Genomic DNA, 72,089 nt, shown 5'->3' with positions numbered 1-72,089 from the left:
ACCGTTGCAGTCGCGTTGACGAGTTGATTAAATAGGCGAATGCAAAAATGGGGTGTCTACAGATGCCCCTCTTTGGCAGAAGGTTGAAGTAAACTAGATATTAAATCTATTTTGGTAGATAGTGCGATATTCGAATGCCAAAGCTAGTGACAGTTCATTTTGCAGCTTAATTTAGCAATTCGTTGGGGTGTTCGGATCCTTGAGGGAAAAATTCTCCCCGAACTGAAAAATGTCAGGTCCTTGAGTGCGAACTCTCACTGACGGTGTCAGATCCTTGAATTTTAAAGAATTCTCATTGACTAATGTAACAACTGTGCAAATGTGTGCAATTAAAATCTAAGATAAATTTCAAAGAGTTTGAGTAAAATCTGAGCACAAAGTGAATATAAATTGAGCATAATTTGAGCATAATCTGAGCATAAATTGGGCATAAACTGAACATAATCTGAGCATAGGCTGAGTATAAACTGAGAATAAACTGAGCAAAATTCTGAGAAAACCCTCGACGGTAATTGAGCATAATTCTGAGAAACCCTCGGCGGTAACTGAGCATAATTCCGAGAAAACCCTCGGCGGCATCTGAGCATAATTTCGAGAAACCCTCGACGGTAACTGAGCATAATTTCGAGAAAACCCTCGGCGGTAATTGAGCATAGTTTCGAGAAAATCCTTGGCTGTAACTGAGCATAGTTCAGAGAAAATCCTCGGCGGCATCTGAGCATAATTCCGTGAAAACCCTCGGCGGTAATTGAGCATAGTTCCGAGAAAACCCTCGACGGTAACTGAGCATAGTTCTGAGAAAACTCTCGGTGGTAACTGAGCATAGTTCCAAGAAAACCCTCGGCAGTAACTAAGCATAGTTCCGAGAAAACCCTCGGCGGCATCTGAACATAATTCCGAGAAAACCCTCGACGGTAACTGAGCATGGTTCCGAGAAAACCCTCGGCGGTAACTGAGCCTAGTTTCGAGAAAACCCTCGGCGGCATCTGAGCATAGTTCCGAGAAAGCCCTCGACGGAAACTGAGCATAATTCCTAAAAAGTCCTCGGCGGCATCTGAGCATAATTCCAAGAAACCTTCGGCAGTAATTGAGCATAATTGCGAGGGTTTAGTTCCGAGAAAACCCTCGGCGGTAACTAAGCATAGTTCCGAGAAAACCCTCGGCGGCATCTGAGCATAATTCCGAGAAAACCCTCGACTATAACTGAGCATAGTTTCGAGAAAACCCTCAACGGTAACTGAGCATAGTTCTGAGAAAACCCTCGGTGGCATCTAAGCATAATTACGAGAAAGCCCTCGGTAGCATCTGAGCATAATTCAGAGAAAACCCTCTGCGGTAACTAAGCATAGTTCCGAGAAAACCCTCGGCGGTAATTGAGCATAGTTTTGAGAAAACCCTTGGCGGCATCTGAGCATAATTCCGAGAAAACCCTCGGCGATAACTGAGCATAGTTCCGAGAAAATCCTCAGCGGCATTTGAGCATAGTTCCGAGAAAGCTCTCGGCGGCTGTGGCGCCTCGCCAAACACTAACACAAATCCCCATGTCAGATCTCGAGGTACTAGGTGGCACCTCGAAATTTTGGCATGGTCTCCTCTTTTATGCTAGCAGTCCAAGGCGTTTAACCTGCACCTGATAAACGACATACAATCCTGCATATATATACAAAATATAATACTAACGGAAGCCTATATACGTCTAAAAACGTACGAAATATTAGAATGCGAAAGAAGAAAATTTATATACAGGATTTTACATAGATTCCTCACTCTAACAAAATTCCTAACGCTCAAAATTAAAATCTATATTACTCTCAGACAAATCGATACCACTAGGGGGTATAATCCCCAATACTCACCAAGTGACAGACTCTGGCTGTCTATCTGACCCACCAGCTGATTCTCATTCATGTTCTACACCTGCCTCGCTAAGCTTCAGATCTGAAACTAAAAAATGGAGAAGGAAAGGGTGAGTAACAATGGTTACCCAGTAGGGAAGCAAACAATTTCTGCCAATAACCTCTCCTAACATGAACGAATAAACATACTGAATCATTTTAAAATATGCAAAGTTTTACAGAATAAAAACTACGATTAACTGGTACATATAGCCAGGGATTAGCAACTAAACATTTTAAAACTAACATTACATCAATCAGCATTACTAACTATAACATTATCTTTTTATACAAATCTAATTGATCAAATGGAAATATTAAACATGCATTTCATTTTATATATCAAAATAAGCAACAGATACATAATACACAATGGTGAAGTATTGGAATTAGAGAGTTGGGATTCATGACTGGATCACTCCCAGTCGGGACATGATATTACAATTCTTCTCTGGTTTTTAGTTCCTGATTTTGTGGCTGGTCGCTGTTTACCACGCTTGGTTGACCATTTATCCGGCTCAGGCTGGCTGTTTGACATGACCGTAAGCAATAGGTCTCTTTTCGATGTGTCAGAACGTTCGACTACTATAGATTGTTAGTGATCACTAACTAATCATCTTCGTCTATGCCTATCAGGCGTCCATGTGATTCTCAAATATACAAACCATTCGTATACGACCACCTTTACATTACAAGTTCACTGGTAAAGATAGAGAGGAATATCCCAGATTTCAGTTGTGACTCCACTCTCATATGCGTCCCATACCACGTATGAGCTTGGTGGTCCCTACCGTACATACCAGGATAGTACACCACTCCGGATGATATGACGCACTATCCCTTTAGGCATTCACAGACTCTTTAACAGCTCACAAAATAACTACATATATATTATTTTCATTTGAAAACAAAAGAGAAATTAACAATACAAGATTGAGAATTGATATCCAGTTTCCTACCATGCAAGTGTGGCCACCCGACGTAAAATAAATAACAAAACGGAAACGTAAACAACGTCTCGCGCTAACAGAAATTTAAATAAACATGCAACCAGCAATATTATCCCTGGATATCTATTCACCAACCTGCACACAATACAACAATGTAAAATGCAGACATCACCCCTCGGGTGTGACTCTGACATTTTACCGTTTCATACCTTTTTCCCTTTTTTCGATTTTTACAGTTTTCAATCTCTTCAATAAAATATTCATTTTCTGATATTCATCAACTCAATATGAGTTCATTGAATATTAAATCACATTTTTCAACTATAGAATTTATTTTTATCAATAATATTGAAAAATAATACAAATTTTATATCAAAACGGGGTCCGAGCAGTGCACATGACCCAATTTATGGAAATAACCCGTTAAAATACCCTACCCACGTATAATTTGTTAAAAATACAATTAAACATATCAAATATGCAATTTCTGGCGTGAATTTTTGAAATAACAAAAGAATTCTATATTTTGGAAATACATCAAAAAAATTTTGATAAAATTCTAAATGCAATTTTCACAATCTACGATTACTAATAGAAATTGAAAGTTCCTTACAATGTCTAGGCAACAGGATCGAAGCGTGTGCGTGGAAATCGCGGCGATCGACGTGAAAATCGAGATGGACCAAACTTTGAAACGGCTGATTTTTGAAACCGGCCCAGTGGTTTTGAAGATCTCGATGTGGTCATCCTTTCTCCTTTCTACGACGGAGGACGGTTTGAGCTCGAAATAGATGACATCCGAGGTCAAAGTTTCGAAACCGTTGTATATGTATACTGCTGATTTTTGATGATATGGGGTGAAAGAGAAGATGAAATGAAGGGATATTAGGTGGGTTTGGTAGATGTCGAAGCTGTGGATCTTTTCTCTTTTGTCGCGATCATCGAAAGTGGGCCGTTTGTGACGAATCGACGATGGAAGAACGAGAGAAAAACAAATTTTTTTTAAAGAAAAAACGTGGCTAATTTTATACGCATTGGGGAAGATGAATAATGAAAAAAAAAAGTAAAAATTTATTTATATAAGGTCTCAGGACGAAATCGATATTTTGGCTATTATTTTGATAGATGATAACTTCACCCTCCGGACTCCAAAATTGACAAATGAATATTTTATTTCATCTAATTTTTCATTCCGGATCTAATGGTGTAGTCAATTTCTACAAATTTTATCTCTAACAAAAATTTACATTTTTGGCCTAAGGTGACCCCTAAACTAGATGCCGTTTTCGTTTTTGACGATAATTCGACTTTCTAATCTCCAAAAATGACAAATAAATAATCCATGTTCAATAATTTTTTGTTACGAACCCAATGGTATAATTGAATCTTACTAATTCTTCCTCTAACAAAAAATCACTATTTTGCAACTTTTATATTCGGACTCGCATTTGAGCGTGCTTACAGGCTAAAATATATTTTTCAATCATTTTGAATCTAATGATTAGGTCAGATTCTATTAAAAATGATCAGAAACATCCTAAAGTTTTAACACCCTAAGTCCCACTTTCAAGATTTTCTTAAAATTTCACTATTTATTTTGTCATCGAGATACGAATTGAAAATTTGGGGTTTTACAGCGGTAACTGAGCATAATTCTGAAAAAGTCCTCGGCGACATCTGAGCATAATTTCGAGAAACCCTCAGTGGTAACTGAGCATAGTTTTAGGAAAACCCTCGGTGGCATCTAAGCATAATTCCGAGAAAACCCTCGACGGTAACTGAGCATAGTTCCTAGAAAACCCTCGGCGGTATCTGACCATAATTCTGAGAAAGCCCTCAACGGCATCTGAGCATAATTCTGAGAAAATCCTCGGCGGTAACTGAGCATAGTTTTGAGAAAACCCTCGGCGGCATCTGAGCATAATTCCGAGAAAACCCTCGGCGGTAACTGAGTATAGTTCCGAGAAAACCCTCGGCGGTAACTGAGCATAGTTCCGAGAAAGCCCTCAACGGCATCTGAGCATAATTCTGAGAAACCTTCGGTGGTAACTGACTGAATTAAACTGAGAATGAAGGAATAAATTTGAGAAAGAATGGATGCCCTATCTCCTATTCTAGGTGAAAGGGTTATGAGTTAATCTCTAAGCACAACCAAATGTGAGATCCAAAATACTTTTGTTTGAACCTCAAGGTTTTATCAAAAAGTCTTATGAATTTAAAATCGGAGTTTTTATTTCTTTTGAAACCTCAAGGGTTTTTCGAAAAATTGTTATCAAGAGGGTAACCTTAAGTTTGGGGTCCCATTATCTTTTAGGATTAACATTGCTCAAAATCAAAATGCCCCTGGTTTGATAACAAACAAGACATTGGAGATAATTGAATACATCATGCAAAAAAAATGCCCCTAGTATAAAGGGGAAACTACATATTTAGAGGAAAAAAAATGATTGAGTACATGCATAAAAATCTCAAAATTAACAAAATTTTCATAAAATGATTGATTTCCAAGTTAATAAGGACTCACAACAAGCATAAAATTTTAACAAGTTAAAATTTCCTACTTGCGTCAAATTACCAAATCCGTTAAACTATCACATGCGTAAATAATTATCAAATCAATAAGGACCATGACATGTATAAAATAATTATGAATTAAATCTCTAACCTACATGAAATGATGAATCGGATTTTCCCAAATCATAGTGTTGAAACATCAAGGCTTCATGAAAAAAAAAAACAAAACCATTTTAAAATATAAATATTTCAGAATGCATGCAAACCTGAAGATGGAATAAATTTGGTGATTGTTATGGATCCTTCAGAAATTTGACTTATTCCTCTTTTCATGTCGATGGAGCCTTCTTGAAAACCCAAACCAACGTAAGGAAGGAACCAAAATAGAGATGACTGAATTGAAGAAATAAAGGACAAGTGCGTCAATGGTGAGATGAACAAATAAGAGTTAGGTTACTGTTTAGGAAATCAATGGTGAGGTGAACAAGTGATGGTAGGTTGTTGTTTGGGACGTTAATAGTAAAGTGTATAAGTGAAAATTGAAGTTGTTGTTTGGGACGTTAATGGTGAGGTCAATGCATCAGAATGAGTTGATGTTTGGGACATTAACAGTGAGGTGAACGAGCGAGAATTGGAGTTGTTGTTTGGAATGTTAAGGATGATGCGAAAATAGAAAAAAAAAATAAGAGAGAAAAAAAGAAAAACTAATTATAGAACCTTATTTTCTTCTTCTTCTTTTTTATGGTCATGGGATCGTAGTAATGCTACTATCCAAAGAGTGAACGTTTGGGAGATCTACACAGGTATATCCTTTCACTTCTTCTCCTCTTTATTCTTTTTTGGCTTGTTGTCCAATAAGAAACTTAAAAAAAGGAGAATGTTCAGCTTCTCTTGCGTTCAAAAGAGTATTCCCTTTTATAATTTTTTCCTTTTCTTTTCTTTCTCTTTCTATTTTTTATTTTCCATTATTTTATTATTCTATTTTAATTGTTATTAGCAGATACATTGAGGAAGCGTAACATGTGTGAATATAGGGGAGTGATCCCATGCTTCTCACCTTACTCATTGACACCTCGATTGGCTCAAGATTTCTTCGATGATGATTTCAGTTGATTGGGATTTAAGTGGTTGTCTTGATGATTAATATTTAGTTATGGGTTATTAAATTGGTTTGATTGTTCCCAAATCAAGATTGACAAGATTGATTGGTTAAAATTTATGAGATAAATCATGGATTGGATTGGGGTGTAATAAGTGAAAGTTTACGTTCTTATTGACAATAGACAAATATCTAATTCCTTAATTTAAATTTACAATTCCAATTTTATTATTTCATCATAATTAATTGATGTCACTTCATGAAATGGAAATCATCATTTTATGCGATCGATCGGTGTAATTCCACGTGGTAAAAATTATTATTTTATGTGTAAAATCTTGTCATTTTATATGAAATTTTTTATTTTTCCTAAGTGTGAAATTTCTAGATCTTCTCGATGTGTATGTATATTATTGAAGATTTATTTTTAGTCACGTTTTCCTAAAAAATCAAGGAATCTAAGTAAAAGTCGTCATCAAGGGGTATTTTAGACGTTTTGTACATTTTTACAAATTTAAGGGAGCGACTTGTTTTAGTCCCAACATGATTATTTCTAAGTGTGGAGGTCACATTTTTCTAATGTGTGGAGAACGTAAATTGAGTGTAGAGCATAGCGATCCTAAGCGCACATAATTTCTATGTCGAGCATGCCAAATAAGAGAAATGAGAACTAAGAATGAATTAAAAGGAATTAAAAGAGGGTCTCTCACAAACTTTTGACTTTTCACATATTCTACGCCCATCATTACGAATCTATAACAATCGGATAACAAATTGTCGAATTAGGTAGATGCAAAAATGGGGTATCTAGAAATGTTTCTCTATGGAAGAGGGTGAGAACAAATTAAATAGAAAATTTACTTTGTTAAATATGTGACATCTGAATGCCAAAGTCAATGAAATTTCCTTTTGCAGCATGATTGGATGATTCGTCAGGGGTCGTAACCCAAAAATTTTAAGTTTTTTCTATATTCGATATAAGAGCCAACCAAAATAGAATGAGGGCTAGCCGTTAGGTCTCGCACTCTCCGCACATGGTGGAATCAATTGTGTGAACTCGGAAGAATTCTCAAACCGTCTGCTCTCTTTTACTTTCTTTGATGGACGAGAGATGCAAATTGGAATGCCTTTCCACCATGCTCAGTTAAAACCTGGTCAGAGAGAGAAATAAATTTCAAATCATTGTCTGGAAAAAGGATCATGAAACCCTCTTTTCTTTCTTTGTCTACCAACTTGAAAGGTGCTCTCAGTGTATAGCCATTGTAAACATTCCAATTTGAACGGACCCCCTACTCGAAAGGACAAAAAAATAGTAGTTTTTCAATAAAAATTGGCCAACGGGCCTCAAAAACCCAAATCACTAAAATATGGTATTTTATCAAAATTGAGGGCCCCTAAGACCTCCTATGAGTCTAGTGTGCCCACCCAAAAAGATTTGGTGTATCCCCGCTTTCACCACTCCATTCCCAAAATCAAAAATGCGGATTTTTCAATAAAAGTCGCCAACGGGCCTAAATAGTCCAATTTGCCACACCTGATATTTTGATCAATCTAATGATTCTAAAAACCCCTAAAAAGATAAATAAATATAAAATGAGACTTGGGATACCCACCACCTTCCATAACCTTCACCACTTCACCTCAGAATCCGAAAAAACCCTGAGTCTGTTCAAAGCCCATGAACCCTCAACTCTCAAAAGTACATTTTCTCACCTTATCCACCTAACCTAAATATAATCCCACATTAGCTAAACCCTAAAACCTACCCACCCTTCAAAACCCATTCAAAAATGACCCTAACCAATTCCAAATAACCTAAAATCCTTCTTAAAACCCAAGTCCAACCCACCAAAGCCCATAAACCATTATCCATATCAAACCATATCCATAATCTATAAACCTAACCCACAAACCATTATTCATATCAACCAATCACTCTCTTGATCATCAAATGTGACACATGTCATCACCCCATCTCACCTCCCTCATCCCACTACCTATCTCATCACCTTTTCTCTAAATTTCATCTACCCATACATCAACCTATCATATTTTCTCTAAAAAAATCTATCAACTCATATCAATCCATCACCCTCCCCTAACCTACCATCATAATTCCCTACAAACCCATACCTCTCTTTAACCTACCATCATCATTCTTACAAATCCATACATTCCCTTAACCTATCATCATCATTCCCTACAAACCTATACCTCCCTTTAACCTACCATTATTATTATTAAAAACCCATACATTCCCCTAACCTACTATCATCATTCCTACAAACCCATACCTTCCCCTAGCCTACCATCATCATTCCCTACAAACCTATCTCTACAACATAAACCTACATCCTTCCTCTCAAATCAAATACTTATTCTTTCCCATCAATTCATCTAAACCCCTAATCCCCACACATCTTGTCACATGTCACCATCTCCCTCACCCTCCCAAAACCTAATCAACCACTCTCTAACACCCTCAATTCTCTTAAACCAAACACCACTCAATAAATCAACCATCCTCTTAAACACTCATCATCTCATCTCACCAAACACTCCACCAAAATGGATTGAGTAAGATCCAAATCATTTGGATCAAAATACTACCCATTTACCTTCATTACACAACTACCCTCCTCTACACTCTATATTTCATAACCCCTACCTTCAAAACCTATGTCATTGTCTACTCTCTCAACCATTCACCCCACTATATCCCTAAAGTAATCCCTAAAAATCTATAAATACCCATTCTTCTTCACAAAAATGATGATCAATTCTCCCACCAAACTTTACACAAAAAAGAAAAAAGAATCTACTCTCAACTCATCTCTATTCTCTACTCTCTTTTACTTCACTCTCAACCTTCTCATATTACTCTAAAATACATAGTCATATTTTACTAAGGACTCAAAGAAGAAGACATAAAAGAAGAACAAGGAAGAAAAGAAGAAAGACATTAAGGCATTAAGGTAGGACATACCCTCTTTTCTCTCCCCTCTCTATTTTTCCCTTCTACCTCCCTTCTCACTTCTTTTTAATTTTTCTTTTAGAAAACTTATAAGATGTGATGTTCCTCCTCCCCTATCTTTGGTAGATTGGACTTCGATTCGGTTGAAAGTATAGGGCTTGTAACCACTTTAAAAAATAAAATTATTTTAAAATCCTCAAATCATTTTATAGCAACCGACATTTGGATTCTTCTCAACTCATGAGAATGGATTCATAACCGAAGTCAACATTTTTCAAAAATATGATTTCCAAGGCTAATGTCCATTAGGATTATCTCCTTCGATGAGATGATCCTTACGAGCTAAAGTCAATACTAAATCCATACTTAGGGTACATGTTATCGACATATGGCACTTTGTTCTATTCGTTATTTTTTAATCAAAATGATCGAGTTGAGTTGAGGTTACCACTACTTGGTGGGGAGAAAAAAGTGCCTAATACTTTTCCTTTTTTCCAATCGAACCGCTTACTTCGATCTCAAGGTTAGATTGGTATCTTATCCTTTAAGAGTCACTAAACGTCAAAATGACAACTTTTCTAAAAATGAACATCGAGTGACCATTCACACCTTTTTCCAAATATGAATGGTGGGGACATCAATCTTTCATAGAAGTGATAATCATGATTGAGAATCACGTATCTACAGCAATACTACCTAAACATTATGTGTGGCTACCCCATTTCTAGAATCCCATTGTCATGATGTTGATCTGGTTTTCGATGGCGTTCCGCCAAAGGTTAACACAAATCCCCATGTCAGATCTCGAGGTACTAGGTAGCACATCGAAATTTCGACATAGTCTCCTCTGTTTATGTTAGCATTCCAAGGCGTTCAACCTGTACCTGATAAACAACAGACAATCTTGCATATATACATACAAAATATAATACTAGTGGAAGTCTATATATATATATATATATCTAATAATGTAAGAAAGATCAGAGTGCAGAAGAATAACCAGAATACCAGATTATACAAATATTCCTCACTCTAACAAAAGTCCTAATGCTCAAAACAAAATCTATTACTTTTGGACAATCGACACCACTAGGGGCTATAATCCAAATATTCACCAAGTAACGGATTCTGATCGTCTATCTGACCCACCAGATGGTCCCCACTCGCTGGTTCTACGCTCTGCTACGCTAACTACAGGCTCTGAAACTAAAAAATAGGAATGAACGGGTGAGTAACAATGGTTACCCAATAAGGAAACAAACAATTTATGCCAATAACCCCTCCTAACATGAATAAATAAGCATACTGAATCACTTTAACAATACAAAATTTTATAGAAGAAAATACGATAACTAGTACATATAGCCAGGGATGAGCAATTAAACATTTTAAAACTCACATTACATCAATCAGCAGTACTGACTATAACATTTTCTTTTTATACAAATCTAATTGACCAAATGGAAACATTAAACATGCATTTCATTTTATATATCAAAATAAGTCAGCAGATACATAATACACAATGGTTGAGTACTAGAATTAGAATGTTGGGATTCACGACTAAATCGCTCCCAGTCGGGATATGATGTTTCATAACAAAGTAGTAGTTCTTGATTTTGTGACTGGTCGCTGTTTACCACACTTGTGAGACCATTTATCCAGCTCAGGCTGGCCGTTTGACGGGACCGTAAGCAATGGGTCTCTTTTCGATGTTTCAGAACGTTTGACTACTATAGATTGTTAGTAATCATTGACTAATCATCTTCGTCTATACCTATCAAGCGTGCATGTGATTCCCAAATATACAAATCATTCGTATACGACCATTTTTACATTACAAGTTCACTAGTAAAGATAGAGAGGAATAACCTGGATTCCAGTTGTGACTCCACTCTCATACGCTTCTCATACCACGTATGAGCTTAGTGGTCCCTATCATACATCCCAGGATAGTACACCACTCCGGATGATATGACGCACTATCCCTTCAAACATTCACAAACTCTTTAATAGCTCACAAAATAGTTACATATATATATATATATATATATATATATATATATATATATATATATATATATATTCATTTAAAAATAAAAGAGAAATTAACAATACAAGGTTGAGAATAGATATCCAGTTTCCTACCATGCAACTATGGCCATCCGGCTTAAAATAAATAACAGAACAGAAAAGTAAACAGCGCCTCACACTAACAGAAAGTAAATAAACATGTAACCAGTAATATTATCCTTAGATATCCGTTCACTAACCTACACAAAACACAACAATGTAAAATGTAGACATCACCCTTCGGGTGTGACTTTGACATTTTACCTTTTCATACATTTTTTCCTTTTTTTAATTTTTTTTACAATTTTCAATCTCTCAAATAAACTATCTACTTTCTGATATTCATCAACTCAATATGAGTTCATTGAATATTAAATTATATTTCCAACTATGAAATTCATCTTTATCAATAACATTAAAAAAGTACAAAACTTAAATCAAAATGGGGTCCGAGCGATGCACATGACCCAATTGACGAAAATAACCCGGTGAAATATCCTACCGACATATAATTTATTATAAAATACAATTAAACATATCAAATATGCAAGTTCTGGCGTGAATTTGAAATAACCAATTGAATTCGATATTTTTGGAAACTCACCACAAATTTTTAATAAAATCATAAATGCAATTTTCACAATCTACGATTACAAATAGAAATTGAGAGTTCCTTACAATCTCTAGGCGGCGGAACTGAAACACGTGCATGAAAATCGAGGCGATCGACACAAAAATCTAGACGGATTAGATTTCAAAGAGACTAATTTTTGAATCTGACCCGATGATTTTGAAGATCTCGATGCCGTCGTCCTTTCTCCCTTCTGCGACGGAAGACGATTTGACCTAAAAATAGGCAAAATTTGAGGTTAAAGTTTCGAAACCGTCGTATATATATATGATTGCTTTTGGATGATACGGTCTGAAAGAGAAGATGAAATGAAGAGATACTTAGTGGGTTTTGTAGATGTCGAGGCTACGGACCTTTTTCCCTTCTGTGTCGGACGTCAAAAGCAAGCCATTCGCAATGAATCTAAGGTTGAAAATCAGAGAAAAAATTATTTTTTTTTTTTTAAATTTGGCCGATTTTTGGTCATTTAAAATGAATGTGAAAGTTAAAAAAAATCAAAAAAATTTATTTATATATATTTTGGGATGAAACGATCGATAATAACTTGACCGTTCGGACTTCAAAAATGACGAATGAATACTCTATTTCATCTAATTTTTCATTATGGATCTAATGGTGTGATCAATTTCTATAAATTCTATCTCTAACAAAAATTTACTTTTTTTGCCTGAAGTTACCCCTAAAATTGACGTCATTTTCATTTTTGACGATAATTCGACTTTGTGTACTCCAAAAATGACAAATAAATAGTCCATGTTCAATAATATTTCGTTATAAATCCAATGATGTAATCGAATCTTAATAATTCTTACTCTAGCAAAAAGTCACTATTTTAGCTTCGTCCAACTCGGTAATCGAGGATTTTGTAATTTTTATATTCGGACTCGTATTTGAGCGTGCTTACAGGCTAAAGTATATTTTTCGATCATTTTGAATCCAATGGTAATGTCAGATTCCATTAAAAATGATCAGAAACATCCTAAAATTTTAACCTTAAGTCCCATTTTCAGGATTTTCTCAAAATTTTATTATTTATTTTTCTTCGAGATACGAATGAAAAACTCGGGATTTTACATTCTCCCCCCCTTAATAAAAATTTCATCCTCGAAATTGAAATCATACCTTATCAACTTTGTTGCCATTCCACTAACACGACATGTATAATTATCTTATATTCTTAGTTCTAAGCTAATCTCATTTATAACTCATAACCTTATGTCACCTATTTTTCATCAATCCAATACGTCCATCAATTAATCACTCCAAATCATTCGCATATTCCAACTGATCCATTATTTGTATAACCCTAAGATAACAATCAATTCACCTTATATCACTTCTTTGCTAATATCTATCGACAACAACTCTTTCAAATCTTCTCTATTATTTATATTTACTTCTCTCACCAATTACACCGTCTATTATGTTTTACTCATACTTACCCTGATTATTACTCCTCATTGCATAGACTTACCGCAAACACATCACTACTATTTGCACACCATTTAATACTCTTTAATAAAATAATATACAACCTCCACACTTATTATATCCCTACTATAATACAAATATCTACTAACACTAAATTCGCAAACTGCATTAAAATCTCTATTCCCAATACACCAATATCTTTATATTCAATGCAATATTCCATTTATGCTTACCGTGACATCTCCTCGAGACCTTTGTCATAATTTTCATAATTTAAAACCTTAATCAAGAGGGTAAATCTTACATCAAATAAATTGTTTCACAACTAACCACGTGTGAAGGGCTTGGCAAATACTTCTTCAACATGGACACGTGGAACATCCAGTGAACTTGCTCAAATTCTATTCAACTACTTCAAACGATCCCATAAGCTGCAAGTCACACGCTTTCTTTTTCTACTCCCAAAATTACAGTATTGACTAGTTACTGTTTAAATATCATTGTAATATCAATTAATCATTATTCATGTAACTTTATATTTTGCCAAAATCATACATATTTCTACTTATCACCCCATATTGACAATACCACAATTAACCTTTACAAATGTCACAACTATCTCTCATGACTTTCAATTCATAAGCAATATTGCTATCTTACCTTCTTCATCTATTTCTCACAATTCCATTAAGTCACCATTAATGCAACCTTGTCACAAAATCATTCATTCTCGTATTTTATATTGACTTACCTTGCTTTTAAAACTACCTTTTCTAACTAACTCTTCCTTACTATGATTCTAATCCTTTTAACGCTACTTTTAGCTTATCCAATTGCCAAATCCAACATGTTCTACTATTCATAAATCTACTCCTTACCTCTCCTAATGAAATTCATCATTCACACATCGAGTTTACCTCAAAATATTCATTCATTTTGATCACCTACCAAATTTCAGTTTTAGATTGCACACCTATACTCTGTAGGTTCTTACCTAATCTTTCTAAAAAAATCTCCTTTTTTCTTCATAAGGTATCATCCTAAGCATCACTTACCAACAAATATTTTTAGCCTATACGCACACAAACCCAACACCATATTATTACCATGTTATAAATGTACTCATCCCCACAACACATATTTTCCCATGTAATGTTCTTTTCTACCCTACTCTACTGTGCATATCTCGTCAGCATTCTTCGTCTCCTAGTACTTAACAACCTTTTGTCAATCATAGTCTTCTAGTGGCGTAGACAGTTTTATTACTCGGCCTATCTCGACAATTTCTAACTTTAGTAAGTGTGCATTATCTTATCAGAAGCATATGATTTAAAGGAAACAGCATTGAATAGAAGTCCAATTTTCTAACATCATAATTAGAAATCATATCTTCCAAAATTTTGTTGGAGACAGGTACTTTCTCTTGGGTTACCACCCCTGCTTGAGACTGCGATAGATGGCACTCTCTCAAGATATGCCCCACCTGATCACATGCAAAACATGTTAGTGATTTTTTCTTCATAGATTTCTATGGAATGGGTACTTAGTAAACTAGAGCTTGTAAGCTTTGGACCTGTCTCGTTGGTACTCTTGGCCCCACTGGCCTCATTGGAGTCCCAATTGCTCTCTGACTTGGTGATGAGGGAATCCTACAACTCGACGATGAAGTAGCTCTATATTGTGGGTAAATTGATCCAAGGGTGGGTAGCCTTAAATACATCGGCCTTTTGGCCTGGTCTGATCTGAAAAGAAGAGAGGTCAAAGGTTGACTAGTCTGTCCCTGGGACATCTGTAATTCCATCCCCTCTCGTTTTCTACTGCTAGTTTGGTCCGCTTACGATAGTGTAGGCATGTCATCAATCCTGTTAAAATCCGATGGCTTTATTATTTCTTCAATTGGTTCATCCAATATCCTTTTGAGCCATGCATCTTTTATTGATCAACGTGAACTCGAGCATTGCTTCCCTTTATGCCCCAACTTCCCACATTCATAGCATGCTATTACTCTTTCTTTTGACTGGCTTAGGAGCATATGTTATTGTTTCTTACAAAATTCTTTCATCTTTTGGACGAGTATTTCTATAGTCTCACTTCTTATGCATGGTTGTTTTCCCCACAATCTTGATAGTTTCGTAATTGTTTTCCTCTTATTGAATCCTAATTACGTTTCTTCTACTAGGCATTGAGACGGTGCTTGTACTGTCCCTATTTCTTCTTCTAGTCCTTGTGGTGGGATATTTACTCCTTGATCCTTTTCAAGTTTATCCTTAAAATAGTGGTCGAGCCTTTCTTCTATCCTCTCTAATCTTTTTGTTAATTGACACACCATAATCATTTGGGTTTTAAACATCTCCGATTGTCTTCTTTCCATACACGCCAAACTTTGAGATAACTTAGAGACTACTTCTATCAACCGTTCTATCTTGGTGAGTTTACTAAACCCAGGTAGATCTTCCCTACTAGTTTGACTCCTTGTCACGGGTCCAGTTGCACTTATATTTCCTTGCATCTCTCCTAACCTATAAGTTTAGTAATTTTCAATTTATCATAAATAAGGCACTTCTTAGAATCACGCCAACACCATTCTTATGGAAACCTTAACTACTAGTATAATAAGGAATCTAGTAATGAACACCATTTTTATTACTGACAGAATGGGCCTTTACCATCTATTCCATGAATGGCTTTAACAATGCTATCGAGTCAGTGGTTTGATCCAGAATTTGTCACGTCTCTATTGTGTTTCTACCTCTGTCTCATCCACTCATCTCACTTGTGTTTATCCGTAATAAGGCACTTATCAGAATAAGGCCAAAACAACTCTTACATAACTATGAATTACTACCGTAGCCTGGAACTTAGTTATGGACTCCATTTCCATTACTATCAGAATAAACCTAGAACCCTATCCTAGGCTTACTAGGCTCTATATATTTCTAGACACAGAAAAACTCGTAATTCCAATGTGGAACTACTAATGAGTTCGGATACCAAATTCTTAATGACACTCTATGACTATCGGTTTAATATCTATGGTATCAACCAACTCTTCAAAATATAGCAGATTTGTATCCCATACGGATCTGATGCTATGCTCTGATACCATTTGTGGCTCCCCGCCAAACGCTAACACAAATCCCCATGTCAGATCTCGAGGTACTAGGTGGCACCTCGAAATTTCGGCATGGTCTCCTCTGTTTATGTTAGCATTTCAAAGCGTTAAACCTGCACCTGTGAAATCGCCTCGACCCCCGCGGCCGTCCGCTAAATAGCGGATTAGGGGTCCGATCTACGTATCTCGGGGATTTTTAAAAGAATAGGGAGTCACCACCTAGTTTAGGTCTAGGAACCAAAATTAACTCCAAATGGATATGGGTCGGTCTGTGGATCAGAGAGATAGGTAAGGGGTCAGGTTACGAATTTCGGAAGGTGTTAGGCACCGAACCCGCCTGATCAAGATGATCAGTCTCTACTGCGATCCAAAAATATCCTACGGTCAACATTCAAAGACTAAAAGTCAAACTAAGGTCCAATCATCATCAAATTGCATCGGATTTATTAAAAAAATCCTACGGTTAAAATAATTACATGATTTAATGAGGCATACATGACACAAAAATTTAATGGATTAATTCGATCATATTTTGAACAATACAAAATCGATTTTTAATGCTGCGTATATAAGATTAGTGAATTGGCTCATTGACGATATTTTATCAAAGAGATTCGATTTTTGAACCATTACATGCATTAAATTCAGTGGATTAACTCACAAATTTTGAGTTGCCACGTGTATTAAATCGGTGAGTTAACCACGTGCCTAATTTTAAAATAAAATCGATTCAAATTTTCAATATCCTCAAAATCAACGAGTCGACTCGTAATTTGTTAATCAAAATAATCTTTGATTATTTTTTAAAAATAGTCACATGTGTTAAATATGTGATTTAACCCACATGCCTAATTTTAAAAATATTCGATTTGAATTCTCAATGTCTCCAAAATTAGCGAGTCGACTCGTAATTTGTTAATCAAAATAATCTTTGATTATTTTTTTTTTTAAAATCGCCACATGTATTAAATATGTGATTTAACCCAAGTGCCTAATTTAGAAAATAAAATCGATTCAAACCTTCAATGTATCAAAAATCAGTGAGTCGACTCGCAATTTGTCAATCAAAAGGATCTTGATTTTTGGAATCGCCATGTGTACTAAAATCAGTGAGTCGACTCACATGTTTTTAATCGATGAAATTCGATTTGGAATTTTCAATGCACACAAAAATCCAAGAGTCAACTCGTTGATTTTTTATTGAGGAAAATCGATTTTAAATTTTTCGTACAAAAATATATATATATATATATATATATATATATATATATATATATATATATATATATGAGTCGATGAATACCAATGTTAATGATTTGGCCCACTAATAAATAATAATAAATAAATAAAAATCGATAAATCGACCCAATAACATTAACACCAATGAGCCGGTTCACCAACTTGATATTAGCGAATTAATTCAATCAATCTATCAACCAAAAAATGAGCAAATCGATCCACTAACATTTCGACAATTTCGAAAATTTGAAAGTGGCCATTAGTGCCACGTATACCCCGAAAAATCGATGAATTAATTTATATGCATGAAATTACACAATCAAGAATAAAAATAAATAAATAAATAAACAAAAATAAAAATAAATAAATAAATAAGAAAAAGAAAAATTACCTTCGCCTAATGATTTTGGAATCTTGGATTCCTTCAAAAAGAACCTCGAAATAGCGTGTGGCGCCAAAAGGTGTAGGAAGAAAATGATGACCGCTATGGGGTGTTGTTGTTATGGGACAAGATGGAAAATTAAAACGAGATGGCTGAGGCCGTTTTGGACGTTCAAGAGAAGATGGGTGTAATGTTACGGTGGTAAAAAGTTGGGCGAGAATGGCGTAGCTGCTGTTGGGAATTGGAGGAGAAGGCCGAGATCGAAGATGGCCGAACCGTGGGGCGTTTAAGAGGAGAAAATGAAAACGGGTGAGGCTGTGTTGTAGGGGCGTTTAGAAAACAATAATGGAAGTGAGGCTACTGCTCTTTAATGATGAAGAAAGTGGTGGGGAATGGTATGGCTGTGAAGGACATTAATGGAGGAGCTTGGTTGAGAAAAACGTTATAAATGGATTAAGGTTTAATGGAGATGAAAAAAAAAAACAGCAATGGGTTGTTCTAGATTGGAGAATGTGAGGGAAATAGAGAGAGCAAAGAGAGGGCTGGAGAGGTGTAGAGAGCATGACAGAAAAGGTTGGAAATAATGTGAGAGAGATGATCGTTGATCCTCTCTAAAACGTGGCTGTATTATAGGTGTTGTGAAGGGGAAGAGAATAGAGAGAGGGTTGAGGTGTGTTGGAGAAGAAGAGGAGAGCTAGGAGAAGTTGCAAGTCTGGGTGTTGCTGATTTCACAACAGCCTGCTATGCTCCAGATTTAATCCAAGATGAAGAAGAGAGTCAAGTGAGTTGCAGAAAAATGTTGGAGGAGATGAAGTGGGACTGGCAGATGAAAGGGAAGAAGAGGTTGTCCGAGAGACGTCTTGAAGGATTCACCCTTGTTGCTGGTTTTTAATGGAGATGATGGTGGACAAATTGAAGAAGAAGTGGGGAACAACGTGGGGGTAGTTGCTGCCCAACGTGAACATGGGGGAGAGAGAGAGAGAGAGCAATGTGGGGTCGAGCTAGTCGTTGGAGAGGAGAGGAGAGAGTTGTTGGTTATGAAGAGAAGTTGTGAATGGAGCTGATTTGAAGGAGACATGGATGGTGCAACACGTTAGTGGGGGAGTTGAGGGGTTTATTTAAAATATGTGGGTGATAATGAGGGTAATTTGTAAGAGAAAATTGTGGGAAGGTGAGATGGGAAAATTAAAGGATAGTTGAGAAATTTGTGAAGTAGGATGAGTAGAGGAAATGGCAATGGTGGGCCACGTGTAGAAAGAAAGTTTGTTTGAGTTGAGTTAGGTTAGGGTGATGGTTGTGTTAGAGCATGTATTGGGAAGTGAGTTAATAGAAGTCCAATTGGTGAGTTAATTTTTGAGTTGCAAATGGGTGAGGATGAATTGAATCGAGTTGGAATTGGTTGTGGGTTTTAAGATCGATTTCTTGGTTTGATTTAATTTTAATTTGATTCATTGATTATATTTGATTTTTAATTATTTAATTTGATTTTAATTTTTTAATTTATATTTTGGAACGGGTTGATTAATTTGCATTTTAATTTGAAATTTAAATTTATTTCAATTTTTAATTGGTCGGTTGATTGAATTTCGATTTAAATGTGATCGAACGGATTTTAATTTGTTAATTACATTTTTGGTTGGTCGATTCGGTTGATTGATTTAAAATTTTAATTCTATTTTACATTTTAATTGGTTGAGTCATTTTTAACTTGATTTTCAATTTGATTTTAATTTTGATTTTGTATTTTAATCGGTTTCTTGAAAATGTAATTTTTATTTTGTATTAAAATTTAATTTGATTTTACGATTTTAAATTAATTTTAAATTTTGGATTTTAGTTTAATTTTCAATTTAAATTTTATTTTGGTTTAATTTTTTTATTTTGAGTTTTATTTTCCTAGGGATCAAGGTCTTTATGTTAGGATTAGATGTTAAGGGGCGTTTTGGTCATTTTTATGATTTTTGACGATTTTTCTTAAATTTCTCTGTTTTCATCGATTTGGATCCCGTTAGACTCGAAATCACGTTCTGAGTGTAATGGAGGTACTTTCGAGACTTTTCGGACATCCGAAATTTATGAGAGGTATTTTCGTCATTTTGATGATTTTTTACAAATTTTTAGGAATTTCTGCGTGAGATTTCTTTCAGTCCCTGTGTGTTTGTTTCTAAATCTCAAATCCATATTTTCCTAGCGTAGCGAGGTCTCTAAATTATCGAAATGTGTAGCAAACCTATGCGTACGTGCTTGTTAAGTCGGGTGTAAGATGTAGCGATCCTAAGCGTGCGTAAATTTTTAGGTCAAGTCGTGACGAGTAGGGAGGATGAAAAGAAACTAGAAACAGAAGGAACCAAGCAGTACTCACAAGCCTTCGAGTTCTGTTATATTCATCATTAGGAATCCACCAAAATCGGGTGACGAATTGTTGAATTAGACAGATGTAATAATGGGGTGTCTACAACCTGATAAATGACATACAATCCTGCATGTATACATATAAAATACAATACTAGTGGAAGCCTATATATATCTAATAACGTACGAAAGATCAGAGTGCAGAAGAATAATCAGAATACCAGATTATACAAATATTCCTCACTCTAACAAAAGTCATAACGCTCAGAATAAAATCTATTACTTTTGGACAATCAGCACCACTAGGGACTATAACCCCAATACTCACCAAGTAACAGACTCTGATCATCTATCTGACCCATCAGATGGTGCCCATTCGCTGGTTTTACGCTCGCTTTTCCAACTGCAGACTCTGAAGCTAAAAAATAAGAAGGAACGGGTGAGTAACAATGGTTACCCAATAAGGAAACAAACAATTTCTGTCAATAACCTCTCCTAACATGAATGAATAAGCATATAGAATCACTTTAACAATACAAAGTTTTACAGAAGAAACTACAATAAACTGGTACATATAGCCAGGGATGAGCAACTAAACATTTTAAAACTCACATTGCATAAATCAGCAGTACTCACTATAGCATTTTCTTTTCATACAAATCTAATTGACCAAATTGAAATATTAAACATGCATTTCATTTTGTATATCAAAATAAGTCAACAGATACATAATACACAATGGTGGAGTACTGAAATTAGAGTATTGGGATTCACGACTGGATCATTTTCAATCGGGACATGATGTTTCATAATAAAGTAGTAGTTCTTGACTTTGTGATTGGTCGCTGTTTACAATACTTGTGGACCATTTATCTGGCTCAGGCTGGCCATTTGACGTGACCATAAGCAATGGGTCTCGTTTCAATGTGTCAGAATGTTCGATTACAATAGATTATTAGTGATCACTGACTATTCATCTTCGACTATGCTTATCTGGTATGCATGTGATTCCCAAATATACAAACCATTCGTATACGACTACATTTACATTACAAGCTCACTGATAAAGATAGTGAGGAATAACTTGGATTCCAGTTGTGACTCCACTCTCACATGCGTCCCATACCACGTATGAGCTTAGTGGTCCCTACTGTACATCCCAGGATATTACACCACTCCTGATGATATGACGCACTATCCCTTCAAGCATTCACAAACTCTTTAACAGCTCACAAAATAGCGACATATATATTATTTTCATTTGAAAACAAAAGAGAAATTAATAATACAAGGTTGAGAATGGATATCCAATTTCCTACCATGCAACTGTGGCCATCCGGTCTAAAATAAATAACAGAACGAAAAAGTAAACAGCGCCTCGCGCTAACAGAAAGTAAATAAACATACAACCAATAATATTATCCCTGGATATCTGTTCACCAACCTAAACACAACACAATAATGTAAAATACAGACATCACCCTTTGGATGTGACTTTGTGAAAGCGCCCTCGATCCGTGGGGTGCGCGGATCCGTTTTTGACTCTTGAGGTTTGGGAGTCACCACCTAGTTATTACGATCTAGGAACCGATCAATGACTTTAAATAGATAAAGAACTAATCTAGAACAGAAAAAACTAAATTCGGGGATCATGTTACGGGGTTGAAAGGTGTTAGGCACCAACCCCGCCCGGCCAAAGCTGGTCTCTACTAATTTTTCAAATAAGTTACATTGCTAAAAAAGACCCAGATAATAAAAAAAAAAGAAATTGTACCTTTCCGATAGGAAAGACCTTATTCCCTCAGATCCAATAAAAATTGCTCATTGTATCATATTCCTTGCTTCGTTCTGTCTCCGGATTTGCATTTCTGATCTCCGAGGCAAGGTATTTCCTATTTGATCAGGATTCTTCAAGTTTGTTATGGGTTTTGGAGTGTTTTCGAAGGGCTTTTAGGTATTTTTTAGGCTAAAATCGAAGGAGGGATGTTAGGTAAGGAGTTGGGACTCCAAAACTAGGGTTTATGGGAGGCTAGGGGGACTTTTAGACCTACTTCTCTTAGGGTTTATGATTTGATACGAAAATAGGGTGTGAGCACCCCTATTTATAGATTTTTTAGGGGTTGATTTAGATAGTGTTAGTGTTTAATTAGAGTTCTTTTAATTAGAGTTGTGTTTTAGTTAGAAAAATATTTTAGGTAGAGTTGTGTTTTAATTAGAATTATTTTAGGTGGAGTTGTGTTTTAATTAGAACTCTATTAGATAGAGTTATTATTTAATTAGAACTCTATTATGATTTTGACTTTTGGTCTTATTTGTTTGACTTTTAATATTTTGACTTTAGTCTTAATTGATTGACTTTTAATATCTTGACTTCAGGCTTGCTTAATTGACTTTAATTTTGACTTTAGTCTCACTTGATTGACTTTAATACTTTGACCTTAGTCTTGCTTGATTGACTTTAACTTTTTGGAGAACCCTCCTCTATTATATCTTTAATTCTTTGGACCCCCAAATGGAGGGGTCCTTAAAGAAATATCTCACGAACCCTCAACAATTTTTCATAAGAATCCGATTGATCGATTTTTTTAGTTCAAACTTTTAAATTAATTTTATTAATGTTTCACTTTAATTATTTAATATTTTATTTATTAATTTTGAAAATTTTAATTATGAAAATTGTAAAATTACCGTTTTACCCTTGGAGAGGACTTTTCGCGTTTTAAGTCAGGTTTTGATGTTCAAAGATATTTTATAATCGATTTTTCGTAAGGAATTCAATGGAAATATTGGTTTGTGTGATTTATGAAGTTTTTTTATGTGAAATGATCGTGAACTTTATGAGGGGCATTTTCATAATTTTGTCAAATTTTGTGAAAATTGGTGAAATGATTTATTTGGTTCCAATTTGTTATTTTATGTGTTCGAAAGAGTTTTCCTAATCGTAACGTAGGTTCTAGGGTTGTTTTGATGTTAGGGGTATTTTGGTAATTTAGTCAATTTTTAGTGATTTTTATCGTGAAGCTTTTTTTTATCTAAAAAATAATGATTTCTATGTTTCTAGAGTCGTGTTTTACTAGCGTAGCATGGTTTCTACAGTTTTGTCAGTTCGAGATACCTCATCCGGATTTCTGAAATATTTCTGGTAACAAAATAAAGCAATGGAAATAACATCAATCATTGGGAATCATTGCGATCGGGTTGACGAGTTGATTAATTAGGCGGATGCAAAAATGGGATGTCTACAGATGCCCCTCTTTGGCAGAGGGTTGAAGCAAACTAGATAGCAAATCTATTTTGGTAGATAGTGCGATATCCGAATACCAAAGTTAGTGACAGTTCATTTTGCAGCCTGATTTAGCAATTCGTCGGGGCATTCAGATCCTTGAGTGTAAAACTCTCCCTGAACAAAAATATTGTCAGGTCCTCGAGCGTGAGCTCTTACTGATAGTGTCAAATCCTTGAATTTTATAAAATTCTCCTTGACTAATAAAAAAGTACACGTGTGTGCACAGGTGTGATGCTTACTGAGTAAAAATGTGTTAGGTCCTAGAGATCTTCTCTCACTGACAATAATGATTTAAAATTGAAATGTGCTTATGCAACGAAAGCAATCATGACAAAGTCAAAAAATGAGGTAATTGGAGTCATAACATTGTAGGAACTTCGTTAAATCCTATTTGAAATTAGAAAAAGTTTGAGTCTCATTTATCGGACTCGAACCTGTTGTAGCCAAGCTTCTCGGGGTAAGGAACTTAAACAATCCTATTAATTCAATATGATTTCAAATAAAGTTGGAGTCTCGTTTCTCGGACTCGAACCTAGGTTTGTAGGCACTTCAAAAAACTTAATCATTCTATGATTCAAAAAGTTTGAGTCTCGTTTCTCGGACTCGCACTTAGGTTTGTAGGCACTTCAAAAAGCCTATTCATTCTATGATTCAAAAAGTTGGAGTCTCGTTTCTCGGACTCGAACTTAGGTTTATAGGCACTTCAAAAAGCCTATTCATTCTATGATTCAAGAAGTTGGAGTCTCGTTTCTCGGACCCGAACTTAGGTTTGTAGGCATTTCAAAAAACCTATTCATTCTATGAGTCAAGAAGTTGGAGTCTCGTTTCTCGAACTCGAACTTAAGTTTGTAGGCACTTCAAAAAGCCTATTCATTCTATGATTCAAGAAGTTGGAGTCTCGTTTCTTGGACTCGAACATAGATTTGTAGGCACTTCAAAAAGCCCACTCATTTTATGATTCAAAAAGTTGGAGTCTCGTTTCTCAGACTCGAACTTAGGTTTGTAGGCACTTCAAAAAGCCTATTCATTCTATGATTCAAAAAGTTGGAGTCTCGTTTCTCGGACTCGAACTTAGGTTTATAGGCACTTCAAAAGGCCTATTCATTCTATGATTCAAAAAGTTGGAGTCTCGTTTCTCGGACTCGAACTTACTAAGCCACGTTTCTCGGACTTAGTTTTATAGGAATTTAAACAATCCTATTAATTCTTTCTATAATTCAAAATCGAGCTTAAAGTTTGAAAGATCAGGCCTTTATTGGCTTATCATGCATCTGGATTCATAATTATCATTGGGCTTCGCTGGACTTTTAAGCTTTTGTAAGATTTTCTTTTTATCATGTGATTAAGAACAAAAATTTTGGAATAAAATGACCATAAAAAAATGCCCCTAGTTTCAAGGTTGGCTTTAACTGGGACTTGACTACGAGACTGATGGAATGAATTACGCTTGAAAAATATGGACTCTAATGTATGACAGATAGAAGAACTGACATTCTCTTAAATTTAAGACTCTTAAGATTATCATATGTGCAATAAGGGATTGATCATTTTCTTTTGAATTTCTTTTGAAAAATGCTTGAGCTGGACTTAAAAAAATCTTGATAAATATTAGAATAGAAGATCTTTCTCTTCAAAGTGGTTGATGGTTCTACATCTTCCATTAGTAAACACTTGAACAAGTAAACATACTCTTGAAGATCATACAATATTCAAGATAACTTTTGATTTTTTCGACTTCAACATTGTCTTCATCGGATGTGAGTTCTTGGCTGAAAAATGAATATTGTGGCTTGAATGGTTCTGCATTTTTTAGTTTCTGCACAAGCTTCCTTCTAAATTTTTCTTCTTGATGACACCTTTCCTCTCATTTGATGATGTCCTAATTTTTGCCTAGATCGCCTCTTCAGGTTTTCAATCTAACGGGCTTTGTTTTTTTTTTCTAATGATGCCTTGATTTTTTCCTAGGTCGCCTTTTCAGGTTTTCAACCAAGTAGGCTTTCTTTTTTATGGTTATGTCCTAAATTTTGCCTAAGTCGCATTTTTGGGTTTTCGACCTAGCGGGCTTTTCTTTTTTCTTGATGATCTTGAATGACTAACTCGACAATTTCTTGGTTCCCTGCACCTTAACCAAGTCAATTAGCATTCAGGAGGACTTAATAGGTGGGCTTAGGATATGGTTTAGAAAGAAAAGATATAAGGCTCAACTTCCCAAAATACCCCTAGTTTGATATTCTCTCTTTTCTGTCAATTATTTTGATTTTTTCTAAATGCCCCTAGTTTGACATTCTTTTTTATCAATTCTTTTGATTCTTTTTTCTAATGCCCTTAGTTTGGAATTCTTTTCTTTTGAACATTTCAATAGTGGATTTTTCTTTTGAATAATACTTTCCTTAAGAGAATACATTTTTCTTTTAATGACCGGACCTGAAGTAACTTCTCAGGTTGCCTACGTATCCCAAATATTTCTTTTTTTCCTTTTGGGAACAGGTCAAAACGTAGTTCATACTAAGATTCCCTCCCAAGGTTGGTCGGCGTGGTTTAGAAAGAAAAGGTTATTGATTTTTTTTATTTTTTTTAAAAGGCTGTGAGGGGCTAAAGAAGGTTATATATTTTTTTTTGGGTAAGATAGGAAAATGAGTCGACCAAATGAGGCCTCCTTTGATGAATGCTGCTCGACTTGGTCAAAGTTTCAAGAATTTGATATCTGGATTGCTCTGTCGAGTAAGGTCTTCTTTTGAGAATGAATATTCTTCAAGCTTCTTTTGAGTTTTCTGACTATTCAACTCTTCTAAAACTTCGAGAAAATCTTTTATTCTCTTATGAATGAAACTCTCCTCTTTTGAGTGAGAAACATGGTAGATCCACTTATAAGTCTTAGCGTCTTTGTCGATGCTTTCAACTATATCATTTTTTACCGATAATCTTTGACTTTGAAATCACTCTTGACTTGATCTATGTTTTTTGTGTAATTCATCCATATATCTTATGAGATCATGCAAGAAAGTAAGTTTACTATTCTCTCATGTTCTCTTGAGGATAATATATCACCAATTTGCACTTCTTGAGTGTACTCTTTAATTCCAATATTTATTAAGTTCAGTTAGTGAGCTTTAAGTCATTTCTCATGTTAAATTTTATATTCAAATCATTATTGCACACATGATAATCAAAAGCTTATTTATTTATTGGAATTGAAAAGAACATAGACTGACAAACCTTACTAAAACCCAAAAATAAAGATGACTAACTGAATTCAAAGACTGACGCAACTGAAGTTAAAAATAATTAAGAACTTAAAAGACGACATCATTCTGAATGGAGGGACACAATTCTAGAGTCTATACCACTTCGATTATCTTCGATGGATGACTTGAACTTGCCTACTTTTACTATCTCTTCATATTCCGATTCAAGCCTGTCATATGCGAGACAACCCATTGCTTCAATGATTTCTCTGTTCTTCAGTTCTGTCACTGCCTTAGGGTAGTTGAGCTCATTCTGGCATGGAGCGAATGCACTGTTAAGACCAATTGGATGAATGAAAGAAATTGGGTCAATTGATTCGGGTTTGGATATTGATATTAGGTTTAGAGTAGGAGGGGGTTGATTTTGAAAGGTATGGCAAAGGGTTAGTTTTAACATTGGGAGTAGTAGGAGTGGGTATGGTGACTTTTCCTTGTTCAATCAAGTCTTGGATAACATGACGGAGAGTAATACACTTGTCAAGACATGACCAAGCAACTGATGGAATTCACAGAATTGCCCATTATCCATGTTTGGGGGAGGAGGATTAGGCAAAGGCTTAGGTTGTAAAGGCGTTAGCAAGCCCCTTTTCATCAATTTTTGATAAGCAACACTAAGGGACATTCGAAGATTGGTAAACTGTCTCCTAAGCTTAGTTTGTGAAGGCTGAGTAGCTTGAGAAGATAGTGCGAAGGAGGTGTTGGCCACTTGTAAGGAATTGACATTAGGTTTGAAATGTTTGGGTTTTGACTCAAACGAGTTACCAAAAAGTCCCGAAGAATAGGCGTCCTCAACTTGATTTCCAGCTTCAAGGAGGGATTGAAAAGTAGGAAGGTACTGAGGCATCAAGTACTTGGCATAATTTGGAGTGAGATTCCTGAGGATAATCATGACGTGTTCCTTCTCTTGAGGTCGGTCCCACAATTGAACGGCTTTAGCTCTCTATTGAGCAATGAACTCAGTGAAAGTTTCTCCGAGTTTCTGTTTAATGGTTTCTAGGTCTCTTCTTGTAAGTTCAATATCCGTGTTGAATGAATATCGACCAATAAACTCCTTCATTAATTCATGCCATGTTCTTACCTGAGATGAATCCAATGACAATAACCAGCGTAGGGTAGGACCTGTAAGGGTTCTTTGAAAAAGTTGTGCCATCTGTTCTTCACTCAAACCCTGAGATTGCATGATGCCGACATATACTTTTAAGTTAGTCCTAGGGCATCCAATACCGTCAAACTTCTTCATATCTGGCATTGTAAACCTCTCTGGCAGACGGACCGTGGGAAACAAGGTCATTGCCCCTAATCCAAAAGTAAGATCGTCAGGGTCTTTAATATTCTTCAAAGCAGTTTCAACCTGAGTTATTCGATGAGCTAGGACAGGGTCGACGTGTAACTGATCATCTTCTTGGTTTTCAGCGAGGTCAACCACATCTTGAGGTTCTATAGCTTTATCTTTTTCCTTTTCAATTTTCAAGGATTCAATTTGTGTTTGGACAGAAGTAATAATCTGTGCTTAAAAAGATTCTAAAATCTGACGGAGTGCAGCTTCATCCATGGTACTCGTTTTTTCTCGTGGCAAAAACTGACTACTTGGCAATGGTATTCTGGAAAGATGACTATTTTTACGGACCCAAAGTGGTACAGATGGAGGTTTAGAACGTTTAGGACCAATTATCACCTGATTGAAAGTAAACCAAGGTTAAAGGTTTGACTCTTAACCACATGATTAAAGTTTCGATATAGAATAACCCAAGTCTAGTGAAAAATATTGAATCCAAATGCACTATAAGTCTATAATGACTAAGAAAGTGAGAAAGGTTAGACGTGGGTCTACCCCTGATTGGGATTGAATCTTTGATCAAACAAATTAATTTAATCCTAAGATCGAATCTTTCTATACAAAGTGGTCTGGATCTTTAAAAGTGAAACCAATTAGTCCAACTGATTTGGTATTGATCAGTTTGATCCATTTGTCAATTGGGCCAACTGGTTTAAGTGGTTTAAATTAATCAGTACATTTCACCGAGTGGGTCGGATCGATATTGCGGGTTCTGTTTGATTATTGTGGATCGGTCCGCCCACTTACCTGTTGGTTGGATTGAATAAAGCAACCCGGGAACACCCATAGTCAGTTTGGGTCGTGACCTATAGGAAGGCTTCTAGACTCTAGGTTTACTACGTGCAATGCATCTTTATCTGGCCACCCTTGCCCAAATACACCTATATACCTCTCGATACGTGGTGACTTGGTTTGATATACCGTATAGGTGATAATCTAAAACCTCAACTCACTTCTCTGAAGTCAAAAACAGCCAGTTTGATCTCCAGTTGAGAGGTAGCGCACGATGCTGAGCAAGGGCCCACTTAAATACCTCTTGTCTAGAATAGACATAGTCTATCCCCCTCATATAGTAGGGTATAGCGGGGCAAGATCTCGCTTAGGCACCAGTTTTGACCAATAAGTGCAATTGATATACTTAGATTATCTTTTACATACCTATGGGTACGGGTCAAGAGTTGTAACTTTCAAAAATGGTTTGGCATCCCACGAGGAGACCGACCACATACTAGTACTACGTTGGCAATCGGGACATGTGACTGTGTGGCTCACAATAGGTCAAAGGCTCAGGTCGCTCCAGCCTGGGTGCATCAATATACCTCTCAGAATCACCTGATCAGAGGATATTGATGCCCCAGTTTGATATACCCTAAGGTACGTGACTGGAGTTATGGTTTTCATGAATGACGTCGCATCTCCGAAGAGACCGGGCCACGCACTAGTGCCACGTTGGCTAAATGGGACGTGTAAGTGAGTAAAATAGTAAACGTGCATGTGGTGTGCACAAAACAAGGTGGGGTGTGCCCGGGACCTTTTTCAAACAAATGGGCCCATGGATCCAATCAAACCAATCATATATTTAATCAAAATTAAAATCATTCAAATCATATGAATATTCAATTAAGATCACATTATTCCCAGCACATAAGCACATTAACATTACGATCAACATCAATCATGTATTTCAAGCAAGATCATGGTAAATTAATCAATAAATATGGCATATGATAATGATCAAACAAACATTGCAATAAGCATAATTTTTATAATTTTTAAGGTCCAATCAATGATCACTTTTGGGTGATCCAAAATAAATCGAGATTCCAATAGGTGTTACATTGATGATAGAATGACAATGGTTGAGATGAGCTCACTCTCAAGAACATTAATTGTACCAACATTAGATAAATTCAGATTTTCTGTGAATTAGGATAATACAATCTGAACTTGCATCGATGATATCTAAGGCTCCCGATAACGAAATCGAGTGAACTCAAGTTCTAAATTAATCTACTCGATGAGATCTACATTTTATTAATAGGTGTCCAGACTTAGTTCTCACCAGAATGTTCTGTAAAAACGTTTTAACGTTGCTGTCCCAACTTTCATTCAGAAATAATTCTAGATTTACAGATTGAACTTACATCGATGATATCTAAGGCTTCCGATAACGAAATTGAGTGAACTCAAGTTCTAAATTAATATACTCGATGAGATCTACGTTTTATTAAGAGGTTCCCAGACTTAATTCTCACTAGAATGTTCTGTAAAAAAGTTTTGACGTTGCTGTCCCAACTTTCATTCAGAAATAATTTCAGATTTACAGATTGAACTTGCATCGATGATATCTAAGGCTTCCGATAACGAAATTGAGTGAACTCAAATTCTAAATTAATCTACTCGACGAGATATATGTTTTATCAAGAGGTTCCCAAACTTAATTCTTACTAAAATATTCTGTAAAAAAGTTTTAACGTTGCTGTCCCAACTTTCATTCAGAAATAATTCCAGATTTACAGATTGAACTTGCATCGATGATATCTAAGGCTTCCGATAACGAAATTGAGTGAACTCAAATTCTAAATTAATCTACTCGACGAGATCTATGTTTTATTAAGAGGTTTCCAGACTTAATTATCAATAAATATTCTGTAAAAAAGTTTTAACGTTGTTGTCCCAACTTTCATTCAGAAATAATTCCAGATTTACAGATTGAACTTGCATCGATGATATCTAAGTCTTCCGATAACGAAATTGAGTGAACTCAGATTCTAAATTAATCTACTCGACGAGATCTATGTTTTATTAATAGGCTCCCAGACTTAATTCTCACTAGAATATTCTCTAAAAGTGTTTTACTATTTCTATCCAACCTTCATCATTCCATCATTTTCATAGGTCAATTTGAATATTTCATTATTTAGGGGTCATCAAAAAGTGATCCTTAATTGGAGAAAAAAAAATGCAATACCCAAAATCATCTACAATCAAGATAAAAAATAAATAAATAGAAAAAATAAATAAAATAAATCCAACTAAATAATAAAAAAAAACTAGGTCATCTTTGCAATGCTCCCATACTTGGGGTTTTTCAAGTTTGATCCTCAATAGTCCCCAGCGGAGTCGCCACTGAAAGCGCCCTCGATCCGCGGGGTGCGTGGATCCGCTTTTGACCCTTGAGGTTTGGGAGTCGCCACCTAGTTATTACGGTCTAGGAACCAATTTGACCCTACAATGGATAAAAAGAACTAATCTACTATAGAAATCTGAATCCGGGGATCATGTTACGGGGTTGGAAGGTATTAGGCACCAATCCCGCCTGGCCAATGCCGGTCTCTACTTATCCCAAATATAACTACATCGCTAATGATAAAATTTAGATTAAAAAAATAATAAAAAAAAACCTTACCTTCGATCTGCAAAAGTACTATTCCCTCAGATCTGAAAAACAGTTCCTTATACCGTACTCCTTGCTTCGTTTTGTCTCCGGATCTGATTTCTGATCTACGAGGCAAGGTGCCTCCTTCTTGGATCTGGATGCTTTGAATTTGTGGTGGATTTTTGGGATGTTTTTAAGAGGTTTTTGGGTGTTTTTTAGGCTAAAATCGGAGTTGGGGTGTTTGGGAAGGAGTTGAGACTCCAAAATTAGGGTTTTGGAGGGGTTGTGGAGGCTTCTTCACCTACTTTTTCTAGGGTTTTTTCTTTTATACGAAAATAGGGTGTGGAGGCTCCTATTTATAAAGTTTTTAGAAGCATTTAGGGTTTGATTAGGGTTTCTTTTAGGGTTTCAATTAGGGTTTTGACTTAGTCTTTTGGGTTTAGGGTTTTGACTTTAGTCTTATGAGATTGACTTGATTAGTTTTATATTAGGGTTTGGATTTAGGGTTTTGACCTTAGTCTTATGAGATTGACTTGATTAGTTTAGATTAGGGTTTTGATTTAGGGTTTTGACCTTAGTCTTATGAGATTGACTCGATTAGTACCTTGACTTCAGTCTTGCTTGATTGACTTTAATTTTGACTTCAGTTTCACTTGATTGACTTTATACCTTGACTTCAGTCTTTCTTGATTTACTTTTAATTTTTGGAGAACCCCCTTCTATTATATCTTTAATTCTTTGGACCCCCAAATGGAGGGGTCCTTAAAGAAATATTCCACGAACCGTCAACAATTTTACCCGAAAGTCCGATTGATCAATTTTTTAGGTTCAAAATTTTAAATTAATTTCATTAATGTTTTACTTTAATTATTTAATGTTTTACTTTAATTATTTAATGTTTTATTTATTAATTTCGAATTTTTTAATTATGAAAATTGTGAAATTACCATTTTACCCTCGGAGAGGATTTTTTACGTTTTAAGTCGTTTTTCAATGTTTCAGGATGTTTTGGAATCAGTTTTTCGTAAGGAATTTAATGGGAATTTTGGTTTTTGTCATTTATGAAGTTTTTTGTATGAAATGATTGTGAACTTTATGAGGGGTATTTTCGTAATTTTGTCAAATTTTGTGAAAATTGGCGAAGTGGTTTACTTGGTTTCGATTTGTTGTTTAATGTGTTTGAGTGGGTTTTCCTAAGCATAATGCAAGCTCTAGGGTTGTTTTGATGTTAGGGGTAATTTGGTAATTTTAGTGATTTTTATCGTGAAGCTTCTTTTTGGTTTGCAAGATGATGATTTCTATGTTTCTGGGGTCGTATTTTCCTAGCGTAGCGTGGTTTCTAAGTTTTGTCAATTCGAGATACCTCATCCGGATTTCTGAAACATATTTGGTAACAAAATAAAGCATTGGAATAGACATCCATCATTAGGAACCTTTGCGATCGGGTCGACGAGTTGATTAATCAGGCGAATGCAAAAATGGGGTGTCTACAGTGTCTAAACGGGTTAGGCGGGTTGACATTTAGAACCCAAACCCAACCCATTTAATAATCATGTTAGACGGATTGACACTATTATGACCCAAATCCAATTAATCTTAACTCAAATCCATTAATTTCATGTCGTTTTCAAGTTATGCTTATTGTGTGTTGAGATTGCCACCATACCAATGCTACCCTGATGGTTAGATAGTTATCACTATGTGAAAAAGGCCCATATTTGACGGTCTTAGCCCGTCAAATTTCTCAAAATTTGACGGACCCTCCCGTCAAATATTCTCTTGTAGAAATTTTTTTTTTGATGGCCTTGGACTATCAAATTATTAGAGAATGGACTTAAAAAAAAAACAAAAAAAAAAATCCATAGAGTATGACCGTCAAATTTGGAGGTTTAACAAACAATAGCACGGTCCTCTAATTCACCAATCACAATGAACGAAATAATATATATAAAAAAAAATCATAAAAAGAAAAAACAAAAGAAAAATCATAAAACAAGCTCCAAATTAAATTAAATAACCCAAAATTAATATACATGTAAACCTCTTTGTTAAGATCGAAAATTTTGTCGAAGCTACAAATAACTGACAATAATTAAACTAAATAAGACCAAATGATATTGAAATTACTGGATCGGCAACATCTTTGGTGGAGGTCGGTGTTATTATCGTTGAAGATTGGGGAATGAACCCTTGTGCTTCACGTGCCGCTTTTTCCTTGGCCTTTTTCGTCCTTTCCAGCACATCCTCCTGCATCATTAATCATTTTCCCTATATTGCATCAATCGATAAGTAAAAACCATTCAAACGGGAATCTGAAGACTAGACTGTATAAAAATAAAGCCTTCAATGCCAAATTAGTAGACTAACGTTCAAAAATATGCCTTAAATAGGAGTGTCCCTATTTTTGTCTTCTGCAACTGTTTTGAGTGTTTGCTTTTGTCCTTAACTCATAATCTCTTTATACCTCAACAACAACAACAACAACAACTACAACAAAGACTGTTGTCTACACCGTCGGTCCTGTTTTCAACAACAATGGCTGTAGCTCCTCATAAACAACTGCAAATAGTTTATACAAGCAAGAGAAAGGTTTGCCTTTTCCTACTACTAGGCTTCCCTAGCACTGCCATTTCAATAATCTTATCTGCTCCTTCAAATGTAATGGCTTCAGAAGAGTAGCAGTTGGTCTTGGAGAGATACACGGACACAAATGAGGGTTTCACTGTCCTCAGACCTTTTTCAAGTAGAACAATATGGGTCGTTCATTTAACCATCAAATTTGAGTCCTTTTTTCATAGGGTTCGAACATTCCAATAGGCTGATTTTTTTTAATTAAGTGATCCTTAAAAACTCAATGAAGATTATTAATCTGCACTTCATTTGTTACACTTGCATGTGTAACTGTTTACCAATTCCTTAATAAGTAAATAAATAGTCCAAGTATTATGCACAATGGAAACAAACTCCATGCATAATCCATATAACCTCAACCTTTCAATGGTATTCTAATGTCTAGAAAGATGTTAAAAGATAACCCATGTTTTCCCAGCTTTGAAGTTATTGATTGCATCTTCTCGCTGTAACAAGTAAAGTTTTGTAGAAATCTTAAATTGTTGGAGAACAAGTGTGGATAACAGCTATGAAGTAACAGAATAACTTTTAACAGATATATCCAATTCAGCAGCAGTATACCTCTGCAAAACTTTGCCGAAGTGCAAGCAACTTCCCTTCTTCACTTCCATCAAAAACCAATTTTTGCTTTATCAATTCTGAAGCAGAGTTCCTGTACAAAATATTTCAATTGAGAAGAGATTTAACAATAGATATTTGGATTTTTTTTAAATTGAGTAAATGTAAGATACTCTCAGAACCCAAACCTAAGATCTATCAACCAAAACACGAATACTGTAAGGATAACTAATATATCATAAACTAGAATAAGATGGGATTAGGCACACCACCCTTAGATGGGAGACCCATCTCTGCCGTCGACAAACCGTTACACTGGTAGCTGACTTTTCTGGCACTCGAGTTCATAACGCCAACCGTTCCATCGTGAATGCACACACCATCACTAGAAGGGAGAACTGATTCTTTCACCTCTAGACCATTAGATTGTTTTGAGGACCCAAAACCTTCACGACACATAACAATATGATTTGTCTTATTTTGTGCATTCAAAGTGTTTTCACTAGCCAATGGATCCACAGTTGAGGAAGAACTTTGAAAATGTAAACCAGGAGAAGAATGAACCAAGGAAGCCATCTGTTGAAAAGGGTCTTCGGAGATTGTCAATCTCATCTCAGAATTGGCCAGACCAAGATGAGTAACTCTGTCGGAATCTACAAATTCACTATTGTCAGTTTCCAGTCTTTGGGAACTATGTTCCGACACATTCACTTCATGGAAGCCTTTTTGAGAAATATTTGGCTTGCATGCATTACTTCCAACAGGACTACACTTAGATGCATCATAATTGTTCCAGGGTTTGATAGTGGCACTTGACTGTCCCGCTCTAAACTGCAAAGCAAGGAAATAATGTCAGGCGGTAGACTTGTGTCGATAAAATTGGAAGCAAAGTAACAGTAATAAAACAACCATACCTCCGTAGTGTATAAGCCCAACTGTTTACCATGTCTTCTAGAAAAACCACTTGTGATAGAAGGCGAAGAAACCGATATCTATCTCTTCCACCCAGAATTTTAGCATTAACCCATCCAACTAAAAGCTCCAGAACTTTATGAACTTCAAAGGAAACATCTCTTACTGATGTGTAAGGAAAAAGCAGTTCCACTTAGCAGTTCATGCAAAAACAAATCCATGACATCATTGACTCTTACATTTCACTTTCTGAGAAGAGACTCCTAACTCATGGTAGATTAGAGGGGCAGGAACTGTGATGAGTATCTGTGCAGACTATTTTAGTTATCATGTCATCACCCAGAAAAGGAGAGATTAAGAGAAAACAACTGATGCTCCCTTGCTTCAAAAGAGCCTTTACACTATCCCTGGTGTGAACTTAAGGAGGTCTATAAGGTTTCCCTTCCGACCATCAGGGCTCCTAACCTTGAATAGGGGTCCATGATCCCTTGCTTAGTTGCAGACTACTATGATTTTAATCTCCACTGGATAATACATGACGAAAGGAGCAAGTAAGCAACCATTTGGGCAGTTCTCAAGCTTATCTTACGTGGTCCTAGAGGAAGCCCTCAATCATGGGGTGACTTAATGGTATGGCCATCGGGGTTATTGAAATAAACGATTTACTAGGGTAGGCTGAGGTACACACCATGTTAATCTAATGGGATAAATAAAGAGAAAGCTCTCCCTCATAAGGAAGGGAGAATTCTCTCCCATTAAGGAATGCCAAGTCGCTCATGAAAACTCTTAAAAGGTTTGAAATCCGCTACAAGGTGAGTATCTATTTATATTCAGACCATTCATACCCATTGGTGTGCAATAGCCAATAAGAATATAATATGTTTAAAAGAGGAGGAAAAGAAAGATGGGACAGTCAATGCTTACAAGACCCTTCAGACCTATACTAATGCAAGATCTTCGAACACTCACAATGAATGTACGCGTAGTTTATGTGTGTTTCCCATTAAGTTTTGTAGAATCCTTACCTATGGATATCAAATTCTGGGTGTCCAAGGCGACCTCCCCTTCCAAATCCCCAAGTGTACACTTCCCCATGAGCACCAACGACCACACTATGGAACTTTGCAGCAGAAACCACCCTAATATAAGAACCTTGAAGCGCATCAACTTTGCATGGTAACTTCTGTATGTGCGCATTCCCAGTACCGAGTTGATAGTTTGCACCATTTCCCCAGCAGAAACTGAAAACATAAGTGATCACTCATGATATCAACTAACCCATTTATGGAAGCCACAATAACAAAATGAACCTCAGAAGTTAAACATATAGTCACATTGTGATAACAAACCTAAATTAAGCTCATTTCCAACAACCTGCAACACAGGCCCGTAGAGGAGATCAACAGGGGTTCGAAAATGCCACTGATAATCAGAAAAGGACTTCAAACAACATCGTTATTACATCAAACTAAGGGTTCATTGTGTCACAAAGGGATGGTATATTTGGAAATACATTAAACAATCAAAAAAAAAGTATCATAATTGACGAAAGAACCATTAATAGAATACACTAATGATTCATTCTTCTTAAAATTTCCAGCGCAAATAATGGCCTGTAACAGATTTCAATTAAACTAGATGTGTAAAACAATGAAGAATGAATGGCTTGTATCACAATTATTAACATTCTAAGAGCGGGAGAAGGGGGGTTTGGGGGGTTAAGGGGATTTCTTAAAATAACATAAAACAGTTAAATAAAAATGAAGTAAAGGAATAGATGAGCAGCATACCCTAGCATCAGGATCAGCTCCAGCTGCAAGTAACCTCCTCACAATGGGAATGTGATTTCTCCATGTTGCAATGTGAAGAGGAGCAAGCCCAAATATGTTCCTCGAATCAATATTCCCTCCATTCTTTTTCAGCAGTGCCAAAGCAGAGTCTAATTCATGCAATGACCCTTCTCGAGTAACAAGCCACAAATCTTTCTGGCACCCTCCAGAAGTATTTCTGCGTACAGATGTCTGCTGGTTCTGCTTTTGGCCTAAGAGTGACGTTGAACCCTCCATAAATATATCCACTAAACACCCTATAAATACTCTAATTCTCATAGATTAACTACTTAATCATCCCAAACTTGGTTCCTGTAACTTAACATCGAATTCACCTTCACCAAATAATGTCAAAAGCCAAGATCCTCGAAAACTCAGTAAGCAGAAAAAGGTCAATGAATATTACGAATCAGCTCCAGCTCTTGAAAAAGCTACGTTCTGCTGAACTATATTACAGGAAGACCTCCTTGTTAGGTATCAACATGCAAAGAATACCCACGCATTTAATTGTTAGAAAATGTCATTCCTAGATGCTTGGGCTCTCATCATCTCCATCATTGTTGTAAACACAAACCAGTTGTAGGAGCCATTCACAAACTCCCATCAATGATCATTGGGAACCAAAAGACTTGAAAATGCAAGGGAAGGTATGTGCCCCATCTGTGATCACTTCCATTAGTATAGCCCAAGAAAATTTATGTATACACATATAGAACCAACATTTGTTAAAGAACAGGATCATATTGAAACAATTTCTGAAAAATAAAATACTAATGAAATTGCTTGTAAGTGTGTCTGAGAACTAGAAATTTATTTATTTATTTATTATTTTTTTTTTTGAAAGGTCAACAGGGTTAAGGCAGACCCAGACCAGCTACAACCGAGGGAACGGGATACCACAGGCATCCTGATAAATAACAGAAACAAGGTCACTTGAAAGCAACCCACAATCTAATTCAGTACAACCAAAGTTATTCTGATAGGAAGCTAGCATATCGGCAGCCTTGTTGGCCTCTCTAAAGACATGGAAGAAGGAGACTTCGCTTAAACTGTGGAGCAAGTTCCATATGTCAAGGACTACGTGAAGAACACTCCACGGGGGGTTCCACCTATCCTTTAAGACTTGGATAGCTTGCAAGGAATCGGATTGGATTTGAATCTTTGAGCAACCTTTGGAGATTACTAACTTGATCCCATGGAGAATGCCTCGGAGCTCATGGGAAATGACAGAAGTCGGGGCTTCACAACCTGCAATAGCTGCCAACACTTCTCCTTCACTGTTCCTAATGATTGCACCAAACCCTCCTCTACTAGTGGAGAAGGAACCATCTGAGTTAATGGCCCAAATGCCTCTATCTGGCTTAAGCCAAGTGCAATACTTTCTTGGCTTGTGGATAAAACTAGCTTGAAGGCCCCATGCATGAGTGAAGGCAAGATTCACATCATAGTCTTCAATGTCTTCTAGAAATCCCTCGAAGTTGATCCTAATATCTTCAACAATCTTGCGAATAATCGAATCCGGATCAAGGCATTTATTTTGATAAATTCTATTGCAGCGCTCCCTCCAAATGTGGTAAATAAAGGCACATAAAGCCACTTGTTTCACCCTTTGAATAATCGACTTGCCTTTAAAGTTTTCAACCACCCAATCAATCTCTTCAGCCCAAGTACCAGAGGCTCTTCGCACGAGACATTTCATGAGAATACCATTCCATACCCACCTCGAATAAGGGCAACCCCCAAAAATATGGTTTGAATCCTCATCTTGCACTCCACACAGGCTGCACTTAGCTTCATTGATAAGACCCCACTCCTTAAGCTTGATCAAGGTCTTAAGTCTCCCTTTGAAAGCTAACCACGCGATGAAACTATGTCTAGGAATCTTGTTCTTGCTCCAAACTAGGTGAACCCAACTATGTCTAGAAATTTATTTATCATGTCCATGGGGCTTATTTTGTTTATAACCAGAGTTTCGAACCTAGGATACCATACTTGGACTCGTCCAAATCCAAACACTCAAGAGATACAACCAATCAAAGATCTTGAAAATCAATAAATACGCATGTGATAACAAAATCGAGTCAAACGGCTGATGTCATTTGGGATGATTTTAGGTTCAATTATTGGTAAGGGGCTGGAGAGGTATGGGATTTGACTGGGATTAATGGGGATTGGGAACTGATGGATTTAGGAAAAGAGTGTTTTAGGTGTAAGGGGATTGGGATGAAACCTATCCACTGATATTCTGAATTCCACTTCTTTTATGTTGCCTATTAACTGACTAAGCGACAGGCGTAAACAGATCCTCCAATGATTAATTGCTTTAAGTCTTTGTAAAAGGAAACAAACACGTATGTCAATTTGTTGGTGTCTGGCAAGGATACTAGGTGTTGGACACGATGTCTTTGAGAACTTGACATGCCAATGCACCTGTGGATGTGTTTCACGGTATGAAAGAGATGTATATACCTATCAAGAAAAAAATGAAGGAAGCTGCTGTATTTAAGTTAGTTATTTTTTTTTTTTTTCAAATACAAGGAAGGAAATATATGAGAAGAGAACCAACTCTCCTCAATACTATATGTGGCCCTGCAATCTTGTTGTTGATCAAACTGTGAGTGGTTGTTGCTTGCCATTCCCATGAACACAATGGGTTTATTCAAACACTTAAAAAAACAAAGAGAACTATAAAATTTACTAATAGTATTCAATCAAAGTGATCACTTAATTAAGTCTCATTGATTAGTGAACTCAAACGCCTGTTATGTTCCAACATTCATCATACAAGTAGAGAAGGTGATAATTCTCAAGGTTGGGGGAACAACCTTTTCCGGGTCTTATCAGAAGGCACCAAATATGCGTTGGATCATCCTTTTCCCTCCTCCTCTTATCAGAACGTGTTTATTTATTATTATTATTATTGATTCTTTTTATTCAAAGTCAAATAAAAGATTAGCCGCCTCGTTGGTCACTTTCATTTTCTTTATTCTATTTTAAAACAGTTTTCTAATAAAGCTGTTTTGTCCATTATGGATAAGAACAGTGTTGGTTTCAACTATGAGATTGTTGCTTCTAACTATGAGATTGTTGCTTGAAGTTTGACCCTATTTAAATGAGTAATTCTTATAAGAAAACATGGGGTGGCTTACACAAGTGAAAAGGCTTTATGGACCCTCATGTTTCATGATTTTCCATCAACTAGTCGTGGAGGGAAAACTTTTTATTTTAAGTACTAGATGGGTAGTACTCATTAGTTAGCTCTCATTTCTTTACTGTTCAGCAATGTCATGATACCATAGATGAGAAAAAAAAAAGATATATCCTTATTGTTGGGGATATTGGGTGTTCTAAGAATGCTTCACAAAAAAGTTAGGCTTCTTTGGATTATGGTTTCTAAATATAAATTATATATATATAGTTAGTCTATATTTACTCTCTATTCTTACTTTCATTTTCTAGGGTCCACATAAATAATGTATTGGACGATCCCACAGCATAATGAATTTATGAGCCTGAATGTATCCTTTTGGGTTGCCTTGGATCCTAACCAATACAACCCCACACACATACCACTCATTCATTTTATGACCTAGCTAGCCATGTCTATTAGCATAATGGACAATTGCATTTGAATCGACACAATTCCTTTCTTTGTGCTTGGTTTTATTCAAGAAATTTAGTCCAAATCATCACATTGTTTAAGGCTTGATTGCACATTGGACAAGTGAGACTGAATCAATCCAACACATACTAATGGTCAATTAATCAATCAATATCGGTATGAGATTTTTGACAAATAGAAAATGTCCCTCAGCTCTGCAATGCCAAGAATGCATCTCATTTGGATTGTTCAAGCGCATTAAACATAGACAAACAAATGCCCGATTGCGATGCATTAACCTATTTATAGCCTTACACTTAAACAACTAAGAATATAAATCATGAGAATCTATATATTAGGTAGAAAAAGAATATCTACTTGTAATTAAATCTATAATCTATATCATCAATGACTCAGTTTTTTTAGGTTGTGAAAATAAACATGATTTTATTCAGTTTGGAGACTTTACCTGTAATGAGTTCAGAATCCAGTATTTGGTAGAACAAGTAGCACTGTAAGTCTGCACAATCAATCAAAATTAATATTATTAAAAATAAAAACCTGAGACGTTAGTCAGAAACATTAGATCCAATATTCAATCATCAAATTTTTATTTGTTTTTAGGTTTTGTTTTGTGTAAAATTAACACATTTGGGAAACAAAAAATCAAAATTAATATATTTTGTGAAATCCAAAACCCTAGATCTCATCCTCATCAATCTGAATAACACTATGGATCCATCAACCTGAGAGAGAGAGAGAGAGAGAGAGAGAGAGAGAGAGTCACCTTCGAAAACAACAGATCACTCCATCGTTTCCAATCTTGAGAGATCGAGAGATCACTTTGAACGATCAAATAGAGAGCGATCCAGAGATGAGATCGATATAGAGATGAGATCGAGGGAGACAGGGAGAGAAATCGATTGACGGTGAGAAAGCAATGGAGAGATCGATCGATTGAGTGAGATAGAGAGAGAGGCAGAGAGTGAGAGGTCGATCGATCGACTGTGAGAGAGAGACAGTAAGATTCGACTATGAGAGAGGGAGAGAAACAGTAAGATTCGACTGTGAGATTGAGTGAGACAGAGAGAGAGAGGCAGAGAGTGAAGTTGTTCGATCGACTGTGAGAGAAGGAGAGAAACAAATCGACTGTGAGAGAGGGAAAGAGGGGCAGAGTTCGGGTTTAAAATTCGATAGAAAACGTGGTCCATGGGCCGCGGAATTTCGGATTTAAAATTCGACGGGCCAGGCCCAACAAGTTTTTTTAGAAAAATTTGTGTTTTCCACATAGTGTATAGACTTCCAAAAAATTGAAGTGTTCCCATTCGTACATGATTCTTAGACTCAAATGACCTAACATCCTATGGGTTGACATAACAACAAAAGTTTACCCCTTAAAGCATGGCATCTGGATAAAAGATAAATACAATCTGACATTCGGTGAATATCATGATAGAGAAAATTCCATTCCAACACGTGTCATCATCTAGAGCACCAGATCTAATTCTTAAATTTAGACGGCCACAAAATTAAGGTTAACAATAAAATTAAAAAAAGAAATGCCTATTGATGTTATACCGTGGTATGTCATTGTCCACTGAAATGGGCCCACTGAAAGAGGGTGCATTAAGGATGATGAAACTCAATATTACCTTATATATTCTCAGTTCAATGGTAGTTGAAGTTTGGTGGGATGTATAAAGTATATGAAAGAGCATGTTTCGTGGCAAAAGAGAAACTCATCACCGTTTATTTTACTTGTTGCATGCCAAAGACCATCTTTCCTACTTATAGGCCGTAGCTTGAACTGTGCACTATAAATAGCATTGTGAGGGACGTATTTGTATTGCATCCCATCACCTTCCCAACTTCTCTATACTCATATATCTCTTACGCCATGGCCTCCGTGTCTTTGGTTGATTCATGGGATATTACAGATTTCGTCGTCAAGAAAGGTAACGGAGTTAAAGGTCTAGCAGAGACAGGCATATCTAGTGTTCCTAAGCTGTACATACAACTAATTGATGAGAGGATGGACATGAACCACGTCCAAACGGATGAGGGTTACATGATATGTCAAAATGGGAACATGATTCTAATAAGGTCAATGATTCCATCTGCGATGCGGCTGAGAGATGGGGATTCTTTCAGGTTATCAATCATGGGGTGCCTGTGGAAGTTCTTGAGAATGTGAAGGAGGCAACATTTCGATTCTTTGGATTACCAGCTGAGGAGAAGAGGAAGTACTCCAAGGAGAATTCGCCTACTAACAGTGTCCGATATGGAACAAGCTTCATCCCTGAAGCAGAGAGAGCGCTGGAGTGGAAAGATTACCTGAGTCTCTACCATACTAGTGAAGAAGAGACAAAGGCATTGTGGCCGCAAGAATGCAGGTATTGTGTGTGTGTGTGTGTGTGTTGACAGGGCAGTCCATATATCCCATTAGTCCAAATATCTGATCACTCCTAATCTGATAACATCTGATTATGTCAAACTATTCTACATATTTTGCCTTTATATATATATATATATATGGGTCCCGTTCAGCAACAAACATTGTAGAGATCATCCTCACCAAAAATCAGCCCATTCCAAAACTTCTAGCCCCAGTTTACAAGTTGAAAAATCATGGACCGTCCATTTCTTGTAAATCATTTTTTATGGGGTTAGAAGTTTTGGAATGGGCTGATTTTTGGTGATGATGATCTCCTCAGCATAGAGATCATCCTCACCAAAAATTAGCCCATTCCAAAACCTCTAACCCATGTTTTGAAAAATGTTTTGCCAAAATGTTTGTTGCTGAACATTTCCCTATATATATATATATATATATATATATATATATATATATGGGAAATGTTCAGCACCCTAAGTTTTACCACACACTTTAACAAACGTTTTTTGTCCTACATGGGTTAGAAGTATTGGAATGAGCTGATTTTTGGTGAGGATGATCTCTATGATTAGAAGATCATCCTCCCCAAAAATCAGCCCATTCCGAAATGTTTAGCCCCATGTTTACACGTTGAAAAATCGTGGACCATCCATTTTTTGTAAATCAATTTTGATGGGGTTAGAAGTTTTGGAATGAGCTGATTTTTGGTGAGGATGATCTCCTCACCATAGAGATCATCCTCACCAAAAATCAGCTCATTCCGAAACTTCTAACCCATGTAAGACAAAACGCGTTTGTTAAAGTGTGTGGTAAAACTAAGGGTGGCGAACGGGACCCTATATATATATATATATATATATGGGTGGGGTTCCAACGAGACACATTGCGACAACGTGTTTGTCTTATATGGTCAAAAATGTTTGGAATGGGCTGATTTTTTGTGAGGATGATCTCTATGGAGGGGATCATCCTGGCAAAAAATCATCCCATTCCAAAACTTGTAACCCCGTCAAAATTGATTTACAAAAATTGGACGGTCTATAATTTTTCAACAAAAATTGGATGGTCTAAAAGTTTCATAATGAGCTGATTTTTGGCAAGGATGATCTCCTCACCATAGAGATCATCATCACAAAAAATCAGTCCATTCCAAACATTTTTGCCCATATATGACAAAACACGTTGTCGCAATGTGTGTTGAAATGGTTGTCGTTTGAACCCGACCCTATATATATATATATGGAGAATACTATATTATATAGAATAATTTACCAAAACGGTAGAATTTTCGAAATTAATTCCGAAAACGGTACACTGTAGCAATTAATTCCGAAAACGGTAAATTTACCGTTTTTGGAATTAATATTTTTTACCAAAACGGTAAAAATAGTAAAATATTTTTTTTTATACCCAAAATATCCTTTTTTTGTTTTACATATATATTTACAATTTTAACCTTTAAAAAATGAAAATCCAACTAAAAAGATTCACTCTCTTTCGGTAATCCAACAATCATATGTATTTATAATTTTTTTTTACCGAAATCAATTTTATTTTTGTAATTTCAGTCAAAAAATAAAAAAGGGCATTTTTGGTATAAAAAAATAAATTTTACTGTTTTTACCGTTTTGGTAAATAAACGAAAAGTTGTGCATGTTTTGGTAAATCTGCCATATATATATATATATATATATATATATATATATATATATATATGGGTCCCGTTCAGCAACAAACATTTTGGCAAAATATTTTTCAAAACATGGGTTAGAGGTTTTGGAATGGGCTGATTTTTTGTGAGGATGATCTCTACGGTGAGGAGATCATCCTCACCAAAAATCACCCTATTCCAAAACTTCTAGCCCCAGTTTACAAGTTGAAAAATCGCGGACCGTCCATTTTTTGTAAACCATTTTTGATGGTGTTAGAAGTTTTGGAATGGGCTGATTTTTTGTGATGATGATCTCCTCACCGTAGAGATCATTCTCACCAAAAATCAACCCATTCCAAAACCTCTAACCCATGTTTTGAAAAATGTTTTGCCAAAATGTTTGTTGCTGAACATTTCCCTATATATATATGGAGATATATATGGAGAATACTATTGTCCAAGACTTCGTAAGGACCTTAGTATTCTCCAACACTATTTTTTTTTTACGATACCCCTACTCATTTTGTAGTAAAAAAGATAAGAGTATGTTAATCTTTTTACCTAATAAATGTTTATTTATGTAATAAATACTTGTTTCTTTCATAATAAATGTTAAGGGTATTTAATCTTTAAAATTAAATGTCTTGTTACATTAAATGATTTGACAATCAATGCAAACAAGCATTTATTGTGTAAAAAATCAATATACCCCCATTTACTTTTATTAAAAGACAAAACGAATAGGGATATTATTAAAAAAATAAAGTGTTGGAGAATGCTAATATCCCCCTATGGTCATAGGTGTTAGCATTCCCCTATATATATAAGTGGTGTTCGACAACCAACATTAGGGAGCAAATTTTATCTTAAAATTTCATATTAAGCTGATTTTTAATGAGGATGAACTTCAAGGTGAGAGATCATTCTCATAAAAAATCAGCCCAATTTGAAACTTATAAATCCATCAAAAGTGGTTTACAAATTATTGGTAAAAAACGACGTCCTACAATTCTAATCACTTTTGTTGGGGTTAGAATGTTCAGATTCGGCTGACTTTATGTGAGGATGATTTCCTCACCATATAAATCATTCTCACAAAAATTCAATTTAGTATGATACTTTTAACCCATATAGGACAAATCATTGGTTCCGTGTTGATTCCCTAACATTGGTTGTCAAACTTGACCCTATATATATGGCGCTCAAAAGTAAACATGGGGGAGACAACTCACTATCTCAATCCACATCAGTTTTACTCTTTCCCCTATTTTAATGTTTATCCTACTTTGTTGTGCTCCTTAATCTTGAATATGGGCCATATTTCAGTTTGATGACCTATAGCAATAAAAGTCAATCCAACGTTGAGGTCATGGTTTCAAATCTAGGTTAACCACAAAAGAAGCAAAGAAAAAGAAAGAGTGAACCTTCAACCTCTAACAATTACCTTAATTTATGCTTTTGGTATTGGTGGTCACTCCCTAACAAACAAAACTTATGAGTTGTGATAATATGACTCGCCAAGTGGCATACTCAATTGACTTCATGACATGGACAAGTTTGGGAACTGTATAGATCTATGCACCTTGGGGTACATGATTGGACTTCCCCATAAAAAAGTGTATCCCGAGAGAACCATGTATCTTGAGGCATACAGATCTTCAGTTCTCGAACTTGTCCATGTCATGGAGTCAATTGAGTATGCCACCTAGCAAGTCATATTATCAGGAATCAAAACTTATATAGGGTGTTTTGGCTCTCCATATCACTTAAGTGGGACTCTAATAAATGTTGATTATCGATCTTCACACTAGGCATATGTTGAATATCATGCTTGCATATTAATTAAGAATTTCAATATTTTACTACGTATTTCATAATTACAATTTATATCCACAAATTGAAATTATTAATATTCTTTCTTGTTTGGTTGAATTTGAACAAGCAGGGATCAAGCACTGGATTACATCAAGGGGTCAGAACACATCATCGATCGGCTCTTAGAAGCACTAATGAAGAGACTAAACGTGAAGAAGATAGACGAAAAAAAATTATCATTATTAATGGGTTCAAAGAGGATTAACCTTAATTACTATCCAAAATGTCCAAACCCCAATCTCACTATTGGTGTGGGCCGCCACTCAGACTTCTCGACACTCACCATACTCCTTCAGGATGACATTGGTGGCCTCTATGTGCGAGGGATCAAAGGTGATAACTGGGTGCATGTACCTCCCATTAGAGGGTCCCTTGTCATCAACGTAGGCGATGCACTACAAATTAGAAGCAATGGACGTTATAGAAGTGTTGAGCACAGAGTTGTTGCCAATGGAAGCAAGAATCGAATCTCGGTCCCCATCTTCATCAACCCGAGGCCTAACGACATGATCGGTCCATTACCAGAATTGCTGGAGAGTACTGGAGAGAAACCAATATACAAGCAAGTTCTGTACTCCAATTACGCTAAGCATTTCTTCAACAAGGCCCATGATGGAAAGAAGACCATAGACTTTGCCAAAATATAAAAATAATTACTTAAAAGAATAAATTTTATATAATACTAGTAAGGGGTATGCAAATAAGGGGTACCACACACCAGATCTTCTCGTGAAGACTAGTAAAAGTATGAGCAAGTTATTGTTCCAAGACAAAAGCCTGTTACAAGAGCACATCCATGGCATGATCAGGACTTTGATCCTAGCTAAAACCTCTCTCCAAATATTGTCTTAGCTAAGTATTTTTTTTTCTTAAATAAAAGATTGTGTGGTCTTTCATACTATGTTGAATTGTTTCCGAAATGAACAACGTAGTACATATTTATGCATAATCATGGTGATTGTTTCCTTCTATTTTTACCCTTTCTCCAAATAGACCAGGTTTTCCACTCCTCTATATTATGGTAAAATGTCAGCCATGATATGCTATGTCAGATTGTTCCATTTTGGCCCAACAAGCATAAGCCCACCAAAAAGGGGGCCAAAACACGCCAGATTTTTATGTTCCAAGGATGCAAAGTTGTTGATCCTTCATTTGCCTTGTATTTGTAAAACGCATATTTCTCTTCTTTAATTTCAAATAAAGCAAGATTTGAATGGTAGATGAATGTTAAAGTTCCCTTTTTTCATTTCGAACCAATAATTCCATTTTAGTGGGAAGGTTGATTTTCTTTGGTATATTAGTTTACTTGGAGGAGGGGAGTTATTGAATCTCTAACCATCAGAATGAATTTCTATGAGAGTTGTGATTTTCGGACTCGCCCCATCTGACATAGCCTCCCACACTCTCCAAACGTGACATATGTTAGAACCACAGATTTTTTTTTTTTCCCTAAAAAATATGTACAGTTGTGTATTCTAAGGAAAAATCTATGGTTCTAGCACATGTCATGATAGGAGAGTATATGGGAGTATGTCAGAATAGGGAGTCAAGAAAATCATTGTTTTTTATATAATTTTAATGTACGAAATCTATTATACAAAACAGGGTTTTATCTCAGTCATAAACATAATCCATAGCGTGAATTGTGTTGAAAAGATCCAAAGGGAAGGGCCGGGAACGTTTCTCACAAATAACCAACCCAAACTTCCAAAACTACTCTCACACTCACCCACGTTTAAATTTACTGAAGTAAATGTGTCCCCTTAGCATCTATACAAGAAATTAGGCCTGTAACGGTGGATTGTTCGGCCACTGCAGTGTGTAATACCCGCCACAATAACTTATAGCAGCGGATTAGCGATGAAAACACACTCTGCTTCTATTTTCACCATTGTCATATGTTAGCATCACATTTTTTTTCTTAGGTAATACATTCATAGAGATGAAATATTTCTGCCACTAAAAGTCTCAGGTTTCTAGGAAACGTTTACCTATACCAGTGGAATTATCCGTCGCAATAGACTATGTAGTATTTTAAAAATGCGTATAGCTGTGGAAATTTTCGCCGCTACAGATTTTGTTTTTCTTTCTTTCAAAATAAAAATTACAATCATCAGGAACAGGATTCTGTTAGAAAAAGTATAGAAGCAATAAAAGATTGATAAAAACAAAGAAGATCTACTGTTTTCTGAGGCTCGTTGTAACGACGCTTTCTTTGAATGTTATTTGCCCCTTTCCGAAATTAAATTGAGAATGCAAAAGGGTTCTTACAAACACATTCCCAGGATACAACGAAGCCCAAAAAAATACAGAGAGAGAGATTTGAAAATTCAACAAATCTGTAATTTTTAGTGTATTAAAAAGGGTTTTAAAAATCTGAATTTATATAGTGACTGTCTCTTTGAATAGGCACCTTGATTGTTCCTTCAATATTCCTCTAAGGGTTCCTACTAGATCATCACATCCAGGAATGAACAACAATAGTTGTAGAAACTTTATTGACCCTCGATCAACTCTGTTAGACTCACAGTCATACACATTGATAGGTCATTGTGCAATCAAACATCGTTGATCCGCAGTCTTGACCACAATCAACCACTCTGAACCATCAAATCAATCGGATCGTCTGTCCAACAGTCAATATCGAACCTTGGTGGTGCACTTGTCAAATAGAAAAGAGCTCCTCAATGCTCCACGTGACGATACGTACGTGCAAAGTGCAAAGTGCACATTTAAAGCGTCCAATGTGTCCTAAATGCCCTATCGTTTTTTTGCATGACACGCATCCTCAAACGCAGCGATGAATCGTTGCTATAAACATATAACAAAATCTTTATAATAAAATAACAATTATTATAAGTGAGGAGTCCTATATAAATTTGAGGTGGGACTAAAAAGTAGAAGTTAAAAATTAAGGCCATGTTCGTTTGGGCTCTTGGAGCCAGCTTTTTTAGCTTTTCTAATTTTTAAGCCCAAAAAGTCGGAGAAACAACGTTTGTTTGGGCTTTTCTGCTCCAACAACTTTTTATTAAAGCCAAAAAAATGGCTCTTTTTTAGAGGTGGCCCAAGCCCGCTTCTTCATAAGGCTTTTGTGCGAAGCCAGTTACCGAAAAACGGTTCAAACATAATTACTTAAATACCCCCACCTTTAACTGAATTTCCAACCCAAATATACCTAAAATCGAAAGAGAAATCAGATTTTCTCTGTCTCACTCTCTCTCATGTCTTCTTCTTCTTCTTCTTCTTCTGTAAATCTCCATCTCACTTGTCAAGGATTTTAGCAAACCCCAAAACGACTCACTTCTGCTCGAACAAGAACCCAAACTCTTTTCTCTTCGCATCTATGTGGCCATTTCAAGGTAAGAGTATCCTTCTCAACCCTTAGTTTGATTCGATTCTCACGATTTGCAGAATTCCTGATTTCTGGTAATCCTCATACCCACCTCCCTTTTAAATTCATTCTCATAGCAGAACTTATCAACTGATCTCATTTATTGGCAATTTATTTTGGTAGTTTTCTAGATCTGAAATCCGTCGAAATGGATTTGATTTGCAGCATAATCTGGTTCGAATCAGGTCCACGGATGAGGTATTTTGTGATTTAAGAGAAAATCTGATATGAATGTGATCTTATATGCTAATACCTTAATTAGAGATTTAGGGAGTATTTGGTAGTGGAAATAAGTTAATTCCGATAGACTTCCAACCTTAAAAATGCTGTAAATTGGTTGGTTTACTTGTTTTATTTAGTTACAGGCCTATTTTAATAACCTCAAACTCACACACACACACATGCATGGGATAACTGATAAGAGTCCCATACAAGATTCTCAATCATGCAATTGAAAACAAATGGCTAGAATTATACAATACGAGAATTTTGGGTCCCATAGATAATCGCCTCATTTGCGTAAAAAAAAAATCCTTCCTAGAGTTGTTTTTGAGAAAAATATAGCTTTTTTTCTTTTTTTTTTAATAAATGGATGGGCGTTCATCCTATGAAAATTATTTTTATTACACTGATTTTGATGCTTATTAGTTTCTTGATAAAGGATGCAGAGTGCATGATTTCATTTGATGGGTGGGGGGACAATGACGGGATTCCTGGGGACAATTCTTACTTACTATCATCAAGTGGTGAAGAGAGTGATATAGAGATTGTAATAAATCCAATTGGAGATGTTGACTTGCCTAGCATCAAAGAGCATATTGACTCATCTGATGGGGCTATGGCCGTGACTGCTCATTGCTTTACAATGCTTCGAAATAGACGCAAGAAAAATAGGCAAAGCATACCATTTACTATTAAACTTTAAATCTTTCTTGATCCTTGTTGTGAATAATAATTTTAATTCTTTAAAATGGTTTGTTATGATCACTCCATAAAGTAAAATGAATTTTAATTTTGGAAATGATTGGGGCACACCTTACTTTGAAGAGCACTTTGGATTCCAGTCACTTTAAAATAATTAGAATTGACATAATGTATATGGAGAGCAACTTTAGAGTTAGACATGAAGAGGAAGGACCAATAATAATTTATTGCTCATAAATATCCTAGAGTGGTTTTTTTTTTCATTACCTTGGTTATATTATCCACAAGGTTAGCTATATTGAGGAGGATATTTGTAGAGTTAGAGCTAAATGATAAAAGTATAAGTGCTTCTGGAGTGCTATGTGATTGACACATCTCAATTAAATTAAAAGAAATGAATTATAACATGCCAGTAACATTGGATATGGTTTACGTTTTTTGGCAATCAAGAAACAATATGTTCATTAGATGTGGGCGATAGAAATGAGGTGTTGAGGCTGAATGGTATGACTAAGAAGATATATTTAGAAAGGAATGCATTTATGAAGTGCGCTGGATTTGGTTCTGAGATATTTCGAAGGTCTGAATATGGGTCTTTGGTAAGTGGCTATGGAGATTTGGAGAGGATTAGTAAAGCCATTGGATAGAAGTAATAGGAACCGAAAATGCCTATTTATTTTTTTAATGTTTTCCTTGGATTGTGTAATATTCTCGTTATTTCGATAGAATGTGTTTGTTTGTTTGAATGTTAATGTGTATGAGATGTTATATGGATGTTAGATTATGTATGGGATGTTATATGTGGATGTCGGATTGTGTAAATGTTATATGAATATTAGATTGTGTATTATGCAAGTATTTTATTTATCAGGAAAATTTCATATGTCCATTTATAAGAGGAGATGCTGTCAAAATTTCGATAGAATTATAATATTCTGATCATTTTTGTGCATTATCAATATTAAGGGTATTCTGGTCATTTTACCAGAATTCAGTAATAAAAAGCTATTAAACAAACAAGCTTTTCTGGCTTCTGTGTTTCTATAACAAACAAGCTTCTACCGAATATGGCTTTTCAGGCTCTGGGCTTCTGCTTCTTCCAGAAGCCAGCTTCTGGAGCTGAAGCTGGCTTCTGTAAAGAACAGACCCTAAGTCACTACAATACTTAAAGTTTTTCAAAGAACTTTGAATTCCCTCAAAAAAAGATTTAAAATTTATAAAAGGTCAAAAGCAATTAAAAAGTACAATTACTTCTAATCAAATCTTTTTAATTGCAAAATTTTAGAAACTTTAAAATAAATTAAACTAATAATTTGCTTCTAGATAAATAAAATTTTATAAATCAAACTTAAATAGAAAATTTATAACCATCCCCCACAATTTTTGAAATAATTTTGAAAAGAAATTTTGGGCATAATACACAGGATAAAGTAAAGTGCATAGATGAAAGTATCTAACTAGTTTTGAACCTTCATTTAGCATAAACATTTCAAAGCTCGTCATGATTCTTAGTGACATTTTGTATTGAATTAAGGACCCTATTTAGCAAACTGGAAACACAACCTACACAATAATTTTTACAAGTACTTAGTGTTTTTTTTTTTTTGCAAACCAACATCGTAATGTCTTTAATATTTATTACGCACCTCATGGTAATTAATCTTTATAAATAATACGTATCTCTTGAAATTTAATTAATATTAAAATTAGTATTTTAGAAGGACTTAGGTAAATAAGTTTAGAACATTAGGAAAACTTCATTCAGATTATAAATATATGAGAGTCAAAGTTTAAATAAAAAATTAATTTATACCTCGTTAAGCATGCAAATAATCTATCAAAATGTGAGTTTAAAAGTACACCATTAGATTCGTATTAAAAAATTATCTAAAATAGATTATAAATTTATATAAATAGGAGTCTCGAGCGTTAAGTTACTAAAAAAAAAATTAATTACATAAATGACCACTTCATCCCTAATATCATATAAATATTAAACTTAAGATGAGAAAATCATATTTCTATTTCTTCTTCTTCTTCTTCTTCTTCTTTCTTCTCTAATGTAAGTCACCCAAACCCTAGACCTTCAAGTGATAATCCGGGCATCTTGGAGTGAAAACTAAGAGTTCGTAAAGAAGACCAAAAAATTTACCTTGCCAAGATTTTCGATTTAAATCAAATAGATTTTGTTAAAAAAAAAAAATCTGAGTATGGAATTTTGAGCAAGGAGCTTTGTTGGGAGTCGATTTTGACGAAATCGTATTGTAGAAGATACAAAACAAGTAGAAAATCTTCTCTTACACCTTTTATTTATTAGTTTTTGAAAAAATATAGATGTAATAAAAATATGTTATGATTTTTTATTTAGGATTGATTCACTTTAAATCATGTATGTTTAAGTATTTGATTCCATGATTTTACTTCTATTTATGTTTAATAAGTTATTTTATATTTTCTAACAAGTTTTCGGTAAGAAAATAAGACAAAAGAAGTTTTGGCAAAGATTTTGGAAAAAATCCGAGAAAAAATCTCGAAGAATACATCTTTCCCTTTGACTACTATTATAACGATCTCCAATCTCTATAATGGTTTGGTTGCTATAATAATGACAAAATCGTTATTTTCAAAAATCTCTTTTATCAAAATTACTGTCTAATTTGTGCCAAAATCAATATATGCCTAAACCGATATAATATACTGATTTTTGCATTAAATTGTTATTTTTCTTATGACAAAGACGTTTTCAGCACTATGTCAATGCATCGAACAACTTATTTTCATTAAAAAATTTAAGTGAATGTCCTATTTATTTTAAATTATTTAATAAAAAATAAAAAAATAACCCCATTTGAAAATATTGAAAATGATTTAAAAATCAAAATCTCAGATGATCAAAATCTAATTTTTATGTTTAAGAATAAAACACAAACTTCTACATTTTTGCGAGATTTTCAATCCCCGTTTTCTCTTACCTCCTCTTAAATTAAGCTTAAAAAAATTATATGAGATCAAATCTCATTAACTAAAACTTTCATTTCCAAAAACTCATTTTATATTTGAAGAACTTTGAAAAATCATATTTTAAACACTTGGACAAATTTTTTCAGCTTTAATTATTTATTATTTTATCGAGGTTTTCGAGTCTTTTCTACACAATCAACACAATAATATGAAGTTGGCTGATATATTTTAGTAAATACTAAAAAAGATAAATTATTATTTGATTGATTGATTGATTGATAGATGGATAGTAAGGACTTACATTCTCATTTTATTGAATGGGATAATGACTTTAGAGGTATGCAATGGTTTAAGCCAATATTATAACATGATAGATAGACAAATAGGTGTATAGATATCTCATGTTCCAAAGACCACGTGATGATATTATGGATGGATTGATAAATGAATAAGTTTATTAACAGAAAAGACTATGGGCACTACTATTGCTTGCGTTTTCGATAAAAATAAAATCGTATATATATATATATATATATATATAGAAATAAAATTATTTTATTTACCAGTATGTAGAAAACATAGAAAGAGTAATGCATTTCTATCTTTTCGAAAACGACGGGTCAATTTAGGATAATACTTAATGTTATTTACTCTCTAATAGTAAGGTATAACTTAGAGTGTAATATATCCTATGGGATACAAGAATTTTTTATTTTCTCTCTTGATGAATATTTGAGTGTAAAAATGGTATTTATAGTGTAAAGATAGTTAAGGTTCACATGTATTACCTTTTAATAAGTTGAGACGCAGGGAGTTATATCCTAGACGAGTTAGTGATCATTATTAGTCTATTGCCATCAAATGAATGACCAATGTAATTGGTCCAAGTATTTGGACCCTGGTCAACGGTCAATTTTGAGCTAGATAAATGGTAATCTAAGTATGGTAGTAATGACAGGCTACAAAATTAGATATTAACAGTGAGGTTCAACACCAAGAGTGGCTTGGAATATTAATTGGCTAACTGTCGTGTCAACATGTTCTTTAACACTTTTATTGATTACATTATCTTATCTGTATTATATATTTTCTTTATTATGTGATGATAGATTATTTTTATGAAAGAATTGATAGATTTATGAATATTATAACTGTTTACTATTTTCAGTTAGTTTTTATTTAAATGACATGTTATGATAAAACTTGTATTATTTAAATGTTCGGCATGATTATACATTTCATGTTGTGACTAGTTGTTAGAATGATATATTTTCTACTGAGTAACTTCCAGTACTCACCCACCATTCACCATTTCACATTACAAGACTATTGAGGAGCCGATTTATGAGGAATCGTACGAAGATGTTCTTAAGGAAACTTATGAAAATGAGTTGTAACCTTCGTGTACTTGAGGATTGTCGTAAGATTTTACAATTATTTATGTTTTATATTTTGAGAGAACTTGTGTCAATTTAGATAAACTATGTATTTGAAGGTTTGAATATAGATTAAAATAATGATTGTTGTTAGTTTTTGTAAACTCTGATTATTATCTATTAGTATAGATTTCTATTATGTTATAACTCTTAATCATTGACTGTTATGTATTATTATATGCTAAAATGGATTGAAATTATTAATCATACCTCGAGATTCTAACACTTAATCATGGGAATTTGAATTTGGATTTGGATTTTTGGGATATGACAACGTGGTATCAAAGCTCAATATTAGTACCGTATAGGACAAGAATTTGATTGTACTTGAGGTTTGTTAGTGTCTAGACATAAGATATCATCAGGACTATTAAGGAGTTTAATACAACTAATAAGTCATGAGGTCATTGGTAGAGTCATAAGACATTATTCTACTCTATGATCGTCGGGGTAGGCAAGACTTAAAATTTGTAAATTAATAACCCTAAACCTAGAAAGAAAATGAAAATTAATGATTACCAGATAAAAATTATGACTTGTCATAAAGTGATAAGAATAAGATATATAAATACTTATCATATAAATAAAATACTTTTAAAATTTCAAAGAATATTAGTGGATCGAGATAAACTTACATGGTTATACACAAAATTTCATATTAGATAAAATGAAATGAAGTGAAAATGTATCAAGGCTAGTTACAAAAAATCGATCTTTTGGGATAAATCTATCTAAGTCGAGGAAAGCTACTAAGATGGGAGTTGTGATGCAAACAATCTAAAAAATATCCAGAAGTCAGGCCCATATAGATGAGAAACAAAAAAAAAATGTTCAAAAATCAAATTGTTATAATGGGTCAATTAACAAGAAAGATGGAGCGAATAACAAATATACTACACCATTATTATAATGATAAATCCCTAAGAAATCAAGAAGTAAACCTTCCAATACTGGGAAGACTACAAAAGAGCGCGAAGATGGTATGACTACTTTATTAAAGTTCAGGAGAAATAATATATTGAATTTTAAATATCACAACACATTTGAATGAGAGTCAAAGTAAGAGTACTTCATTAACTAAAGGACAAATGGAAGATTATTATCTTTCTCCTCCAATTCTAAAGGAATCGACATCTAATAAGAGATAAAAGATTAAAAGACAAGGTATTTCGAGAATGCAATATTTACACATAACGAGTGAATTCATAGTATTATCAATTCAAGAGGTGGAAGAATTTACAAAAAGTAATAAAATATACTATAAATTAGTCAGAAGAAAGAGTTGTTGCATGTTATAAGTGTGGTGAATTAGGAGACGAGAGAAGTCAATGTCTTAATTAACTTCCACTAATTAAAGATAAATGACTAATTAATAAGTTAGGATAGTCAACTAAGAAACCAATGAGGGCACAATATTTTCAAAAAATTGATAAAATACCAGTATTAGCCCGAATAATAATGAATAACGGTCAAAAATAAAAAATCTGAGAAGAATCATCACAGTCACAAAAGACACTTATAGGTATGAAAAATAAGGAACCTATTAGATGCTACGAATGTGGGGAGTTAGGATGCATGAGGAGATAGTATTCCAAAAAAAATCTTATGCTAGAATTCAGATTGACTCTACAACCTTAAAGGATATCGCTTAAGGTATTACTATGATATAATTACTTAATATATGTCATGATAATACATATATTCATTCTTATATCGCATTTACTATTGTTGAAAAGTTAAGAGTATTTGCCATAAGATATAGATAGACAATTTCATCGATAAAGTCAATAAGATACAAAATATTGGCATTTAGGATAAAAGATAATCATTGCAACTTACTTTAAATATTTTAGGATTTTACAATTCTAATATAATTTTATAGGTAATTTGGAGTAGTATCTATTATCCATGTACTTAATGTTTAGATGTATTATCTCGATGATGAGACATTCAAAGTAAACTCAAAAACAAGAGGAAGACTTATGATTATGGTAAATATACATCTTTAAGGTGAATAAATAAATATGTAATGTTTTGAAGATAACAAAATTTGTGAATTTAACCTAAGGTAGAAATGACAGAGAATTGAAAGTAAATTTATCAAACTATCACAAAATACATTAAACTTGTTAAACCAAAACAAAAGAAGATTATGATGTTTATAAAGAGACTTGTTACATGGTTCGAAACATGTGATTAAATATAGTATAACAATAATTCTGAGATCAATATATTTATTTGATTGATGATGATTAGTTAACAGATCAGTTAAAAGTGAAATTTAAAATGATATTGAGATTAAATATTTGTTTCAGTATGTAAAAATTATCGAAATTTATGTTAACAAAGATTTGTAATGGTAGAGGATATTGATTATGTTTTTGATAGTAGATATTTTTACATGATAAATAAATTATTTGTAGTGAATTTATAATTATATAAGTTATTAGTGTGGTAATATTAATAAGAATATTATCAAGACTTTGGAATTGATAATAATTTCAAGGGATCAGATGAAAGATAGATATAACGATAAAGTATCTTTAATATTTTGTGTATTGAATTATTTTGACATTTTATTAGTAAAGCTTTCTGATTTCTTAAGAATGGTGAGGAGAATGTTCAAAACAAAAAAAAAAATTCCCATAAATAAAATTCAAATATTGTTAAAATGGGGAAGAAAATTCAAAGGAAAAGAGAAAATTTAAGAGAAAATACCATACAAGGGGCATTCGAGTTTTTAGCCTCAAAATTCCTTTCTTTTTATGCCCAGTCCTAAGCTTACCCATGAAAGTTCTCTTGAATACCATGTGAAAAAATCAAGGAAAGTAACAAAGAATGATCAAATAGTATCTCCAAAAATTCAAAAGGGAAGAAAAAGAAAATGATGCCTACTAGGTTGAAAATCCGAAATGACGACTTAAGCAAAAATCAAGGCAAGCTCGCAAGGTTGAAAATCTGAAAGGACAGTCATAGCAACAATTAAAGTAAAGAAAAAAAGCCTGCTAAGTTGAAAATCCGAAAGGACGACTTAGGTAAAATTTAAGGTAAGCTCGCAAAGTTGAAAATCCGAAAGGACGGTCTTGGCAACAATCAAAACAAAGAAAAAAGAAAAAAGCTCGCTATATCAAAAGCCTGAAAAGGCGATCTAGGCAAAAGCTAGAGCATGCTCGTTAGTTTGAAAACCTGAAAGGGCAATCTAGGCAAAAGTTACAGCAACAAAGAAAAATAAAAGAAAATCTCCATAGAGTTGAAAAGTTAAAAAGCGGTTCGAGCCGAAACATCTGAAGTCCGAATAATCAAGTTCAACACTTAGCTTAAACCAGACAAAGACTCAGAAATCACAAGTATCTTGTCTACGATTGAATTGAAAATTTTTACTTCCCCAAGTGAACCAAGGGGGAGAAAGGTGAATTCCATGATGAATTCAAAAGGAAATATTCTATTCTCTTGAGTCTAACTCAAAATCTTCAATATAAAAGGTCAAAATTAAAAGTTGAATCTTTATTGCGTTTGTGGTAATCAAATATTTTACAACAAGGGGCACTTATCTTTTTTTTTTATAGAATGTAATTTTCCTTTTATACTAGGGGCATTTTAAAAAAATAAAAAAATCTATGTTCAATTATCTCCAGTGTAATGTTTTCTGTCAAACTATGGGCATTTTGTTCTTGAGCTTGGTCAATGTTAATCCTAAAAGGGATAATAGGTACCCCGAATTTAAGGTTACCCTCTTGATAACAATTTTTTGAAAAACCCCTGAGGTTCAAAAGAAGTGAAAATTCAGGTTTGAAATTTATAAAACTTTTGAAAAAAAAAACATTGAGGTTCAAACAGAAGCGTTTCTGATCTCGTATTTGTTTTTGCCCAGAGGATAACTCATTACGCTTCTACCTTAAACAGTAAATAGGGCATCCTTTCTTTCCTAGATTCATTCATTTTTCTCCAGATTCATTCCTTCTTTCCCAGATTCATTCATTCATCCCCAGATTCATTCTTTCTTTCCCAAATTCATTCATCCCTAGATTCTTTCCCAGATTCATTCATTCATCCACAGATTCATTCTTTCTTTCCCAAATTCATTCATCCCTAGATTCTTTCCCAGTTTCATTCATTCTTTCCCCAATTCATTCATTTTTTCTAGATTTATTCATTCTTTCCCAGATTCAAAAATTCCTTCCCAGATTCATTCATTCTTTCTCAGATTCATCCATTCTTTTTTAGATTTATTATTTTTCAGATATCGTCGAGGGTTTCTCAGATTTTTCTCAGATGCCGTCGAGGGTTATCTCGAATTTTGCTTAATTGCCGTCAAGGGATTTCTTGGATTTTGTTCAGTTGTCGCCGAGGGTTTTCTCGAAATTACGCTCAGATATCGTCGAGGGTTCTCTTGGAATTATGCTTAGATATCACTGAGGGTTTTCTCGAAATTATGCTCACATGCCGCCAAGGATTTTCTCGGAATTATGCTTAGATGCCTCCAAGGATTTTCTCGAAATTATGTTCAGATACCGTCGAGGGTTTTCTCGAAATTATGCTCAGATGTCGTCGAGAGTTTTCTAGAAATTATGCTTAGATACCGTCGAGGGTTTTCTAGAAATTATGTTTAGATGTCGTTGAGGGTTTTCTCTGAATTATGCTCAGTTATGCTCAGATACCACCGAGGGTTTTCTCAGAATTATGCTCAAATGTCGTCGAGGGTCTTCTTGGAATTATGCACAAATACCATCGAGGATTTTCTTGAAATTATGCTTAGATGTCGCCGAGGGTCTTCTTGGAATTATGCTCAGATACCACTAGGTTATGCTCAATTTTGTGATTAGATTTTACTTAATGCACAGATCTAGCTCAGACCATCTTTGAGATTTATCTCAAATTTTGAGTATAAAAAATTGCACATTTTTAGTCCGTGAGAATTTTCTAAAATTCAAGGATCTGTCACTGTCAGTGAAAGTTCACGCTCGATGACCTGACAAACTTTTAGTTCGGGGAGAGTTTTACCTTCAAGGATCTGAACACCCCGATGAATTGATAAATCAGGCTGCAAAATGAATTGTCACTAGCTTTGGCATTCAAATATCACACTATCTACCAAAATAGATTTGCCATCTAATTTGCTTCAACCCTCTGTCAAAGAGGGGCATCTGTAAACATCCCATTTTCGTACTTACCTGATTAATCAACTCATCAACCTGATTGCGACGATTCCCAATGATGGATGATTATTCCAATGTTTTATTTGTTACTAGATATGTTTCAGAAATTCAGATGAGGTATTTCAAACTAAAAAAACTGTAGAAATCACGCTAACCTAGGAAATTATAATCCCAAAAACATAGAAATCACCATCTTGCAGACAAAAAGAAGCTTTACGATAAAAATCACTAAAAAATGATCAAATTACCAAAATACCCCTAACATCAAAACATCCTTAAAGCCCCCTTATGCTTAGAAAAACCCATTCGAATACATAAAACAACAAAATGAAATAAATTTCGCCAATTTTTACCAAATTTGATAAAATTACAAAAATGCCCTTCATAAGGGTTGACAATCATTTCACTCTAAATTTTTTTATAAATAACACAAACCAATAATCCCATTGAACGCCATATGAAAAATCGATTCCAAAACATCCCGAAACATCGAAAACTGACTTGAAATGCAAACGTTCTCTTCGGGGGCAAAATGATAATTTTCTAATTTTTAAAATCTTTAATTTCAAAATTAATAAATAAAATATTAATTAACGTAAAATAAAATTTTAATAAAATTAATTTAAAAATCTAAACCAAGTCAATCTCATAGACTTAAGTCAAAATCCTAATTAAAACCCTAACTAAGTCAATCTCATAAGATTTAAGTCAAAACCCTAATTAAAACCTTAATCTAAAGGAATCAAGTCAATCTCATAAGACTAAAGTCAAAATCCTAATTAAAACCTTAAAAGAAACCTAATAAAATACTAACTCTACCCAAAAAAAACTCTATAAATATAGAGCCTCTACAACCTAATTTCACAGGTAAAAGAAAATCGTAGAAAAAGTAGGTCAAAAAGTCTCGTTAACCTTCCCAAAACCTTGATTTTGAAGTCCTAACCCCTTACCTATCATCCAAACCCTAGTTTTTGTTTACAAACACCCAGAATTCTTCACACAACACCCGAAATCCATCAAAAAATTTATGAAAACACTCAGATCTGAGAAGGAGGTACTTCATCTTGGAGATCTCAAGCGGATCCACTAATAGAAACGAAGCGAGGAATATCTTACAAAGAATCACTCTACCAGTTCTGAGGGAACAACTTATTGCGATCGTATAGATATATTTTCCATTTATATTTTTTATTTGTGTTATTTATTTCTTTTAAGTTTTTTTAGCAATGTAATTTTCTTGGGAAATAGTAGAGACCGGCGCTTGCTGGGCGGGGTTGGTGCCTAACACCTTCCAACCCCATAACGTGATCCTCGGACTTAGTTTCTTGTAGTAAATTAGATGTTTTTATCCATCTTGAGTCGATGCTCGGTTCCTAGATCGTAATAACTAGGTGGCAACTCCCAAACCTCGAAAATCAAAAGTGGATCCGCACATCCCTTGGATCGAGGGCACTTTCATCGCCTCAATACCAGCCCTGAGAGAGTCTAACTCAAGCTCTTGTTATATTGTACCTTCTTTTGAAGACCCACTAGTTCTACATCTCTTCTTTATACTCTCTCTTTGTAGCTGGCCATTTTCAGCTGAAAAACACTTTGGAGACATGTCAGTTTCTTATTGGTGGCTTCCAAGGTTCAGTTTGGCTTGAAAATTGGGTCAAGTTAGCATTTATCTTCTCTCTAACCTCCTAGGAAAATTGGTTAGAAGAGGCCAGCTCAGCCTGAAGTAGAGTTATTTTTTCTTCATGCTCCCTAGTCAGAGTGGCTACTTAGTCCTCAGCCTCACGCTATTTCAAGAAGGCCAAAGTTCCATAGACTTTGGCCTGTAGGAAGAAGAAAAACAATTAAGTGGGTAAAACCTAAAAAGTAAATAGCAAAATAGGAAGAACAGAGAGTTAGCTAATAAAGATCGTGAACAAATTGACCAAAGCCCAGGTCAACATTGGCTTGATACACAACATCTCAGTCCTTGGGAAAAATGGATTAAGAGAGTAGAGAGGCAGCAACGACAAGGTTCTTCACCCCATAGCTTTTATTGTGAACATGAAAACTTGGTCGAAAGATATTATTCTCGTTTTCATATTGGAGAAGGTCCCGCGACCCCTCCAAGAGAATGCAACTTCCTTTAGAGAAATTCTACAATAACTAGGACCCTCTTGGTCAGACTCCTCTGGAAGGGAAGGACTCCTCAAACTCTTCCTAATCAGCCTGCTCCTTTTACACTGTTGAAGATCAGGGATAGGGTTGTGCTCCCTAATGGTGTCTGAGCCGTGCAATACCTAAGCATGAATCTCCTTTGGAAGTTTAGTAAGGATAGTAACAGCTATAGCAATAGCAATAGTAACAACAACAATAGCAGTAGAAGCAAAAGTAGAAGTAGGAGTAACCTACTCTCCACCTACTAAGGCCAGCGGGTCTACTTCTCTAGTGAAGGTGGAGCCTCAAGAGACCAGGCTCTTTTTCTTCTTCTTGGTCAGGTCAATGAGAGGAGCAGCCCTGATGATAGGGGAAAAGGAGAAAGGGAACTTCGAGAGATTAATGTTCATGGTGTTAAAGGATCGTGAGAGAATTGGAGTTGAAAGAAATTCGAAAAAAGAAATCAATAGAGAATCAAGATCTTCTGGGATCTGCTCGACTTGATCAAAGAAAGCTTGATTAGATAAGGCCCATCTTGTAGGTGGCTGAGAAAAACAAAAGTAAGAGGAGAAAGAAGATCTATCGAGATCTACTCAGCTTGATCAAAGGAAACTCATCATTTAGGTGGCCGAGGCAGAATAGAAGGAAAATCTTCCACTGCCACCCCCTCATCAACTCTGGTTTGGCGGTCCACTACTACTAGCCTCCGATCTTTACATGCTCTGTACTGCTCTTTCCTAACCACAACAACGGAAAGGGTAGAAGAATCTATGAAGAAAAAAAAAAGCAAAAGTTAGAAGCATATTAAGTTGCAGACTAAATAGAAAAATAAGACATATTTTGAAACCTAAAGTTAGTCTTACCCTAATAGGTCTAAGGAACTCTAAATCCCTCACGAGAAACGTAGGGGCGAATTCTCAGCTCCCAGAGATAAATAAGGGGTCCTTGTACCACCATTTGTCAGTATTGAGGGAAAATACGTGCTTCGTACCATATCTAGTCCTAGAAGGGGGGTGAATAGGATAATTAAAATTTCTTTCAATTTATCCAATTTCAACTTAGATTGATAATTTGACTATATGTTCTAAGTCATTCACCTAGCATCGATTTTGCACTCATGTCTCTAATTTGCATTTAATGAAAATACACTTGGAATTTAAATATTCATTTAACCAAGTCATTCAATGGCACATTCAAATATGATTTACCTATTCAACATTCATGACATCTCATGACATTCAAAACATTCAAGGGTAAATTGTAGAGTTATGAAAACATACACGAGATATAAGGCATTTAATAGATCGGCAATATGCCTACATCCATTCTCACGGCTAATCTCTAGTTTGTAATGCAATTAAAGTTCACTTAGAATCTAAACATTCATGACATGACATACATAGCATAGTGTTCATTCATAACATACATTCATCTAAGTATAAATTGATAGAGGCATTTTCACAAACATGAGACAAGCATTTTATAGTGGCTCGGCAACGTGCCTACATCCACTCCCAAGGTTCCTACCTAGGAACTTGGTGTTCACTATCAATGAGATTTATGGTTCACCTCGAACCTTTTACATAGAATTTTTATACATATGCAAAATTTTATATTTTAAGATCGAGAGAACGCATCTTCTAGAAATTGTGAGTTTTATTCCTCGGAAACTCATAAACCTCTACTCTTGTCAAGAATCCTCGATTCTAATAAAAACTTAGTTTTTGATGAGCTGAACCAAGTAATCACATATATATGTTTTTAAAATTAAAAACAAAATCAAAGACTCACTCAACTCTTTAAGGTTCTCCAATGGAGATCTTGAGTTCTTCGAGTCTTTGAGCTCACAAGTACGTTTCAACGGTTGGCTCACAAGTATGTCTCCACGGTTGGATCTTCCAATCAAGCTCTTGAGTTCATCGACTCCTTGTGATTACTTCTACCATCATCTTATTTTTTTCCTTGCTCTATGGATGTACCAATGTGTGTGCAAGGTGAGGTTTGATGGTTGGAAAATGATCAAGTGAGAAGTCTAGGAAGGTTGAAGGGGTTCACCTAAGTTAGACTCTCATGAGAATAGAGAAGACTCTCAAAGTGTGGAGAGTGGAGAGACAATCTTCTTTAGGGTTTGATTCAAAAGAAGGGCATAGGTTGAATGAAGCTTCAACTAATATTTGCACCTTCTAAAGTGTAAAGAAAGCTTTCTAGATGGGAGAGAGGAGAGCACAAGTTCTCTAGGGATCAAATCCAAGTGAGAAATGAGTCAAAAATACCTTTTTAATGTCATTTTCGAAGTTCCAACGGCTCTCATGGCAGAACCGTGCTCAAATGGCAGTTGCTGCCGGTGCCACCGTGCCTAATGAACAATGCCACCGTGAAAATTACAGAAATACTATTGGAGGGGTATTTTGGCCATAACTTCCAAACGGTAAGTCCGCTTTGCATGTCGTTCGGGGAGGTGATAGATCTTACTATGTATAATATCCCCAAATTGAAAGCAAGGGTTAGATCCAAAAATAATGAGTAAAATGATCAAAATACCTTTTTTAACTTTTTAGGTCAAATTGGGCTTTCGGGAATGCTAGTGCAGAAACGGTTCAAATGTGTACTAGATATTATCTATATAATGCCACCTAAAAAGCACCAAGGTCAAAAAATGGAATTAAGATGGTTAAATCGTTAACATCCCCTCTATAGCCCTTTTCGATTCTCGAAAAAGCCTTTTTATCTTTTTGGGTCAAATCGAGCTATCGGGAAGGTTGGTGCTAAAACGGTTCAAAGGTGTGCTAGGTATTACCTATATAATGACACATATAAAGAACCAAGGATAGAAAATGGGTTTAGGGTGGTCAAATCTTTAATGTGCCCTCTATGACGATTTGGTTCTCGAAAAGTCCATGATAGAATGGATCGAAGAACGAGTTTTCCTAATAATTATGGGTCGACCTATCATTCATCTAAATATTGGGAAATGGTCTTGGGTGGTCTCATTACCTTTCGGGCTTCTTGTACACACAATGGAGGTTTTTGTCGAATCACGTGCGGTTGAGAAGCTTTACAGGAGTCATCATTAGTCTTCAATGGTAAATCGACCCAACACTCAACATATGTTTTGTAATTGATAAAATATGGAATTAACAATCTTCCCCTTTGTCAATTACGAGACAAAACCTTAAAGTAGACCAAAGAGACTGGGAAACATTCTCAGACTGACCAACACGACTTACACCCGATTAGAATCTTACAAAAATGTTTAAAAATAAAAACCTAAGATTCTAACTGCTTCGCTTCCCCTTTGGTACTGCTCCCCTTGAATGTTTTACCCGTAAAAGTCAATTGAGACAGTCCACACGGGTGGAAATAATATTCTATCCCTTTTTGTCAGTATTTGACCAAGGGCGTAATCAACCCAATACCGATACAAAATATATACCAATAAGTACAAGGAAAAATATACATACACGCAATTAAAATGACTATCAGAGCAAGATGCATGGCGGAAGCATATATAGATATGTCAAATATAATATAACTATTAAGCATGGGCATGGCATGTGGAATGACACACAAGATATATAACTGAATAAAACAGTGTCAAAACATGCATATGAACATGCACAAAAATAAATGATATGCAAATAACCGAGTCATTGCACACGAAACAGTTGTAAAAGATTTTACTATAAAGGAACAACTGTGAGAAAAATAAATGCCAAAATGATTTAACTATTGAAACATTGGCATAACATGCTAACACGATAATAAAGTATGCAAATAAAAGTATAGTAATTATAGCATCATAAATGTATGAGAATATTTAAAGATATAACAATATGAATACTCACACGAGGTAGCTAAAACATCATATGAATTGTGCCACGTGACCACATTTGGTTATTATGCTCGCCAAATAATTTTAAATATGATAAATAAATATAGAAGAATCAAGTTTGGGAGTCCAAGAAGCAAACAAAACATATGAGGGGATCAAAAGTGACCCAAATCAAGTTTTGGAGGTGCTGGCGCGGTCCTACCGTGACTATAGCACGGTGCCACTGTGATCCGCAGTGCTTGGGCACAGTGCCACCATGGAAATAAAAAAAATTTCAAAATATTTTTTTGTAATTTTTTTTGAGTTCCCTAAGGTGTTTACTTAGAGAAAAAGGTATTGTATGTCCCCCAACTCTCGTTCGTTAAGGCTAAATAAATTTTAAAAAAATGTGTCGCAACGAGATTCGGTCAAAAATTTTAAAGATAGAGAATTTGCAAAAAATTTGCAATGAAGATGAAAAAAGTGCAAGAACCAACTTATGAAGGTCTAGGAACCCAAATATACCAATTTTCATAAGTTTTAGAATGTTCAAGCGATAGTGAATTTTGTTATCGACATAGCCCGGAAGCATGTGCTTACACACAAAGAGGTCAAAACCTCAAATTTGTCTATGAACACATAGAATGAGTCTAAGTACTCAAATTTGGTGGACCAACAGAGTTCCGTGGTGCACACGAGCATTCGTTCAATTTTTACCCGGAGCAAAGAGGCTTGAAATCTTCAAATATACCAATAAACGTACACAAAAAGAAAACGATTTTCACTCAAGATTTACATGGTTGGTGTAAAAATCGGGAGTCAAAGATTGTCCAACATGTGTATGTTTACTTAGGCAATGGTTGACGAGAAGCAATGAGGCACCATCATCATTAAATAGTCTCATTTTAAGAACAGTATGAGGATACATGTATCCAATTTTAACAATGAACAACATGCTCTTAAAATGAGATGGATTTCTAGACAACATGGCCATACTGACTCCAATAGTGTGAAAATTTTCAAAAAAAAATCACGGAAATGAGGTCTGAAACTTAGATATACCAATAAAAGTACACATACTCGAGAGTTTCAAACTCAAACCAAATTTTATGTTGGGGAGAAAAAAGTCTTTTCATACCTCGAATGAGTTTATTTTAGAACAAATATGGGTCTATGATCCTAAATTTTCTAAAGAAACTTGTTCAAACAATAGAACATACTTTTGAAAGAATAACACATATTGCTCACTCAAATTTACCAATTTGGATCAACTTGGGAGTTTTTTTTTTTTTTTGGATTCGAGAGTGAATGTCTCTAATAGCAGTGACGTTTTGGCACGAGAGACGGGAATGATGATGGGAAAGAGATCAGAAATATTTTCTCATCATTTATCGTTAAATCAGTAGAACATATGTCCTTCATTGGTTGATCGTCAACCACAATATTGATGGACTATTGAATGGAGTAAGTTCTCTGATAGGAGACTTGAAAAAGACAACTATGAATATATCAACATATAGTTATCCCATTTCTCAAGTCAACCTTTCTCAGGTTTTCATGGTCTCTAAAGAATATAACATTTATTGTTAAAGACCTTAAAAAACTTGACACTGGGAGGAAAGATGTTTCACAATTCATCGGTTGTTGATCAACCCTACTCTAAGATATACAAATGAATAAGGTATCTGGTAGTATTTACAACCTTGGCTCAAAAATCTTACTATGAAGTATAACAAGCCATTTCCTGCAGAACAAAGTTGATCTTCTTAGCAACTCCATAATGCTAAGGATCTCTAGAGCTGAGAATTTTTGTCAGAACATATAATTATCATAGAGTTAAGTGGACTGATTATTCTTAAACTCCCCACCATGATCACTTCATATCCGTCCAACAACGGACTCTATTTCTATTTGAAGTTGCTTAACGATGTTCTTGAATCCATCAAATGTATCAAATTTATCCTTCAAGAATGCAACCCAATAGAGTTGGAGTGATTATCAACTACTACTAGAAAATGTCTCTTACCTCTTAGAATTTAAACTCTTGTGGGATCCAAAAGATCCATGTGAAGTAATGCTAGAGGATTTGAGGTAGCTAGAACGCTTATCTCTTTGTGGGTACTACGAACTTATTTACCAATATGGCACTTCCTATGGACATTTCTAGCTTTATTACCCAGCTTGGGCAACCTTCTGACTAATGCTTTTTGAAGCATGTCGAGACAGGTTCTTGTAGTGAACATGGTCAAGATTGTGAAGCCACAACTGGACCTCGTCAAATTGAGCCATATTACACACATACAGAGTGGTGGTTTTTTCGGTGTTTTTGATAACATAATAGTCATTGGATGTGTGGAGACCTTTCATAACTAATTTTTCTTTAATATCTGAGATCTCACACACTTTGTGGTTGAAACTCACCGATTGTTCTCTGTTGCACATTTGAGATATACTAAGGAAGTCATATGTCAAACCATCCACACAGAAGACAAATTCAACTTTGGGCTTCGTCGATCCACTGACTGTGTCACATACAACAATCCTGGTGATACAACTATCACCAAAGATGATAGAGCCTCCATTAAACTCTACCAAGTGACTAAACTGGGTTTGGTCACTGGTCTTGTGTTTGGAGAGACCGTTATCCAATTACCATTGCGTCAAATTTCTCACCTTAGGAAGGATGTAAATCACGAGGTACCGGTTATCCCTAGATTTAACTTTTTAGTTAAAATTGATTTTCAGGATAAAAGATTGTTTTTAGGAGGAGAAGGGATTTAACTATAAAACTCAGATTTTTCCTTCCTTACTGAGTTTTAAGTGGGGGATTTACTTCCTTTTGGTGATCTTGATCTTGAATAAGTCCCTCACAAAATTGTCCACTTTAGAAGGTGAAGAATACCTCACTTCCTTGGACATGGATGACTCTTCTTACTCTACAGATGATTCAACTTTCTGTAAAGTAGTTATCGTAACCCATGCAACTTTTACTGTACCACTGAAGATATACCAATAGATATTAGGGAGGTTTTGGAGCAAATGGTCTTGTGTTCACTTTTAATGTTACCAATTTATCCAGAGAAGTTGTTAGTGCCTTCCTCGTTCTTCTCATCAAAAGAAGAGGCTATTTGAGGAGAAGATTGATTTACCAATATTTGTTCATCCTCAACTTCATCCACAAAAGGGATGGAGACCGTGGTGGATACCATATGGATCCTAAGGTGTTATAGTCTTCAAAATTTGAAGATGATTGTTCAACACCCTTTGACTCATCTGAGTCAACCCACGTAGTTTGTGCAGCCAGTTGTTCTGTTGAACCTAAATATTTGGAAATTGATTGCTCTAGGCGATGAGAAATAAACTGTGGTAAAATGGCCAAGTCTTCCACAATGATAGCATTCAGTATCATCCTTTGACATATACGGAGATTTACTAATGGATTGTCTTTCATCATCAGGATAACTCATTTTGCTAAAGCTATGTGATATTATCTTCATATGGACAAAATTTGTCCCCATCAAAATCATGTCCTCAACATCTAGGTCACTCTCACTATTTTCCTCAAGTGTAATTTTACTATGAGTTTACGAGAAGGAAAGAGATGACATGGAATTTACCTATTTAGAGTATGACTTTGAAGAAGTAAATCAAGATCACTGTCTACCCCTTTTAGGGAGGACCTTCAAGATGGAGCTCAACCATGGTAAGCGATCCAATGAGTTCTTAAACACGCATAGTTCACATCTCGGAACTATATTCGAGGTCACAATGAGAGCAAACCTCTTAGGAAGGGACCTAAGAATTTTCATGTAAATTCTTCCTTCCGAAATAAGCTACCCTAGGAAATACATGGAGATACAACAGTCTTTAAGTTTTGCATAAAGTTCTCAGACAACATTATTTTATTCCATCATAATGTTCTCAAAACAATTTGTTAACATTTTAAGTTTGGAGTTTTGACAACGTAGATTTCTAAGGAAGCCTAGCTTGTTTAGCCAATCGATATGTGACAATATATTTAAGTTCACTTGGGGTAATGGCACAGTGTATAAAATTTAGTATTCTCATATTATGACAACTATTGGCTTTTAATGATTTGGGTGGCTCATACCCTTCCTCTACTAAGATCCAAAAATCACAACTCAAGGGAATTGATGACGATCATCATCCTAATTTATCAATATGCATAATTGAATTGATGGATAGATGGAAATCTAGAGGATGACCATTGTCAGACTTAGACATGGTTCAAAGTCTTGGGATCAACTCTAGGATGTTAAGCCTATCAAGAGTAACCCGCTCTGATAGAAATTAAAAATACGTGTTTTGTACCATATCTAGTCCTAGAGGAGGGGTGAATAGGATAATTAAAATTTCTTTCGATTTATCCAATTTTAACTTAGATTGATAATTTGACTATATGTTCTAAGTCATTCACCTAGCCTCGATTTTCCACTCATGTCTCTAATTTGCATTTAATGAAAATTGTAACACCCCAAATTTTTAATTCGTATCTCGAGGAAAAATAAATAGTGGAATTTTAAGAAAATCTTGAAAGTGGGACTTAGGGTAAAACTGTGCGACCTTGTTCTGATCATTTTTAATGAAATCTGACCTCACCATTAGATTCAAAATTATCAAAAAACATAGTTTAGCCTGTAAGCACGCTCAAATGCGAGTCTGAATATAAAAGTTGCAAAATCCTCGATTACCGAGTCAGACCAGGTTAAAACAGTGACTTTTTATTAGAGCAATAATTTGTAAAATTCGATTATACCATTGGGTTCATAACGAAAAATTATTCAACATAGACTATTTATTTGTCATTTTTGGAGATCAGGAAGTCTAATTATCGCCAAAAACGAAAACGACATCAAGTTTATGGGTCACGTCAGGCCAAAAATGTAAATTTTTGATGGAGACATAA

General features: G+C 35.1%; 2 protein-coding genes and 2 long non-coding RNA genes across 4 annotated transcripts; 1 reads left to right on the top strand and 3 right to left on the bottom strand.

The window, feature by feature from the left end:
* Window positions 1-33,886: 33,886 nt before the first annotated feature.
* Window positions 33,887-34,555, bottom strand: LOC147400252 (uncharacterized). The gene is made up of 2 exons (XR_015179540.1): window positions 34,280-34,555; window positions 33,887-34,145 (listed from the first exon to the last, which is right to left on the bottom strand). It is a non-coding gene; the product is annotated as an uncharacterized LOC147400252 (long non-coding RNA).
* Window positions 34,556-34,754: 199 nt separating this feature from the next.
* On the bottom strand, window positions 34,755-36,517 carry LOC147400251 (uncharacterized). Its single transcript, XR_015179253.1, has 3 exons — window positions 36,002-36,517; window positions 35,357-35,918; window positions 34,755-35,181 (listed from the first exon to the last, which is right to left on the bottom strand). It is a non-coding gene; the product is annotated as an uncharacterized LOC147400251 (long non-coding RNA).
* Window positions 36,518-37,020: 503 nt separating this feature from the next.
* On the bottom strand, window positions 37,021-38,065 carry LOC147400250 (uncharacterized). Its single transcript, XM_086444545.1, has 3 exons — window positions 37,790-38,065; window positions 37,324-37,421; window positions 37,021-37,240 (listed from the first exon to the last, which is right to left on the bottom strand). Exons 1-3 carry the CDS (start codon window positions 38,063-38,065, stop codon window positions 37,021-37,023), a joined length of 594 nt encoding a protein of 197 aa, XP_086300671.1.
* Window positions 38,066-43,271: 5,206 nt separating this feature from the next.
* On the top strand, window positions 43,272-48,227 carry LOC147400249 (feruloyl CoA ortho-hydroxylase F6H1-3-like). The gene is given in 3 exon segments (XM_086446662.1): window positions 43,272-43,516; window positions 43,519-43,822; window positions 47,421-48,227. Coding segments are annotated over 3 exon segments (1,071 nt in total). The 5' UTR covers window positions 43,272-43,326; the 3' UTR covers window positions 47,998-48,227.
* Window positions 48,228-72,089: the final 23,862 nt, after the last annotated feature.

This window comes from Akebia trifoliata, chromosome 6 (genome assembly GCF_017979445.1).
Source record: "Akebia trifoliata isolate Shusen 1 chromosome 6, ASM1797944v1, whole genome shotgun sequence".
In the NCBI taxonomy this organism is placed as follows: Eukaryota; Viridiplantae; Streptophyta; class Magnoliopsida; order Ranunculales; family Lardizabalaceae; genus Akebia; species Akebia trifoliata.
The sequence above is the reverse complement of the archived record's forward strand: the minus strand, read 5'-3'. Positions and strand labels throughout refer to the sequence as shown.

Coding starts and splice junctions, on each gene's coding strand:
- LOC147400250 (XM_086444545.1), bottom strand. CDS start 38,065: ATGGAGGGTTCAACGTCACTCTTAGGCCAAAAGCAGAACCAGCAGACA. Junction 37,422..37,789: donor GAGCTGATCCTGATGCTAGG/GTATGCTGCTCA, acceptor TCTGATTATCAG/TGGCATTTTCGAACCCCTGT. Junction 37,241..37,323: donor TTATCACAATGTGACTATAT/GTTTAACTTCTG, acceptor TTATGTTTTCAG/TTTCTGCTGGGGAAATGGTG.